At 49.5% G+C, this 72089-nt stretch overlaps 1 pseudogene; it reads left to right on the forward strand.

The window, feature by feature from the left end:
• The first annotated feature begins 23172 nt into the window (after positions 1–23172).
• Positions 23173–43412, forward strand: LOC134389003 (cadherin-5-like; annotated as a pseudogene).
• Positions 43413–72089: the final 28677 nt, after the last annotated feature.

The following is a 72089-nucleotide window of genomic DNA, read 5'->3' on the forward strand; positions in this document are numbered from 1 at the left end:
CCCCCTACTTCTCCATCCACTCTGTCATCCACTTACCCGACTCCACACGGAAAGATCTGCTATACACTTTTAACATGACCCCTTTTGCAGCTTGATGGATCTATCCCAGATGTCTATGTCGGATCTGGTAGCTCAGCCGAAATCCGATTCCATTTCTCAACCAATCCGCTCCCCCGCTCGCCTCCTGCAGCCTGGTGGAGGTTCCCGACCCCTACTCCACACGGAAAGATCATCTGTCCTCTTTCCACATCACCCTGTTTGCCAGCGTGATGGATCTTTCCCAGATGTCTGAATCGGATCTGCCAGCTCAGCCGAAAGCCGATTCTCTTTCGCGAACAAACTGTGTCCGGGCTCGCATCCTGCAGCCCGGTGGAGGTGCCAGAGAGTGACTGTTTCTTCTACGGTCCAAAGTCAAAAAGCATCTTCATGGCAGAAAACAGCAGCTTAACAGGCCAGCCCGCTCACCTGCCCCCTCGGCTCTTATCCACTTCTAAAACTAATTCCAGCGATTACTCGGTACTATTCTGTAGAAGCCAACCTCTCTACCACAACAGCACCACACAAAAGCCTCCCGATCGAACGGTAACCAAGGAGCAGTGCTAAACACAAGTGAGCACGCGCACACACCGCTCGCGCCCAAGGGTTCTAAGAGGTCTCCTGCGGGGCCCCGGGTTGACCAATGGTTGCTGAGTGACGTCAGCACTCACTAAGGATATTGAAAGGTGGTTCTAATGGGCTATTTCTTGACGTGGCCACAGATCAGTTCTTTTCTAAGATTGGGCCTAGCTCCGCCCCCTACTTCTCGTTCCGCTCTGTCATCCCCGTCCCCTACTCCACACGAAAGGATGTGCTGTACTCTGTCAACATGGCCCCTTTAGGCAGCGTGATGGATCTTTCCCAGATGTCTGAGTGGATCTGGGAGCTAGGCCAAAAGCCGATTCTCTGTCTGAAACAAACCTCGTCCGAGCTCGCCTCCTGCCTCCTGGTGGCGGTGCCTGAGAGTGACTCTTTCATCTACTGTCAAAAGTCAAAAAGCTTCTTCTTGGGAGAAGACAGCAGCTTCAGAGGGCCGTCCCCTCACCTGGCCCCTCGGCTCATACCCACTCGAGAAGCCGATATGAGCGAATATTACTCAGTACTATCTTGTCGAAGACAACATCTCTGCCACAACAGCACCACTCAAAAGCCCGCGGATCGAACGCGAACCGAGGGGCAATGCTAAACACAAGTGAGCATGCGCACACACCGCTCGCGACCAAGGGTTCTAAGAGGTCTCCTGCGGGGCCACGCGTTGACCAATGATTGCTGATTGCCGTCAGTGGTCCCTAGGGGGATTGAAAGTTGTTTCTCACGGGCGATTTCTTGCCATGGCTACAGATAAGTTCTTTCCTAAGCTCGGGCCTGGCTCCGCCCCCTACTTCTCCATCCACTCTGTCATCCACTTACCCTACTCCACACGGAAAGATCTGCTATACACTTTTAACATGACCCCTTTTGCAGCTTGATGGATCTTTCCCAGATGTGTGTGTCGGATCTGGTAGCTCAGCCGAAATCCGATTCCATTTCTCAACCAATCCGCTCCCCCGCTCGCCTCCTGCAGCCTGGTGGAGGTTCCCGAACCCTACTCCACACGGAAAGATCAGCTGTCCTCTTTCCACATCACCCTGTTTGCCAGCGTGATGGATCTTTCCCAGATGTCTGAATCGGATCTGCCAGCTCAGCCGAAAGCCGATTCTCTTTCACGAACAAACTGTGTCCGGGCTCGCCTCCTGCAGCCTGGTGGAGGTGCCAGAGAGTGACTGTTTCTTCTACGGTCCAAAGTCAAAAAGCGTCTTCATGGCAGAAAACAGCAGCTTAACAGGCCAGCCCGCTGGCCTGCCCCCTCGGCTCTTATCCACTTCTAAAACTAATTCCAGCGATTACTCGGTACTATTCTGTAGAAGCCAACCTCTCTGCCACAACAGCACCACTCAAAAGCCTCCCGATCGAACGGTAACCAAGGAGCAGTGCTAAACACAAGTGAGCACGCGCACACACCGCTCGCGCCCTAGGGTTCTAAGAGGTCTCCTGCGGGGCCCGGGTTGACCAATGGTTGCTGAGTGACGTCAGCACTCACTAAGGATATTGAAAGGTGGTTCTAATGGGCTATTTCTTGACGTGGCCACAGATCAGTTCTTTTCTAAATTGGGCCTAGCTCCGCCCCCTACTTCTCCTTCCGCTGTCATCCCCGTCCCCTACTCCACAAGAAAGGATCTGGTGTATTCTGTCAACATGACCCCTTTAGGCAGCGTGATGGATCTTTCCCAGATGTCTGAGTGGATCTGGGAGCTAGGCCAAAAGCCGATTCTCTGTCTGAAACAAACCTCGTCCGAGCTCGCCTCCTGCCACCTGGTGGCAGTGCCTGAGAGTGACTCTTTCTTCTACCGTCAAATGTCAAAAAGCTTTTTCATGGGAGAAGACAGCAGCTTCAGAGGCCCGTCCCCTCACCTGGCCCCTCGGCTCATACCCACTCGTGAAGCCGATATGAGCGAATATTACTCAGTACTATCTTCTCGAAGACAACATCTCTGCCACAACAGCACCACTCAAAAGCCTCCCGATCGAACGGTAACCAAGGAGCAGTGCTATACACAAGTGAGCACGCGCACACAACGTTCGCGCCCAAGGGCTCTAAGAGGTCTCCTGCGGGGCCCTGGTTGACCAATGGTTGCTGAGTGACGTCAGCACTCACTAAGGATATTGAAAGGTGGTTCTAATGGGCTATTTCTTGACGTGGCCACAGATCAGTTCTTTTCTAAGATTGGGCCTAGCTCCGCACCCTACTTCTCCATCCACTCTGTCATCAACTTACCCGACTCCACACGGAAAGATCTGCTATACACTTTTAACATGACCCCTTTTGCAGCTTGATGGATCTATCCCAGATGTCTATGTCGGATCTGGTAGCTCAGCCGAAATCCGATTCCATTTCTCAACCAATCCGCTCCCCTGCTCGCCTTCTGCAGCCTGGTGGAGGTTCCCGACCCCTACTCCACACGGAAAGATCAGCTGTCCTCTTTCCACATCACCCTGTTTGCCAGCGTGATGGATCTTTCCCAGATGTCTGAATCGGATCTGCCAGCTCAGCCGAAAGCCGATTCTCTTTCACGAACAAACTGTGTCCGGGCTCGCCTCCTGCAGCCCGGTGGAGGTGCCAGAGAGTGACTGTTTCTTCTACGGTCCAAAGTCAAAAAGCGTCTTCATGGCAGAAAACAGCAGCTTAACAGGCCAGCCCGCTGGCCTGCCCCCTCGGCTCTTATCCACTTCTAAAACTAATTCCAGCGATTACTCGGTACTATTCTGTAGAAGCCAACCTCTCTGCCACAACAGCACCACTCAAAAGCCTCCCGATCGAACGGTAACCAAGGAGCAGTGCTAAACACAAGTGAGCACGCGCACACACCGCTCGCGCCCTAGGGTTCTAAGAGGTCTCCTGCGGGGCCCGGGTTGACCAATGGTTGCTGAGTGACGTCAGCACTCACTAAGGATATTGAAAGGTGGTTCTAATTTGCTATTTCTTGACGTGGCCACAGATCAGTTCTTTTCTAAATTGGGCCTAGCTCCGCCCCCTACTTCTCCTTCCGCTGTCATCCCCGTCCCCTACTCCACAAGAAAGGATCTGGTGTATTCTGTCAACATGACCCCTTTAGGCAGCGTGATGGATCTTTCCCAGATGTCTGAGTGGATCTAGGAGGTAGGCCAAAAGCCGATTCTCTGTCTGAAACAAACCTCGTCCGAGCTCGCCTCCTGCCACCTGGTGGCAGTGCCTGAGAGTGACTCTTTCTTCTACCGTCAAATGTCAAAAAGCTTTTTCATGGGAGAAGACAGCAGCTTCAGAGGCCCGTCCCCTCACCTGGCCCCTCGGCTCATACCCACTCGTGAAGCCGATATGAGCGAATATTACTCAGTACTATCTTCTCGAAGACAACATCTCTGCCACAACAGCACCACTCAAAAGCCTCCCGATCGAACGGTAACCAAGGAGCAGTGCTATACACAAGTGAGCACGCGCACACAACGTTCGCGCCCAAGGGTTCTAAGAGGTCTCCTGCGGGGCCCTGGTTGACCAATGGTTGCTGAGTGACGTCAGCACTCACTAAGGATATTGAAAGGTGGTTCTAATGGGCTATTTCTTGACGTGGCCACAGATCAGTTCTTTTCTAAGATTGGGCCTAGCTCCGCACCCTACTTCTCCATCCACTCTGTCATCAACTTACCCGACTCCACACGGAAAGATCTGCTATACACTTTTAACATGACCCCTTTTGCAGCTTGATGGATCTATCCCAGATGTCTATGTCGGATCTGGTAGCTCAGCCGAAATCCGATTCCATTTCTCAACCAATCCGCTCCCCTGCTCGCCTTCTGCAGCCTGGTGGAGGTTCCCGACCCCTACTCCACACGGAAAGATCAGCTGTCCTCTTTCCACATCACCCTGTTTGCCAGCGTGATGGATCTTTCCCAGATGTCTGAATCGGATCTGCCAGCTCAGCCGAAAGCCGATTCTCTTTCGCGAACAAACTGTGTCCGGGCTCGCCTCCTGCAGCCGGGTGGAGGTGCCAGAGAGTGACTGTTTATTCTACGGTCCAACGTCAAAAAGCGTCTTCATGGCAGAAAACAGCAGCTTAACAGGCCAGCCCGCTCACCTGCCCCCTCGGCTCTTATCCACTTCTAAAACTAATTCCAGCGATTACTCGGTACTATTCTGTAGAAGCCAACCTCTCTACCACAACAGCACCACTCAAAAGCCTCCCGATCGAACGGTAACCAAGGAGCAGTGCTAAACACAAGTGAGCACGCGCACACACCGCTCGCGCCCAAGGGTTCTAAGAGGTCTCCTGCGGGGCCCGGGTTGACCAATGGTTGCTGAGTGACGTCAGCACTCACTAAGGATATTGAAAGTTGGTTCTAATGGGCTATTTCTTGACGTGGCCACAGATCAGTTCTTTTCTAAGATTGGGCCTAGCTCCGCCCCCTACTTCTCCTTCCGCTGTCATCCCCGTCTCCTACTCCACACGAAAGGATCTGGTGTACTCTGTCAACATGACCCCTTTAGGCAGCGTGATGGATCTTTCCCAGATGTCTGAGTGGATCTGGGAGCTAGGCCAAAAGCCGATTCTCTGTCTGAAACAAACCTCGACCGAGCTCGCCTCCTGCCACCTGGTGGCAGTGCCTGAGAGTGACTCTTTCTCCTACCGTCAAATGTCAAAAAGCTTTTTCATGGGAGAAGACAGCAGCTTCAGAGGCCCGTCCCCTCACCTGGCCCCTCGGCTCATACCCACTCGTGAAGCCGATATGAGCGAATATTACTCAGTACTATCTTCTCGAAGACAACATCTCTGCCACAACAGCACCACTCAAAAGCCTCCCGATCGAACGGTAACCAAGGAGCAGTGCTATACACAAGTGAGCACGCGCACACACCGTTCGCGCCCAAGGGTTCTAAGAGGTCTCCTGCGGGGCCCTGGTTGACCAATGGTTGCTGAGTGACGTCAGCACTCACTAAGGATATTGAAAGGTGGTTCTAATGGGCTATTTCTTGACATGGCTGCAGATAAGTTCTTTCCTAAGCTCGGGCCTGGCTCCGCCCCCTACTTCTCCATCCACTCTGTCATCCACTTACCCTACTCCACACGGAAGGATCTGCTATACACTTTTAACATGACCCCTTTTGAAGCTTGATGGATCTTTCCCAGATGTCTATGTCGGATCTGGTAGCTCAGCCGAAATCCGATTCCATTTCTCAACCAATCCGCTCCCCCGCTCGCCTCCTGCAGCCTGGTGGAGGTTCCCGACCCCTACTCCACACGGAAAGATCAGCTGTCCTCTTTCCACATCACCCTGTTTGCCAGCGTGATGGATCTTTCCCAGATGTCTGAATCGGATCTGCCAGCGCAGCCGAAAGCTGATTCTCTTTCGCGAACAAACTGTGTCCGGGCTCGCCTCCTGCAGCCCGGTGGAGGTGCCAGAGAGTGACTCTTTCTTCTACGGTCCAAAGTCAAAAAGCGTCTTCATGGCAGAAAACAGCAGCTTAACAGGCCAGCCCGCTCACCTGCCCCCTCGGCTCTTATCCACTTCTAAAACTAATTCCAGCGATTACTCGGTACTATTCTGTAGAAGCCAACCTCTCTGCCACAACAGCACCACTCAAAAGCCTCCCGATCGAACGGTAACCAAGGAGCAGTGCTAAACACAAGTGAGCACGCGCACACACCGCTCGCGCCCTAGGGTTCTAAGAGGTCTCCTGCGGGGCCCGGGTTGACCAATGGTTGCTGAGTGACGTCAGCACTCACTAAGGATATTGAAAGGTGGTTCTAATGGGCTATTTCTTGACGTGGCCACAGATCAGTTCTTTTCTAAATTGGGCCTAGCTCCGCCCCCTACTTCTCCTTCCGCTGTCATCCCCGTCCCCTACTCCACAAGAAAGGATCTGGTGTACTCTGTCAACATGACCCCTTTAGGCAGCGTGATGGATCTTTCCCAGATGTCTGAGTGGATCTAGGAGCTAGGCCAAAAGCCGATTCTCTGTCTGAAACAAACCTCGTCCGAGCTCGCCTCCTGCCACCTGGTGGCAGTGCCTGAGAGTGACTCTTTCTTCTACCGTCAAATGTCAAAAAGCTTTTTCATGGGAGAAGACAGCAGCTTCAGAGGCCCGTCCCCTCACCTGGCCCCTCGGCTCATACCCACTCGTGAAGCCGATATGAGCGAATATTACTCAGTACTATCTTCTCGAAGACAACATCTCTGCCACAACAGCACCACTCAAAAGCCTCCCGATCGAACGGTAACCAAGGAGCAGTGCTATACACAAGTGAGCACGCGCACACAACGTTCGCGCCCAAGGGTTCTAAGAGGTCTCCTGCGGGGCCCTGGTTGACCAATGGTTGCTGAGTGACGTCAGCACTCACTAAGGATATTGAAAGGTGGTTCTAATGGGCTATTTCTTGACGTGGCCACAGATCAGTTCTTTTCTAAGATTGGGCCTAGCTCCGCCCCCTACTTCTACATCCACTCTGTCATCCACTTACCCGACTCCACACGGAAAGATCTGCTATACACTTTTAACATGACCCCTTTTGCAGCTTGATGGATCTATCCCAGATGTCTATGTCGGATCTGGTAGCTCAGCCGAAATCCGATTCCATTTCTCAACCAATCCGCTCCCCCGCTCGCCTCCTGCAGCCTGGTGGAGGTTCCCGACCCCTACTCCACACGGAAAGATCAGCTGTCCTCTTTCCACATCACCCTGTTTGCCAGCGTGATGGATCTTTCCCAGATGTCTGAATCGGATCTGCCAGCGCAGCCGAAAGCTGATTCTCTTTCGCGAACAAACTGTGTCCGGGCTCGCCTCCTGCAGCCCGGTGGAGGTGCCAGAGAGTGACTCTTTCTTCTACGGTCCAAAGTCAAAAAGCGTCTTCATGGCAGAAAACAGCAGCTTAACAGGCCAGCCCGCTCACCTGCCCCCTCGGCTCTTATCCACTTCTAAAACTAATTCCAGCGATTACTCGGTACTATTCTGTAGAAGCCAACCTCTCTGCCACAACAGCACCACTCAAAAGCCTCCCGATCGAACGGTAACCAAGGAGCAGTGCTAAACACAAGTGAGCACGCGCACACACCGCTCGCGCCCTAGGGTTCTAAGAGGTCTCCTGCGGGGCCCGGGTTGACCAATGGTTGCTGAGTGACGTCAGCACTCACTAAGGATATTGAAAGGTGGTTCTAATGGGCTATTTCTTGACGTGGCCACAGATCAGTTCTTTTCTAAATTGGGCCTAGCTCCGCCCCCTACTTCTCCTTCCGCTGTCATCCCCGTCCCCTACTCCACAAGAAAGGATCTGGTGTACTCTGTCAACATGACCCCTTTAGGCAGCGTGATGGATCTTTCCCAGATGTCTGAGTGGATCTAGGAGCTAGGCCAAAAGCCGATTCTCTGTCTGAAACAAACCTCGTCCGAGCTCGCCTCCTGCCACCTGGTGGCAGTGCCTGAGAGTGACTCTTTCTTCTACCGTCAAATGTCAAAAAGCTTTTTCATGGGAGAAGACAGCAGCTTCAGAGGCCCGTCCCCTCACCTGGCCCCTCGGCTCATACCCACTCGTGAAGCCGATATGAGCGAATATTACTCAGTACTATCTTCTCGAAGACAACATCTCTGCCACAACAGCACCACTCAAAAGCCTCCCGATCGAACGGTAACCAAGGAGCAGTGCTATACACAAGTGAGCACGCGCACACAACGTTCGCGCCCAAGGGTTCTAAGAGGTCTCCTGCGGGGCCCTGGTTGACCAATGGTTGCTGAGTGACGTCAGCACTCACTAAGGATATTGAAAGGTGGTTCTAATGGGCTATTTCTTGACGTGGCCACAGATCAGTTCTTTTCTAAGATTGGGCCTAGCTCCGCCCCCTACTTCTCCATCCACTCTGTCATCCACTTACCCGACTCCACACGGAAAGATCTGCTATACACTTTTAACATGACCCCTTTTGCAGCTTGATGGATCTATCCCAGATGTCTATGTCGGATCTGGTAGCTCAGCCGAAATCCGATTCCATTTCTCAACCAATCCGCTCCCCCGCTCGCCTCCTGCAGCCTGGTGGAGGTTCCCGACCCCTACTCCACACGGAAAGATCAGCTGTCCTCTTTCCACATCACCCTGTTTGCCAGCGTGATGGATCTTTCCCAGATGTCTGAATCGGATCTGCCAGCTCAGCCGAAAGCTGATTCTCTTTCGCGAACAAACTGTGTCCGGGCTCGCCTCCTGCAGCCCGGTGGAGGTGCCAGAGAGTGACTGTTTCTTCTACGGTCCAAAGTCAAAAAGCGTCTTCATGGCAGAAAACAGCAGCTTAACAGGCCAGCCCGCTCACCTGCCCCCTCGGCTCTTATCCACTTCTAAAACTAATTCCAGCGATTACTCGGTACTATTCTGTAGAAGCCAACCTCACTACCACAACAGCACCACTCAAAAGCCTCCCGATCGAACGGTAACCAAGGAGCAGTGCTAAACACAAGTGAGCACGCGCACACACCGCTCGCGCCCAAGGGTTCTAAGAGGTCTCCTGCGGGGCCCGGGTTGACCAATGGTTGCTGAGTGACGTCAGCACTCACTAAGGATATTGAAAGGTGGTTCTAATGGGCTATTTCTTGACGTGGCCACAGATCAGTTCTTTTCTAAGATTGGGCCTAGCTCCGTCCCCTACTTCTCCTTCCGCTGTCATCCCCGTCTCCTACTCCACACGAAAGGATCTGGTGTACTCTGTCAACATGACCCCTTTAGGCAGCGTGATGGATCTTTCCCAGATGTCTGAGTGGATCTGGGAGCTAGGCCAAAAGCCGATTCTCTGTCTGAAACAAACCTCGTCCGAGCTCGCCTCCTGCCACCTGGTGGCAGTGCCTGAGAGTGACTCTTTCTCCTACTGTCAAATGTCAAAAAGCTTTTTCATGGGAGAAGACAGCAGCTTCAGAGGCCCGTCCCCTCACCTGGCCCCTCGGCTCATACCCACTCGTGAAGCCGATATGAGCGAATATTACTCAGTACTATCTTCTCGAAGACAACATCTCTGACAACAGCACCACTCAAAAGCCTCCCGATCGAACGGTAACCAAGGAGCAGTACTATACACAAGTGAGCACGCGCACACACCGTTCGCGCCCAAGGGTTCTAAGAGGTCTCCTGCGGGGCCCTGGTTGACCAATGGTTGCTGAGTGACGTCAGCACTCACTAAGGATATTGAAAGGTGGTTCTAATGGGCTATTTCTTGACGTGGCCACAGATCAGTTCTTTTCTAAGATTGGGCCTAGCTCCGCCCCCTACTTCTCGTTCCGCTCTGTCATCCCCGTCCCCTACTCCACACGAAAGGATCTGCTGTACTCTGTCAACATGGCCCCTTTAGGCAGCGTGATGGATCTTTCCCAGATGTCTGAGTGGATCTGGGAGCTAGGCCAAAAGCCGATTCTCTGTCTGAAACAAACCTCGTCCGAGCTCGCCTCCTGCCACCTGGTGGCGGTGCCTGAGAGTGACTCTTTCATCTACTGTCAAAAGTCAAAAAGCTTCTTCTTGGGAGAAGACAGCAGCTTCAGAGGCCCGTCCCCTCACCTGGCCCCTCGGCTCATACCCACTCGAGAAGCCGATATGAGCGAATATTACTCAGTACTATCTTCTCGAAGACAACATCTCTGCCACAACAGCACCACTCAAAAGCCCGCCGATCGAACGCGAACCGAGGGGCAATGCTAAACACAAGTGAGCATGCGCACACACCGCTCGCGCCCAAGGGTTCTAAGAGGTCTCCTGCGGGGCCACGCGTTGACCAATGATTGCTGATTGCCGTCAGTGGTCCCTAGGGGGATTGAAAGTTGTTTCTCACGGGCGATTTCTTGCCATGGCTACAGATAAGTTCTTTCCTAAGCTCGGGCCTGGCTCCGCCCCCTACTTCTCCATCCACTCTGTCATCCACTTACCCTACTCCACACGGAAGGATCTGCTATACACTTTTAACATGACCCCTTTTGCAGCTTGATGGATCTTTCCCAGATGTGTGTGTCGGATCTGGTAGCTCAGCCGAAATCCGATTCCATTTCTCAACCAATCTGCTCCCCCTCTCGCCTCCTGCAGCCTGGTGGAGGTTCCCGACGCCTACTCCACACGGAAAGATCAGCTGTCCTCTTTCCACATCACCCTGTTTGCCAGCGTGATGGATCTTTCCCAGATGTCTGAATCGGATCTGCCAGCTCAGCCGAAAGCCGATTCTCTTTCACGAACAAACTGTGTCCGGGCTCGCCTCCTGCAGCCCGGTGGAGGTGCCAGAGAGTGTCTGTTTCTTCTACGGTCCAAAGTCAAAAAGCGTCTTCATGGCAGAAAACAGCAGCTTAACAGGCCAGCCTGCTCACCTGCCCCCTCGGCTCTTATCCACTTCTAAAACTAATTCCAGCGATTACTCGGTACTATTCTGTAGAAGCCAACCTCTCTACCACAACAGCACCACTCAAAAGCCTCCCGATCGAACGGTAACCAAGGAGCAGTGCTAAACACAAGTGAGCACGTGCACACACCGCTCGCGCCCAAGGGTTCTAAGAGGTCTCCTGCGGGGCCCGGGTTGACCAATGGTTGCTGAGTGACGTCAGCACTCACTAAGGATATTGAAAGGTGGTTCTAATGGGCTATTTCTTGACGTGGCCACAGATCAGTTCTTTTCTAAGATTGGGCCTAGCTCCGCCCCCTACTTCTCGTTCCGCTGTCATCCCCGTCTCCTACTCCACACGAAAGGATCTGGTGTACTCTGTCAACATGACCCCTTTAGGCAGCGTGATGGATCTTTCCCAGATGTCTGAGTGGATCTGGGAGCTAGGCCAAAAGCCGATTCTCTGTCTGAAACAAACCTCGTCCGAGCTCGCCTCCTGCCACCTGGTGGCAGTGCCTGAGAGTGACTCTTTCTCCTACCGTCAAATGTCAAAAATCTTTTTCATGGGAGAAGACAGCAGCTTCAGAGGCCCGTCCACTCACCTGGCCCCTCGGCTCATACCCACTCGTGAAGCCGATATGAGCGAATATTACTCAGTACTATCTTCTCGAAGACAACATCTCTGCCACAACAGCACCACTCAAAAGCCTCCCGATCGAACGGTAACCAAGGAGCAGTGCTATACACAAGTGAGCACGCGCACACACCGTTCGCGCCCAAGGATTCTAAGAGGTCTCCTGCGGGGCCCTGGTTGACCAATGGTTGCTGAGTGACGTCAGCACTCACTAAGGATATTGAAAGGTGGTTCTAATGGGCTATTTCTTGACGTGGCCACAGATCAGTTCTTTTCTAAGATTGGGCCTAGCTCCGCCCCCTACTTCTCCATCCACTCTGTCATCCACTTACCCGACTCCACACGGAAAGATCTGCTATACACTTTCAACATGACCCCTTTTGCAGCTTGATGGATCTATCCCAGATGTCTATGTCGGATCTGGTAGCTCAGCCGAAATCCGATTCCATTTCTCAACCAAACCGCTCTCGCGCTCGCCTCCTGCAGCCTCGTGGAGGGTCCCGAACCCTCCTCCACACGGAAAGATCAGCTGTCCTCTTTCCTCATCACCCTGTTTGGCAGCGTGATGGATCTTTCCCAAATGTCTGAGTCGGATCTGCCAGCTCAGCCGAAAGCCGATTCCCTTTCACGAACAAACCGCGTCCGTGCTCGCCTCCTGCAGCCCGGTGGAGGTGCCAGAGAGTGACTGTTTCTTCTACGGTCCAAAGTCAAAAAGCGTCTTCATGGCAGAAGACAGCAGCTTAACAGGCCAGCCCGCTCACCTGCCCCCTCGGCTCTTATCCACTTCTAAAACTAATTCCAGCGATTACTCGGTACTATTCTGTAGAAGCCAACCTCTCTACCACAACAGCACCACTCAAAAGCCTCCCGATCGAACGGTAACCAAGGAGCAGTGCTAAACACAAGTGAGCACGCGCACACACCGCTCGCGCCCAAGGGTTCTAAGAGGTCTCCTGCGGGGCCCCGGGTTGACCAATGGTTGCTGAGTGACGTCAGCACTCACTAAGGATATTGAAAGGTGGTTCTAAAGGGCTATTTCTTGACGTGGCCACAGAACAGTTCTTTTCTAAGATTGGGCCTAGCTCCGCCCCCTACTTCTCGTTCCGCTCTGTCATCCCCGTCCCCTACTCCACACGAAAGGATCTGCTGTACTCTGTCAACATGGCCCCTTTAGGCAGCGTGATGGATCTTTCCCAGATGTCTGAGTGGATCTGGGAGCTAGGCCAAAAGCCGATTCTCTGTCTGAAACAAACCTCGTCCGAGCTCGCCTCCTGCCACCTGGTGGCGGTGCCTGAGAGTGACTCTTTCATCTACTGTCAAAAGTCAAAAAGCTTCTTCTTGGGAGAAGACAGCAGCTTCAGAGGGCCGTCCCCTCACCTGGCCCCTCGGCTCATACCCACTCGTGAAGCCGATATGAGCGAATATTACACAGTACTATCTTCTCGAAGACAACATCTCTGTCACAACAGCACCACTCAAAAGCCCGCCGATCGAACGCAAACCGAGGGGCAATGCTAAACACAAGTGAGCATGCGCACACACCGCTCGCGCCCAAGGGTTCTAAGAGGTCTCCTGCGGGGCCACGCGTTGACCAATGATTGCTGATTGCCGTCAGTGGTCCCTAGGGGGATTGAAAGTTGTTTCTCACGGGCGATTTCTTGCCATGTCTACAGATAAGTTCTTTCCTAAGCTCGGGCCTGGCTCCGCCCCCTACTTCTCCATCCACTCTGTCATCCACTTACCCTACTCCACACGGAAAGATCTGCTATACACTTTTAACATGACCCCTTTTGCAGCTTGATGGATCTATCCCAGATGTCTGTGTCGGATCTGGTAGCTTAGCCGAAATCCGATTCCATTTCTCAACCAAACTGCTCCCGCGCTCGCCTCCTGCAGCCTGGTGGAGGTTCCCGACCCCTACTCCACACGGATAGATCAGCTGTCCTCTTTCCACATCACCCTGTTTGGCCGCGTGATGAATCTTTCCCAGATGTCTGAGTCGGGTCTGCCAGCTCAGCCGAAAGCCGTTTCTCTTTCACGAACAAACCGCGTCCACGCTCGCCTCCTGCAGCCCTGTGGAGGTGCAAGAGAGTGACGTTTTCTTCTACGGTCCAAAGTCAAAAAGCGTCTTCATGGCAGTAGACAGCAGCTTAACTGTCCAGCCCGCTCACCTGCCCCCTCGGCTCTTATCCACTTCTAAACCTAATACCAGCGATTACTCGGTACTATTCTGTAGAAGCCAACCTCTCCGCCACGACAGCACCACTCAAAAGCCTCCCGATCGAACGGTAACCAAGGAGCAGTGATAAACACAAGTGAAAACGCGCACACACAGCTCGCGCCCAACGGTTCTAAGAGGTCTCCTGCGGGGCCCCGGGTTGACCAATGGTTACTGATTGCCGTCAGTGGTCCCTAGGGGGAATGAAAGTTTTTTCTCACGGGCTATTTCTTGCCATGGCTTCAGATAAGGTCCTTCCTATGCTTGGGCCTGGCTCCGCCCCCTACTTCTCCATCCACTCTGTCATGCACTTACCCTACTCCACACGGAAAGATCTGCTATACACTTTTAACATGACCCCTTTTGCAGCTTGATGGATCTTTCCCAGATGTCTGTGTCGGGTCTGGTAGCTCAGCCGAAATCCGATTCCATTTCTCAACCAAACCGCTCCCGCGCTCGCCTCCTGCAGCCTGGTGGAGGTTCCCGACCCCTACTCCACACGGAAAGATCAGCTGTCCTCTTTCAACATCACCCTGTTTGGCAGCGTGATGGATCTTTCCCAGATGTCTGAGTCGGATCTGCCAGCTCAACCGAAAGCCGATTCTCTTTCACGAACAAACCGCGTCCGCGCTCGCCTCCTGCAGATCGGTGGAGGTGCCAGAGACTGACTTTTTCTTCTACGGTCCAAAGTCAAAAAGCGTCTTCATGGCAGAAGACAGCAGCTTAACAGGCCAGCCCGCTCCCCTGCCCCCTCAGCTCTTATCCACTTCTAAACCTAATACCAACGATTACTCGGTACTATTCTGTAGAAGCCAACCTCTCTGCCACAACAGCACCACACAGAAGCCTCCCGTTCCGAAAGATAACCCAGGAGCAGCGCTAAACACAAGTGAGCATGCGCACACAGCCCTGAGCCCAAGAGTTCTAAGAGGCCTGTTGGGGGCCCTGACTTCAACAATGTTTGCCGAGTGACGTCGGCAGTCACTAGGGAGATTAAAAGTTGTTTCTTGTGGGCTGTTTCTTGCCATGGCTACAAATCAGTTCTTTCCTAAGCTTGGGCCTGGCTCCGCCCCCTACTTCTCTTTCCTCGCGGTCATCCAAGTCCCGTACTCCACACGGAAGGATCTGCTCTACTCTTTCAACATGACCCTGTTTGGCAGCGAAACGGATCTTTCCCAGATGTCTGAGTAGGATCTATTAGCTCAGCCGAAAGCCGATTCTCTTTCTCAACCAAACCGCGTCCGCCCTCGCCTCCTGCAGCCTGGTGGAGGTGCCCGACCCCTTCTCCACACTGACGGATCAGCTGTCCTCTTTCCACATCATCCTTGTTGGGAGCGTGATGGATCTTTTTCAGATGTGTGAGTTGGATTTGCAAGCTCAGCCCAAAGCGGATTCTCTTTCTCCACCAAACCACGTCCAAGCTCGACTCCTGCTGGCTGGTGGAGGTGTCCGATAGTGACTCTTTCTTCTACTCTCAAAAGTCAAAAAGCTCCTTCATGGCAGAAGACAGCAGCGTCAGGGGCCAATCCCCTCACCTGGCCGCTCGGCTCTTACCCACTTTTGAAGGCGATATGAGCGGATATTACTTGGTACTGTTTCGGAGAAGCCAACCTCTCTACCACAACAGCACCACTCAAAAGCCTCCCGTTCGGATCGGTAATCAAGCGGCAGGACTAAGCACAACTGAGCATGTGCACACAGCCCTGGCACCGAAGAGTTCTAAGAGGGCTCCTGCAGGGCCGTGGGTTGACCAATGGTTGCTGAGTGACGTCAGCAGTCACTTGGGAGACTGAAAGTTGGTTCTAATGCGCTATTCCTTGCCATGGCTACAGATCAGTTCTTTCCTAAGTTTGGGCCTGGTTCCGCCCCCTACTTTTCATTCCACTCTGTCATCCTCGTCCCCTACTCCACACGGACGGATATGCTGTACTCTTTCCACATCACACTTTTTGGCAGCGTGATGGAACTTTCCCAGGTGTCTGCGTCGTACTGGTTGCTCAGCCTATATATATCCTATTCTCTTTCTCAGGGAAACCGCGTCTGCGCTCGCCTCCTGCAGCCTGGTGGAGCTGCCCGACCCCTACTCCACACGGAAGGATTAGCTTTCCTCTTTCCACATCACTCAGGCCAGGGTGCAGAGGCTGTGCTGGGGGCAAGTGGCAGTCAGAAGACCTCCTGCAGAAGGAAGGTAGCCTAGCGCTTAAAAGGAATTAAAGCATTCGCCTAGGGAACATAGCTAGAAAGGGCATTCCAGGCAGAGGAAACAGCCTGTGCAAAAAGACTGCTGGCAAGAGGAAACACATTGTACATTCCAGAAACTTCTGGCTCTCCTCATGCCTGGAAGCGTCAGAGAGGAGGAGGAGAAGAGAGAGAGCTAGAGGTGTTGGCAGGGGACACACTGTGCTGGCCTTAAAGGCTGCAGGGAGTAGGGAATCAGGACGCAGTGGTCAGCTGAGGAGCAGCTGTAAGGGGAATGGAGACTAGGGATGCTTTTGGCAGAACCCCAAGGTGAGGAGAGCAGTTGTGAGACTCAGAGGAGCAGGTCCCAGGGCCGAACTGAGCCACAAACCAGGAGAAAGCACCAAGGGACAGTTTATAGCTGCCTGGACAAACCCCATCCCTGAGGCTCCCAGGGCCTCACTCTTTGTCTGTGGCTGCCAAGGCCCAGCTATAAATGCTGCGGCTCACGCAGAAAGTTTGACAGTCCAGAAAAAAATTGGGGGTCACTGGGTCCCACACCTGTCCTAGACTGAGACTCAAAGTGTGGGTTAGGCAGGCAGCAAGGGGAGCTGCCCAAGGCCACACATGGAGCTGGGCTCCAGCTCCGCACCTTCCTGCAGACACACCTCCTGCAAGTTCGGGGCCATCTTCTCCCATGCCCTTCCCCAAATCCCTGACCCAGCCTCTGGGGCAGAGTCCAGAACCCACGGAAGTCTGAGCTGGGACTAAACATCCTGTCTCACTGGAGCTGAGCTCAGCTGCCAGATCTCATCCTAGCTGAAGGCGGGTGTGCTGGTGGGGAGCAGAGGGGGCAGCCCTGTGTGGAAGAGCCTCTGTGGGGGTTGGCATGGTCAGGTGCTTGTGAAGACACATTTGAGGGTGTTGGGGGTCCATGTGGCCTGAGGATGTCATGTGTATATCCCTGACCTGGAACATTTTCTACCTCACCCCCAGAACCGTCCAGCCTGTTCAACAACCTCTGAAAGCCCAGACTTGACTTCTAGAATCCAAGGCTTGAGTAAGCTCTGGTCAGTTCAAGGGACAGGGGACTGCCCACTGGTCAGGAGCAGGACCAGCCCAGGGGCATTGGCCAGGCTGCCCCACTAAGGGGTTCGCAGTTGGTCCAGAATTCCTATGATTTATTTAGCAACAATGCCAGGTCTTCTTCCATTCCCTTCCTCCATCTTCCCTTGTGCCCCTAGCCCCTCCTTTTGATGCTGTAATTTAGAGAGTACAGACCTGAGCCAAAATCACAACCCCTTTGAGGCCATATCCCAGAGACAGACGTGGGTCCACAAAGAGAAAGGAACCAAATGGAGCTTTTCCTGATGTCCCACAGTGGGTCAATAAGAGACAGAACTCCTTCCTGGGACTGCACCCTCCGACCAATCTTGGCCCTTCCCCTCCACACTCTTGCAAAGGTTCCTATATTCCTCTGTCAGAGTACATGTCGCAGTTTAAAATTGTGCACTTTTTGCCACATGATCAGCGTTCATCTCCCCCCAGAGGTGGAGCCTGTGTTTGCTCCCCTCCTGTAGTTCAGTGCCTTACACATAGTAGGCACGCAATAAATGTTTCTTGAGTGACCGTGTCATTCCAGAGCTCTAGACAGGTCTTCAGGGAAGTGGTGACATGTGACCTCAATCCAGGCAGAGTAGAGAGCAGTAAGTGCCAAGACCAAGATGACATGACCCAGCCTGGCAGGGCAGGGGTGATGAGCTTCCCAGAGAGTTAACCTCCTATGGGCTGGGTCTCATCAAGCACCTGGAGACCAGACTGGTAAGTGGAAAGGAGCAGACGGAGCCACAGGACCCCTGTTTTGTCCCCTTGGCTGCCCAGTTGGCTTGACCTTCAGAGCCACCCCTGAGTCCCCAGACTGACTCAGGTGTCTGGACTCTGACCCCAGTGGACCCACCCACTGTAGATACAGACCTGGACCCCAGGACCCTCCAAAGTCTCGACCCCAATCTGAGGATGGCTGAGCCCAGCTGTCCCCCGGATTCTCCAAGGCACCCCTCCCCCTAATCCTGGGCTCCATGCCCACTCACCAGAGGCTTTGTGCCACACACTCCATCCTCTAATTTAGGGTCCTCTGGATCTTCCCAGACTAACCGAGGGCACAGAGGGCCAACTCTCATCTACTTGGAACTATGCCCAAAGCCTCTAACATGGCTCCATGGAGAGGGACATCATCAAGTGTCCTGAATGACAGGGACAGGGGCAGGCACCTGGCCTCTGAGTGCCCAGCACCCACACCTGAGTGGCTAAGGCCTCCTCATTCACCACCGTGGTCAGACAAGTTCCAGGGCTGCTCAGCTGGGGATTTTCAAGCACAGAAATCATTTTCAAAATCCTCAGAAACTCTGATGTCTGTGGTTCTCAAATCCATCCAGAAACAGCCTGAGTCTGTCCAAAAACTGGCGAGGACAACCAAGAAACCCAAATCTTAGTTGTTGGAAGGAAAGGGGCTAAGTCTTACCCCACCCATGGCTCTGACCACGCCCTCAGGGGCTGCAGCCAAGGGAAATTCTTTTTCCAGCTGTGGCTACAGCAAATCATGCCAGGTTATCTACTCTCCATCAGTAGAAGGAAGAACAATATTCTGACAAAACCCTTCCTCTCAGCCCCCGTTTTGGTGGCCAAATTTCTAACACAAAAGGCAAAAGACACAAATGAATGTGGCTTTTCAGATGAAAAGGTCCCACATGTCCCTCTGACATTGAGTGTAGAAGAATCCCAGGATTTAGAAAAAGATACATATGGTGAGGGTTCCAGCTCTACCACTATGAGCTGTTTGTCTCTGAGCCTCAGTTTTCTCTTCTGAGAACTGGGAATGTTAATTTCTACATCCTGGGGATGCTGGGGATAATGTGAAAATTAAGTGAGGTTGTGTCTATGACAGCTGAGCATCAAGAACAGTTTATTATTATTATAGAGAGAGGGCGGCATGATGCAAAAAGCACTATTTTGGGTGAAAGGCGGCTTCATTCAAATCCTGGCTCCATCTCTTGCTGCTGTGTGACCTGGGATGACTTACTCCACCTCTCTGGGCCTCCCTTTCCTCATCTGCAAAATGGGATTACTGACAACTACCTCACAGGATTGTTGCAAGGTTTAAATGAAACAACATGGGCCTCAGAGGAGGCTCTCAAGGGTGCTGGTCCCCCTCCACCACCCAGGCAAGAAAGGGTGCTACAGGCTCCAGCACAGGGGTAGAGACAGGATTATTGTATCCCCACCTCCCAAAAGCCCCTGTCTCCAAGTTCCTGCCTCCTCACTAACAGCTGACTGACAAGAGAGCTAAGCATGCAGACCTCCCCCACCACAGCAAGTGACACACTGGTGACATGGGGTGATTCAACGAGAGCCAGGGCAGTCCCATCAGAGGGCAGGAGCTTGAAGGTGACCCATGTGTGCCAACGGATTTCCCTCCAGGGCTCACAGCAGGGCCTCTGCTAGACATGGAATAGAATCCAAGGGGGGTTTCTTATTCAGGGAACATTTTGTTTGTGGGGCCAGCCCAAGCCCACCAAGAGGTCAGTGTCCCCCAGGAGCCATGTGATCATAGCCTGTGAATGTGGCCTCTGCGTTATTGAAGTCCAGTGTAGTTATTTACTCATCAGCCCTGGGGAACCGTAGCCCATCCAAGCAGACCCCCGCAAAGAGAAACACGTGCTCCTGTTCACTCTGTTGGATGGGGTCCCCGGCAGGAAGCAGAGTTTACGAAGGGGCTGCTTACAGAGGAGTGAACTCAGTTAAGGGAACAAATGGGAGGTTGAGGCAACCCAAGACCAGCAACAGTAGAAAGCCGTTACCAACCCACAGATGATGGGACACAGGGGAAGGCATTTCTAGGACCCAGTAAGGGACAAAACAATAGAGGGCCTGGCCAACAGGACTGGCATCACAGAGAAATGCAGCCACAGCAGCAAATGTGGGCCAGCGCAGAGAGGAGCAGGAAAGAAATACCCACTTTTCTCCTCCCATCCTCAAGTGTCTGCTGGATCCCCTGCTGCCAAACCTACCCAGAAACCAGGCCAGGAGCCGCAGCGGCAGCCCCCTTGACACAGGGCAGAGGCTGGTGGGGGCTGAGGGGGAGTGCATCTCAGAGGGTGGGAAGGGAAAACAGAATGGCCTGCAAATCCCACAACCAAATGACTGGGCATTAAGGAACAAGAAAGGTCAACAACCCATTCAGCGTGGCAGGACTAGAGAGTCAGTAAAGATTCGTGCATGTTTGGTTTCATTTTGAGCTACTGTTTATTGGTCACGTTGCAAATACTTTTTAATACAGACCTGAAGACAACCTTGAGAGGTAGATACTAGTGTTCCCATTGTACGATGATGACACTGAGGCTCAGAGAGGCGAAGTGTCTGGCCCACAGCAGCACAGCAACAAACAGTGCCACTGAGACTCCATACACCGAAGAGCTTACGATCATAACCGTCACCTGCACTGTGTGAGCCTGAAAAGAGCCCTGTGTGACTTGTGTCCCTGTGGGAAGATGCAGACAGGGACGAGAGGGCAAGAAGTTCTGCAAACAGGGGAGGCAGCTACAATTTAGTCCTCACAGTGGGGCCTGGGCATACCAGGGTTGCGGTGGAAGGTGCACAGGGCTGCGCAGGGATGGAAAGTGGGACCAAGGATGGCTCTGCAGAGGAGGGCATTGAGCTCAACCCTGAAGTTCACAGACAGAGAAGGGTCAGGACCCTGGTGGCTGTCCTGGCCACCTCTTTTCTCTAGCTCCCTGCTATCCATAGTATTCTCACATAGCCTCATGGTTTAAACACTGTCCACATGCAGCAAGCACCCCCAGGATCCAGGCCAGGTCTCCAGCAGATGCTGGCCACAGTCACAGAGATGTTTAATGAGCAACTCCAACCTAACACAGCCCACTCAGAACTTCTGGCTTCTTCCCCACCAAATGTGCCACCACCGGCCTCCAGGTTTCCACATCTTAGTAAAGTCCCCGCTGTCCCCACAGATGCTCAGGCCAAAGGCTGGGGAGCCATCCTTGGTTCCTCTCCAAATCTCACTCCCTACATCCCGTCAATGAGCAAGTCCCATTAACTCCACCTCAGAAACAGATCTCCTATAGGCCATCTCCTATAAACTCAGTCTGGGTCATCATCAACTCTCGCCTGGGATGGAAGTGACAGCCTCCTCACTGGTCTTCCATGCCCACCCTTGACCCCTCACCAGCCACTCCCCTCACCGTAGCTGGGATCTCTTTGGATCAGTTCACATCACTTTTCCCCAGGCCCTGTCCTACAAGGCCCTGCACAGCCCAACTGCATTCATTTCCTATGGCTGCTGTGACAACCTACCACAAAGTTGGGGGCTTAAAGCAGCAACAATTTATTTGTTTATTGACTTACGGTTGTGGAGGTCAGCAGTACTGAATAGCGCTCAGGTGCTACAATCTGGGCTGCATTCCTTCTGGAGTCTAATCCATGTCCTTGCCTTTTCCACATCTCGAGCCACCTGCATTCCTTGGATTGTAGCCTCACATTGCTTCAGCCTCCTGTCATCACCTCTTCTCTTTCCTGATTCTGACCCTCTTGCCTCCATCTTCTGAGGACCCTGTGAGTACATTGAGACCACCCCACATATTAATAGGTTCCAGGGATTAGGATGTGGATATTCAGCCTATCTCACTGACCCAGCCACTTCTTGCACCCCAGCCCCTGTTGCTCGTTTCTATCTGACCCGGGACTTCTTTTGCTCCTCAAACTTACTAACCATTCTTCCACCTCAGGTCCTTTGCACAGGCTGGTGCTGCTGCCTGGAATTCCCTTTCTTCCCCTGGCATTCCTATGGCTGACACTCAGGCGGTGGCTGAAGGGTCAGCTCTCCCAGAGGCCTTCTTTAACCTCGTAGTCTCCGCCAGCTGCCACCGCTCTCTGTGGCAGCCCCATCATCATTCCCTGAACACTCTGATCACCAGCTGATGTTTTTCCTTCTACTTGTGTTCCTGTTGTTCCCACTATAGCATGCACTCCCTGACGGCAGGTCCCATCATTTCACTCTCTGCTGCATCCCACTGCCCAGCATGGAGCCTGCCACACAGTAGGCGCCCAACAGCCACCAGCTCAGAGCTTGGGCTGTCACCCTTCCTGCCCAGAAGTCTAAGAACTTTCTCTCTCCCTGTTCCTTGGTTTCACTTCCATTTGTTTTACTTGATCATCTTTGAGTCACTTCTCACTTGAGGGATGAAGAGAGAACCAAGACTCGCTGCTGCTTTCCGGGCAAAGAAGGAAGTGACCCACAGGGCCCGAGCCTCCCCTGAGTCAGGACCAGCTTCCTGGCCAGGACTCCCAACCTCCCCACTCCCTGCCCCAAGCCTTTGTTCATTGCCTTCCTCCTGCCTGGAGCATCCTACGTCCAGGGCGTGAGATCTCTCCCTGCTCGACCCCCTCCTTTGCGGCTGAGGAACTGAGGCCTGGAGGAGGCAGGGCCCTCTGCCGGGCACGTGGCACCTGCATTCTGGGCCCACCAACTTTTGAACAAAAGACCCCACATTTCCACCCCCACCCTAGGAGTCCACTTCCTTCTGGGCCAGAGGCAGGAACCAGAGGGCAGGGGCCTTGATTGCTAATGTCAGCGGGCCTAGAGGTCAGCTCGCCCAGATCAGACACCCTAGGTCCTAGTGAGGCCAGCCTGGCGCCAGGCCTGGGGCCTGGGGAAATGTTATTCGAGTTTAGAAACCTCCTGGGATGTACAGAGTCCAACCTCTCCCTCAGGGGACAGCCAGGGGAGGAGCCCATTTCATCCTGCACCCTGTGGGTCCTTGTCTCTCTCCAGGCATGAGCTCTGGAGCTCATGCATAGAGCTTTTGGAGCTACCATCAGCATCAACATCACCCCCTCCTCTGGGAGACCCTTCCTGCAGCCCCTCTTCTGGGTTCTCACATCCCCAGCACTTCCTTCCATTCTAGCACGCATGGCCTGCAAGTAGGAATTATTTCTGTGTCTGTCTTCTGCCTCCCAGAGTTTGAGCTCTTTGGGGGCATGGACAGGGTCTGGTTCTGCTGGTGTCATCTGAGAGTGAAGGGTGAAGGAGTGAATGGACAAAGGTTGTTCTGTTCTCCATGGGAGATGCCCACAACCCTGGGCAGTAGCCACCATGCCCTGATGGTATCTCTCCTCTTTCCCCAGATCTGTCTCTCCTGGAAAGGTGCAGAGGCTCATGATCCTGGTCGCTGTATTGGGCGCCTGCCTGGGCTCGCTGGTGGCAGCTGCAGCAGCAACAGCAGGCACTAACCCTGCCCAACTGAACACTCCCAGCATGCTGCCCACCCTCGGGCAACAGAAGAGAGACTAGATTTGGAACAAGATGCACATCGATGAAGAGAGAAACACCTCAGTGCCCCACTATGTGGGCAAGGTAATGCTCAGGCCCCAGGCCAGGAGAAGCCATCAGCAGCTGGCCCATAGTGACAGTGGTGGTGGGGATGATAATAATGGTAAAGATGGTGGTAGATATTTTGATGGATGTGGGGGTAGAGGTGATGATTGTGAGGGTGATGGCAGTCGGGGTAAAAATGGTAGAGGTGATAGTTGTGGTAGTGGTGCTGGTGATAGTGAAGGGGAAGGTGAGGGTGCTGATGGTGGTGGTGGTAGTGATGGAAGTTATGATGTTGATGGTGAAGGGGTAGATGATGGTGGTGGTGAAGGTGTAGGTGGTGGTGGTGGTGGTGGTGGTGGTGGTAGTGATGATGGTGATAGTAGTGGTGATTGTGACGATGGCAGTCATGAAGGAGAAGGTGATAATGATGGTGATCATGGAGATGATGGAGGTGGTGGTATAGTTGATGGTGAGCACCATGGTTCATTTTCTCCCAGCCTTCAGTCCGTAGACAAGACAGCACTGGCAGAAGGACCACCCCATGCTCAGCCTGAGAAGGCTAGCCTCATCTGCGGGCTCAGGGCGTAGGGCAGAGCCAGCCAAAGCTATCACTAAATTTTCTCCTCTGAGAGATCTGGAAAGGCCTGAGCAGCCATCTACAAAATTGTGCTGATAACAAAGTGAACCATCCAGGCCATAGTTTGCCAACCCTGGTCTAGGCTTCTGAACCTGCTCAAAAACCCATTTCTCTCAGAGCATCTCATCCTTGTTTCCATGACCCCCACACCACTCCTCAAATTCCAGGACACTCAGAGTGAAGTGCCTGGCTCACCTCTAAGCCAGTGCCTAGGGCTCTGACCCTCATTTTGTCCTCCTTTAAAACGTATCCATCCAAGCCCACCTTCCTAGAGCTCGGAGCTAATCTGAGTGACTGCTGAATTGTCTCACCATGTCAAATTGTCATTGATGTCAAAACTCTCCAGTCTAATTCAAAGGAATGGTCCACATGATGGAATTTCACATGCAGTGACAGTTAGATGGAGGAGGTATTTTGAGAGTTTTTGGTGAGGAAGAAGGTTTCTGAGTGCATTAAAATCTCACCACATCAGCTTCTTGGAATCTGAACATTGGTCACAAGAAAGAATGGGTCAGTGTACTAGAGAAAGTAAGGTCGGTTTCAAGCACTTGACTGGGTACTGGGAAGTCAACTGTAGGCAAAAACAGGCATGGTTCCCAACCTCATGGAGATAGGGGTCAGCAAACAACCACCTGTGGGACAAATCTGGCCCACAGCCCAGTCTGGTAAATAAAGTTTTCTTAGAACAGTCACCAGTCACACCAACTCATTTAAGAATTCATGCAATGATGGCAGAGTTAAGAAGTTGTGACGAGGACCATATGGCCCACAAAGCTGAAAGTATTTACTATCTGGCCCTTTGCAGAAACAGTTTGCCCACCCTAGTCTAGAAGGGCAGAATATGTCAGGCAAAGTACTCTTCCAGTGGTGGTGGTGAGTGGTGCCCTCTGGTCCTAGAGAAATCCCCGTCTGGCTGAAGCACCAGAAAAGCCCTGCCAGCTAAAGGAAGCAGGTGGGGCCAACTGGGAATTTCCACTCACAGCCCCACCCCCAGCCAGCTGACTATGCCCATAGGCTTTTCTTGCTATCCAGAATGGATGGCAAATTTTAATACTCCAGCATGGCCACTCAGAGGGGAAGAATTTGCCCAGGACCACAAAGTGAGACCAGGACAGAACCTTTAAGGGCTAGGTTCCTGACTCTCAGCATGAATGTGAGCTCTGTGTCATAGAGGAAAATATAGTCAACCCACCTATGACCTTCCCAGTGGGATAACTGTGCCATGAATCAGCCTCTGAAGAGAATGGCTAGTTCCAAGGAAAATCTGTGGGGTAAGACAGGGAGTGTCAGCAGAAACCGGGGCCACCTGCATCACATGCCACTGTGGAGGGCTCGCCCAGGGCCTGCCCGCAGCAGAAAGAGTGCTGGGTCTGCCACCATCTGTCAACAGCGTTCACTCGGCACCCTGCACAGGGCCAGGGACAGAGGATCCACCTGGAGAAGAAACAAGAGTACCTGGGAAAGGCTAGGACAGTGCTCTAAGGATCACCTCCCGGCTCCCAAGGATGTAATCCAAGGGAAGGAAGTCCCTGTTTATCAAGGTCAGAGCCTGGAGCCTTTCTTTACAGACCTGGATGGACAACAGGAGACATTCCTGAGCAGCCTTCTGAATCCATAAATATGGGTCAGCTTGGCTTTTGGCATTGAGATGTTAATGTCCAAATACGGTGGTATTAGAAAGCGGGAGAGGCTCCCAGAAACCCATAACCCTTGTCTACTCATGAGAAAGACATTCGACAAATTCCATTAGAGGGACACCCTACAAAATACCTGTCCAGTGCTCCTCAAAACTGTCAAGGTCATCAAAAACAAGGAAAGTCTGAGGTAATGTCACAGCCCAAAAGAGCTTAAAGAAATACGATGACTAGATGTCATGTGGTGAACTGGATGGGATCCTGAAACAGAAAAAAGACATGAAGTAAAACTAAGGAAATATGCATAAATGATGGATACTAGTTCATAATAATCTATCATTATTGGTCCATTCGTTATAACAAATGTACCACACTAATGTAAGATGTTAATACTAAGGGTAAAGATGAATAGTCATATAGGAACTCTCTGTACTTAACAATTTTTCTGTAAATCTAAAACTGCTCTAAAAAATAAAGTCTATTTAGGAAACATCAGCCTACAGGAAAACAGAAACTTCCATTTACATGAAATCATCTGCAGAACTCCAGTAAAATAGGTCCAAGCTGATGTGCCCTCCCACCACAGTTCCTGCCTTCGCGGGTTCTAACGCACCGATCCAGAAGCAAATTTGAAAACTGCCGTGCTATCCTAACCCTGAGCAACTCATGCAAGGCCCCAGACGGTCCCCTCTCCTTGAGTCCCCATTATCCCCACAGGCCACAGTTACAGAGCTGGTGGCTTCCTTGCTTGCTGTCCAGCTACTCATTGTACCTCCCAGCCTCTGGGCCTTGAAATCACCTCGGAAACTACCTGCCCCGTATGTACCACAGCACTGCCCCCAGAGGATTTGCCCGCACCAGCTGCCAACCTCTCCCCCTCCCTGTCCATCCAAGAGGTAGGGTCTTCACTATCTGCCTCCACTCCTTCACCTTCCAGACTCTTCCCTACACTCTGCCATTTGGCTTCTCACCCTGCCACCCTGCTGATGCTGCTCCAACCAAGGGCGCCAATGACCCTGAGCCCTCATACTGATCATGGACTGACCCTGACCCTCGATAAGAACTGAGCCCGGATCCTGATCATAAACAGAGCCCTAACCCTAGTCATGGACTGAGCCCTGATCCTGATCATGAACTGAGCCCTGGCCATCAGAAACACACATATCTTAGGACACCAATACTATGTGTTACAAAAATTATATAGTTCAGTGGCCTAGTAAGTATGGGAAATCCTGAGTTAAAGAAAGCTCATTGGAATTCTTTTCTACAGGACTATACAATCACAGTCTCCAGGAGACTGTGACCATTCCAAAACTAAATTGACTGGGACCAACGGTGTGCTGATAAATGTTTGACAACTGGCTCTCCAGGGGAAAAGATCCTGATCTGCAGCAATTGCCAATTCCGTGGTGTAAATACTCTCACCATGTCTGATTTCAATCAACCAGTGTGACGTCACTGTGGGCAGAGTTGGGAAAAGATGTGGATAACACATCATTATTTAGTATTTCCATCATACAGAATAACAGACATAATTAACCTCTTGAACACAGTAAAATAGTTTAGAAGTGATGAACTCTGAATATCTGTTACCTTTGTTTTTAATTTGATTTATTTAATTGTAAGTTTATAGAATTCCATGTTTAATAATGGCTATGTTTAACAACCAACTCACAAATATTCCTGAAAACTTAAGTTGGCTCTTGAAAGCCACACTGACACAAGCCAGCTTGAGCACACCACTGACTGTGTGGAACAGCAAAGGAGGCCAGTGTTTCCTGGAACTCATTTTCAAAAGGGCTGTTGTGCTCATAGAGCAACTCAACATCAACATCAGAAGCGATATTGTTTTCATTTTTCAAATGAGTTAACAACCACTCAGAGAAATTAAGTGACTGCAAAGGGGCAAAAATCTCTCTTGCCTTCCAATGGCACCAAGTATATTCTTCCACTCAAAAAATGTTTTCTAAGCACCTACTATGTCCCAGGTATCGTTCTAGGCACATTGGGTGCTGCTACGCAACTCACACCAATGTGGTGTTTGCAGTGACCTGGGCAGGAACAACTCTCTGGTGACCAGTCGAGGCCCTTGTTAAAAGCCTCAGTGTCACATCTAGGACCCCTGCATAGCACCACACGCCAATGCACACACACACGTGCACATACACACACATGAACATACACGCACATGCACACGTGCATACACACATACCTACATGAATGCACGCGCACACAGCCACCACTGCCCATTCCCAGCTCATGTTGCCTCTTATTTCCTAGATCAAGTCGAGCGTGAACAGAAAGAATGCCAGGTACCTGATCAGAGGAGAGTCTGTCGGCAAGGTCGTCCGGGTCAACGAGGACACAGGAGACGTGTATGCCTTTGAGAGGCTGGACCGGGTGAAGACCTCCGAGTACCACCTCATTGCCCTCATCGTGGACAACGACACCAACAGAGACCTGGATTCTCCTTCCAGTTTCACCATCAAAGTTCACGACGTGAATGACAACTGGCCTGTGTTCATGCACCGGTTGTTCAATGCATCTGTGCCCGAGATGTCGGCTGTGGGCAAGTGCCCAGTCTGTCCCCCTCCATCTTCTCTCCCTCATCCCCATCCTGGAGGCACTTCTCACATCAACCACTTCACTGCCTGGGGTCAGGGTTCAGTGAGTTCAGGGCAGTGGTTATAACGACTGTGTTGCCACTTTATATGACTTGAAACTCTGGTCCCTAAAGACTAAGCTCTGAGCTGGCCCCAGACAGAGCTCTGAACCTAGTCATGGACTGAGCCCTGATCCTGATCATGAACTGAGCTCAGACCTAGTAATGGACTGACCCCTGGCCATCAGAGACACACATATCCCACTACTCTTTAGAGCAAATCCCACCCACTGCCTCTGACCCGCAGGATTGGCACACCAAGAGTGTAGCCTTTGTACATGAAGAATACCAAGCCCTGCTACTAATGCAAGAAGAGTCATCTCGAGAGGCCGTGTAGTAGTGGGGTGGAGGGCAGAACCCTGGCCATAAGACGTGTCACCAGCCTGGACTCCAGGTTCAGGAGGTTATTATTCCTTCCTCAGTCCTCCCCTATTCTCCAGACGGTACCAGAAAAGGGCTTCCCTCTCCACCCGCTCAGTCTAGGGTCCCTAGCCAGGGCCATGAGACTAGAACTTCCTGTTAAATGTGGACCCTGGAGTTTAAGGGGGTGATGAGAGATGTGACACCACTCCTTTGGGGGAACCTTCCCATTTCCTTGTCCTCACCCTTCCAGGAGATGGAGAAAAGCCCTTACTCTCCTTGGTTTCTCCACCTGAACCCAACCCTCTGCCCTCTCCCTAATTTCCCTCATAAATGCACAATCCACCTGTTCTTTGCCTCCCTTCATGGGTGGCCTGGCTGGGCCCCCATCACTGCCAGCACTTTGTCCTCATGCCAGCTCCTCAGGAAACAAAGCAGCCTTTTCTCCCTGAAGACCTGGGAAGGTTGAGACAGGGAATAGCCTGAGTCCCATCTGCCCTCATCCAGGGATGAGGTGAGGGGCCAGCAGTCTCAGGGCAGCAACCTCAGGATTCTCTCTCTGCAGGGACCTCGGTCTTCCGTGTGACAGCAGTGGACGCAGATGACCACACTGTGGCAGATCACACCTCTGTCTTGTACCAAGTCCTGAAGGGAGAAAATTATTTTTCCATCGATAATTCCGGTCTGTGTGACTAACAGTCCTGGGCAGGCACCGACTTGGGGGATGGGGGATGAGGGCTGTGAATATTCCAGGTGCAGATGCTGTGAGGAACCCAGTCTGACAGTTGTCACCAATCATTGAACCACCCTGTCCCATGGAGGTGGTCAGTATCACAAGCAAAGACAAGGTGGCTGGTCAGGGACGAAGGAAGCAGACAGGTGCCCAAGACATGGACTTAAGTCCAGGGAACAAAAGCAGGATCTTGTTACCCAAGAAGTGACCGAGAGGCAACAGAGAATGCTGGTTAGCAGCTCTGGGTACAGGTTCAGACAGATCTGGTTTCCAAACTCCGGCTCTGCTACCAACCCCCTCTAGAGACCTTGGATAACTCAACTAAACTCTGGGAGTCTTAGTTCCCTTATCTAGAAAATAGGAATGCCTATATTGGTTTTGTAGTGTAGCTGTGAAGTTTGAATTTGATAACGTATAGAGTGAGCATAGCCACATAGTTTTTGTGACTTAAAAAACTGTAAGGACTGAGTCTGGAAACTAGATGGTCAGTCCTTGGGCTCACTGTCTTCCAGAGGGATGTCAAGTGCATCGCACAGATACCATTGCTATCCTGCGGTGCACGAAGACAGACATCATTAATCCATCACAGCACTCTCACTCTGAGCCTGGATGTGTCCTCACGACCTTTCTCAACACAGTGCTCCAGGTGGCTAGGACCAATATTGGACCAAATTGCTGTATACCAGCTTTGGCCTCACAGTGCAGGCTGTGGAAATAGTGGATGTGTACTCGTGGTTCTCAGCTATGGCTGCATAGTGGAATCAACTGCGGAGCTTTTAAGTCAGGTTCTCTCTGGCTAGGGCCCAGGCATCAGTATTTTCTAAAAGCTCCTAGGTAACATGGCTCCAGCTGGGACACTTTTACAGGACTCATTCTCATGACAACCAATAACTTGGACCGAGAGTTGCAAGCCAGATATGAGATCATGGTGGAGGCACTAGACACCCGGGGCCTCTGGGGGGACTCGGGCACGGCCACTGTGCTGGTCACTCTGCAAGAAGTCAATGACAACTTCCCCATCCTCGTCAAGAGTGAGCCCCTCCTTTAGGGTGCTGGGGAGGTCGGGGGTTGGAGCACTCCGGACTCAATAACTTGGGGGCTCTGGAGGAGGAGCCCTGAGTCCGTCTCCCTCTCTACCCATCCCCGGGTTGACCTAAGGCCTAGAGGAGTCCTTTTGGTGCAGGGAGGGGCCTTTCTTTCATCCTGAACCACATTCTCACAGATGAGAGGGAACCATGCCCCCTGCTGGATGCTACCCCTGTGCCCAGAGCCCCACTACAGATAGGAGCAGTTTCACCCAGATCCTATGGGCTCAGGAAAATCCAGGCCCTGAGACTCAAGCCCCAGCTAGAAAATTCCCACAAGCCAAAGAGCAGAGGGACAGCAAAGCTCTGTATCCAGAGCCAGGGCTGGGCTCTGACGCCAACCACAGACTGATTGTCCCCCAAAATATGTGTGCCAACAGCTTTTCCCATGCCCTGGCTGAGGCCGGGCCAGAAAGTCACGTGGCTCTGTCCACTTGCATCCTCTGGTGCTGGATGTCACAACTCAGAGTCTCGGCCACACAAAGACAGGCCAGTTCTCCTGGAGTGGCCTCATTGTGCGCAGCAAACACTCCCTGAAGGCAGAACTTGTCTCTCTTATCAACTGATAGGTCCCCTAGCAAAGTGACTGGCATACAGTAGGTGCTCAATAACTACTTGGATGAATAGAGGGATGGAGGGATGGACAGATAGGGCAGACCTCTTTGCCAGAATCCCAGGGGTTTTATTATTATCGTTGTTATCATTATTTCATCCATGTCCATTTCCTGTATCAATATAAGGTAGGATAATATAAAGGTATAATCACCTTGTCTATCTGATTAACCCACTGCCCTTTGGGGCACACTATTTGCATCAGCCATGTACACATTTGTGGTGCCTGAAGCCATCCGCGTGGGAAGCCCCTTGGGCTCTCTTTTGTGGAGGACCTAGATGAGCCCCAGAACTGGATGACCAAGTAGAACATCGCGCAAGGCGAGTACAGGGACACTTTCACCATCGAGACAGACCCCACCCACAATGAGGGCATCATCAAGCCCATGAAGGTTTGTAGGCTTGCCTGTGGCAATGACATCAGATGCGGGGTTTGGGGTTCCTGGCATCCTCTGCCCAGGGGCTGCTCCTGAGCCGGAAGCCAGCAAAGGAGAACATTCTGGGTCAGCTCAGAGATGGCCATGAGCTCATGGAGACTGCAACCCAGTGTCTTGGGCTAGGTTACCCCTGAAGCAAACCCTGACACAAGGATTTGGTTATAAATCATTTATGTGGGAGGTGATCCCAGGAAGCCCCAGGAATGTCAACATGTGAAAAGAAGGAAGCTAATATTGGGCTCATTAATGGGAGTGTAGGCAAGTGGGTACCTCCAGGGCACAGTATTGAACACAACTCAGAGTTGCAGAGCTGAGGGCAAGGGAGCTGGGGTATTTATACACCAAACCCCTGCAGTGTTGACTGAGGGCTGCTCCTGGGGTCATTAACTCCCTGGCACTTCCTGGCCTGCACTGTGTCGTGGCCAGTAAAAAGCCATCAGCAAGTAAGAAAACAATGAGTGCCTGGGAACAGGACATGGGTGGCCAAGGACAGTGGCTGGTTCTGACAGAGAAGTCAGATCCACTGTATCTGGGAGAGGAGGGAAAGTCCTGTCGGGGCATAAGAATGGCTCCGGGATTGCCATGTAGAGGACTCAGAGTCCTGGGCCTGAGTCCCTCTCTGGCCCTGCCCCATGCTGGGGACTAAAGATACCCAGGGGAGAACACAACCTCCAGAGTCAATGAAGCTCTCAGTGAGTGGGAGAGACAGACATATAAACATAAAGGATAGCTGGGTGTGTTGAGTGCTATGTATCAACACCATGCAGGGAGCAACCACCTCCTCAGGAGGGGCTTCTGAGAGGGCATCTGATTGCTTCTGATTGGCTTCTTGAGGGATGAGCAGCAGTTCATTAGGCATGAAGGGGAGGAGAAGCATCCTTGGAAAAGGCATAAAGAAAAGGCAAGTCCTTAAGGACCAGCGGATAGAGCCACTAGTCTGGGAGCAGGACCATGGCTGATCCATTGTATGTCCTCATTAATCGCAACGGGGTCAGGCACAGAGCCAGGGTTGGGGTGCGGTCATGAGGCTGCTGAGATGAAATGGGGGTAGCTGAAAACAGATGCCAGGCCCAGCCTCTCTCTTGATAACCTTGGACATATCACTAGTCCGGGCCACAGGCTCCTCATCACAAAATGGGCAACCCCCTAGTACTACCGTGCAGGGTTGCTGTGAAGACGACATGCCACCTCCTTAGCTCAGAGCAGGTGCTCATCATAACGTTCCCCTAATGCAGCCCCTGGACTATGAACGTATCCGGCAATACAGCTTCACCATCGAGGCCATGGACCACACCATCAACCTCGGATACCTGAGAGGCACCTCCAGCAGAAACATAGCCCACGTCATCATCAACATCACAGATATGGATGAGCCCCCCCAACTTCCAGCAGCTCTTCTACCACTTCCAGCTGTGGGAGAACCAGAAGAAACCTCTGATTGTCGTGGTGATAGCCATAGACCCCAATGAGATTTGGTGCAGAATTGGGTAAGCACTTGGTGGTTGTGTTGATGACAATGACAATGACAATTCTGGCACTGATGTTCTTATGTCTGCTCGTCTGAGTCCAGGACTCAGAGAGGAAAACTGGCTTCTCCCGGCATTGCATGGGAAGTAGCAGAGGCAGAAGGAGTAGCCCAAGATCTTCCACTAACCCATTTGGGCTGCTGGGACCTTGTCCTGCCTGCGCACCCCACTTTGCATGGTCCTGGCCATCCAGAGCTGTCTGTCCTCTGCTCTACCTTGAAGCCTTCCTTCAGACCATGGTTCCCACAGGTCCCATCTAGCGAGATATGACCATCAAGAGAACAACCAATCTATTTCTGAATTCTTTATTCTATCGTTCTGTGGCAGAGCCAATCTGTTTTATTCCAGAAGCTTTATGCTAAATTTCACTACATATAAGGCAAGCCCTCCCTTGCTTTTTTTTTTATTTTATATAATTTTTATCCATTCTCTTTTATTCTTTCGTATGAACTTTAAAAATCTTTTATCTGTTTTTTAAAAAAAACTAGAATTCTAATAAGAATCGTGTTTATATATCAATTTTGGAAGAGTTAACATTTCTATGGTACTAGGTCTTCTTATTAAGGTCAAAATATGTCCCTCCATTTTGGCCGTATCTCATATTTTAGGACTACTACTTTCATTACCATTGCATTCTAAATACTCTGTGATTACAGTTTTTGTTTTCCATTTGACCCAGTGGTTTATTTAAGAGATTTACTTGGTTTATTTCTTTTCATTTACGAGTGATAGGGTGTTATTTGGTTTTTGTATTAGCTCATCCTGTGCAGTAATACAATTGTATTTTTGTTCATTTCTTCCTAGGATATCTAAACTTTTGCTTTGCATATGCAAAGGTTTGTAACTACTTTACCTTCAGTAGGTTTGTAACTTTTATCCCTAGGAAATTACCCAGTTTGTTCTGCTTAAACATTTTGCCTTCGATTCCATGTTGCCTGATGTTAAGTTTGTCAGTCCTGGTTTCATGTTATTTATATTTGCCTGACATAAATGTTCTAGCCCTTACTATTAATTTTTCTAGGTCATCTGGCATTAAGTTGTCTCTTGAAAATAGAATGTAGTTGGCATTGCTTTTTAATCTACACTGAGATGCTTTGTGTTTAATGTATTTGCATTTTCATTATAAATGATAAGTTTAATCTTACTTCTTTTATCTTGTTTTATATTTCCCATTTCTTAAACTTAATGGCTTTTTTCTTTACCCTCACCTTTGCTATACAGCCTATTTTTTCTTTCTCTTTTTTCTCCTAGATAATTGGATGGAATACATCTATTTTTACTTCTACCTGTAGATTTACTTCTACTTTTGAAATTTTAAATGTTTTCCTAGACCTATATTTTCTAGTTAAAAATATCACACACACACAGACACACACACACACACACACACACACACACACACACACCATTGCTTTCCCATTTATGATAAAGAAATCAATAGTTTCATTTTAATTCCTTCCAAACCAGGATTTTACTTTATGTTGAGACATTTCTTGGTTAGATGGAGTAAGTTTAAAAAAAAAAAAAAAAAAAACTTAGGACCCATTTTTGGAGGTGATATACTTTCTGGCTCTTGCATATTTACAAATTCCTTACTTGCTTTGCTTTCTTATTTTAATACACCTAGGTGTGCTCATATAGTCCTGAGATCACAGACACTATCTTTCAAAATTGCTATGAATGTGTGATAGCATTTAATTTTGTAAGGAAATCCGGGGTGAATCTGATTCGTCTTTCTTTACAAAGAATGTATTTTTTCTGTCTGGACTCTTTTTCAATTCCTTCACATAGCCTTGAAATTCAAAGTGTCATCAGGATATGCTCAAATATTGTTCTCTTTTTACAATTATGCCTGATATCGATGACATCTTCTAATCTGTAGACTTAGGCCTTTCTTCAGATCAGAAAAGTTTTATTTTTTGTCATTTCTTCCATTCTATTTGTTCTGGAATTTTTCCTCAGTAATATATATATATATTAGTCCATGTCTGTTGCTTATAACAGAATACCTGAACCTGGATAATTTATAAAGAAATGACATTTATTGCTTAGAGTGTTGGAGGCTCAGAAGTCAAAAGTCCAGTGAATACATGTGGTGAGGGCCTTGCTCTTGTTGGTGGTGACACTCTACAGCGAGGCAGAGTATCACATGGCTAGAAAGGCAGGAGTAAGAGAGCTGACCCACTCCCTCACTCTCCTTATAAAGCCATCAGAACCACACTTATTACCACCCACTAAACCATCAACTTATCTCTACATGAATGTATCAATACACTCACGAAGGCATAGCCTCGTCACAATCTAATCACCTCCCAAAGACCCCGCCTTTCAATTACCATGTTGAGGTTTCCCACTCTCAACACTGTTATGAAACTTTGGGGAACACAACTCAAACTGTAGCTATATATAAATATGTGCGTGCGTGTGTGTGTGTGCGTGTGTGTGTGTGTGTGTGTGTTTGTGTGTGTATACGTATGTGTGTATATAGATTCATATATAGATTCATATATGTATATTAATCTCTTTGTAACTTTTTTCCTGATTTCTGAAGGAACGTTCCAAATTTTTACTTCACAAATGTAATTTCTTTTTAATTATTTCTTATCTCTTCCAGGTTCTTTTGCATTTCTTCCTAGCTCTTGCTCAACTTTCTTTTCACTGATCACAAAAACCAATTCCAGGTGTTGTAGAGTGTCACCTACCCAACTCTGAAAATGCTATTGATGGTCTCAGGTAGCACCTTCAGCCTGGTGACAGCACCATTGCTAAGACCACAGATATTATCCCACCCCCTGGATCCCTCTGTTGCTGTGTGGGTCTGCTCAGTGTTGTGAGTGCTGGAGTGCAACGAGCCGTGAAAGAGGAGGGTGGGGAAGCATGCAGGGGACAGGTCCTGAAGTGCCCTGTCTGTCATGCTGAGAGTTTGGACTCAGCAAAGAACAATGAAAGCCATAAAACTCTCTTCCCTGGCAGATACTCCATCCGGAGAACTAGTGACAAGGGCTAATTCTTCCGAATAACCAAGCAAGGGAACATTTACAATGAGAAAGAACTGGACAGAGAAATCTACCCCTGGTATAACCTGACTGTGGAGGCTGAAGAACTGGATTCTAGTGGTGAGTGACTCCATCTGCCAGGGGACCTGGGCTTTTTTCCTTTACCCTCATTCTTTCAAAACTGGCATAATCTGTCATTTGGGGTCTCTAAAGGCATTCCAAGCACCTGCTGAAGCACCCCTTGGCTGGGATGTGATGGAGCTTCCATGCCCAAGTGTGGTCCCTGAACCAGTAGCATCTGCATCTCCTAAGACCTTGCTGGAAGTGTAGAATCTTGGTCCTCACCCCCATATTGAACATCAGAATCTCTTGCACATCATAGTTTGAGAAGCACTGTTATAAAGCAGGTGCACAGATGTCTCTGTGATAAGAATTACCTATGGCACCTATGAAACAGAGCTTCTCAGACACCTCCCTGAAGGTTCTGGTCCAGGGAGCCAGAGATGGCGCCTGGGAATGTGCATGGAACAAGTGTCATGTGGTTCTTATTATCATGGATGTTTGGGAAATACTCCTTTGGGGGTTGTTTATGCCCCAGTTGATGGGGTGGATTCAAAATCTGAAGCAGCTTCCAACTCTGAGATTGATAGTTTCTCCAGAAATTGTGGAACTTTTGTGGGCAAGTGTTAGGGTTTCCTTTATCTATTTGAAAAATCCCAACCATCCTCCAGGAGAAGGACTATTCCCATTGTACCCAGGATCCCCCAAGGGCCCAGAGAGGGGCAACTGTGGCCAAGACCCCACCAGTGCTACCCCGGAGGGCCCTGCCCCCTGCTGGGCCCACCTAGACCCTCACATCTCCCAACCTGGCAGCTATGCCCCAAATTCAGGACAGACTCCTACATGTTTTCCAGACCAATCTTTGCTCCTTCCTTCCCCATTCATATAATTTTAAAATTAGAAAGATTTTAAATATGGAAAATACAGAAAAGGAGAAGAAAACAATCCTCTCATAATGCTGTTAGCACTTTAGTGTATTTTCTCTTGTTTTTTTTCTATACATATTTTTAAATAAGTGAGATCATAATATTTGTACAAAATATCCTGTGTTTTTACTTAACCTTATTCCAGAACAATTTTCCCATGGTACTAAAATAATTTTTTAATTACATTTTTAAAACGTAATTTACATGGGCATTGTAAATGGTCATATATTCCATTCTTTTTCAGTGGCCTAAATTATTGACCCAATCTCAGCATCTTTTAGGTTGTTTACCTTTTTAGTTTTTTTGTAATTATTTTGTTTTATTTCTTTAATTAAACTACATTTAGGTGCCGGCCCGTGGCTCACTTGGGAGAGTGTGGTGCTGACAACACCAAGTCAGGGGTTAAGATCCCCTTACCGGTCATCTTTTAAAAAAAAAAACAAAAAAAAAAAAACTACATTTATTTATTTAAGTCCATTTAATTACTTAAGTAAATTATTGATTTCGTTAATTTAATTGAGACCTTTTTAAATGCACTTACATTGTTTACATTTTTGATTCTCACAAGTAATACATCAGTAATCTTTCTTACATATGAAGCTTTCCCCTTCCTCTTTCACACTCCTTCCATCCAGAACACCACTCCTGGCCTCTCTTTCAGAGGTCCATAGCCCCCTCTCCTTCCAAAAAGCAGCTTTCATGGAGCAGCCCTCCAGGACTACCTATCCACACCCCACACACTCAGGGCCAGCATCAGCTGAGTCCCCAGTGGTGACAAGTCCTCTCCCATGCAGGGACCACCCACAGGCAAAGAATCCATCGTGCAGGTCCACATTGAAGTTCTGGATGTGGATGACAACGCCCCAGAATTTGCCCAGCCCTATGAGCCAAAAGTGTGTGAGAAATGCAGCCCAGGGCCAGGTGAGTCTGGCTCAGGTAGGAGGGTGGGGCAGGCTTAGGGGCCGAACCTCCCGTCCAGTCAGCTGGAGTTCTACTGAGCTTAATGTAACCTGTACAACAGCCCTGGAGAAAGTAACATTATCCTTATTTTACAGATGTGTAAACTGAGGCTCAAGAGACACTGTATGGAGAGTAGATTGGGGGGGTACAGGGGTTGGTAGAAAGAGTGTCCTTATGAAAGCCATTTATGTTAGTGTTGCAGGTGAGAGGCAGCCATGGTCACATCTAAACCCAAAGTCTCCATCACTGAGCCCCAGGCCACCCCAACACCACCACTGACCATCCTCTGTGTTACACACTCCAGCTGGTCCTGCGGATCTCTGCAACAGACAAGAACATAACACCACAAAACGTGAAGTTCAAATTTGCCCTGAGCACTGAAGACAGCAACTTCACCCTCACGGATAATCACGGTGCGCAACAAACCAGTCACTTGGCTCTTAGCAGGGTCAGGGGTCAGGTTATTTAAGTCTTAAAGCAACCAGGGTCAAGGACCAGGCTACCACTGGGATTTGCAAGTTATGGGATACTTTGTACAACTCTGGCCACATACATTGTACAATCCTGGGCTGTGTGATGGTCAGAGCCACCCTGGCCAAACTGCCAAGTCCACGTGGCCTGCCATTCCCCATAAGATGGCCAAGTGGGTGTGCATCACAGAACAGGTACGCGGTGCAGGCTATGGATCCCTTCCCACATTGGAATCTCTGTGCCTCTGCAAAATTACAAACTGTCCTGTGATGGGGAGCTTTGAGGTCACTCCCAAAGACTCCAAGCTGGAAATGTGAAACCCTAAATCCCAAGAATACAGTGAACTTTGTCTTAATTCAGCTACAATGATGACTTACCACTAGGTGGCCCCTGAACAGGGTATGGTCCACCAATCACAGCCCAGAGGGTCCTGTGATGTCAGTAGTGACCAATCCAAGCTTCTGATGAGTATTTCCTTTCTAGAGTGATGATGCTGAGTTGATTTAATGCCAGCCGATGTAGACAGGTTTCCATGGCCTCTGCAACTTCCTCAGAAAAATAGAGAAAATGCCCCTTGGGTCTAAATTGAGTGATCCTTCACCCAGCACAGGTAGGGATCTCCGCTTGTCCTTGATTGGTGAAACTGTGGTTGCTGAGGACCCCTGTACTGAAACAGCCTATTGCCACCTCTGAGAAAATTTGAGGAGTGGGGTCCCTGAGAAGAGAGGACAAACCCAGGGAATCAGACACAGCCTGTCCTTAAGGAGCCTCCTGTGGGATAGGGAAGGTCCGTGATGTGTAGACAGTCAACGAAGGACCATTCAACATTCAACTGTCTTTAGAAGTAAATCATGTGGCAAAAACACCTGTCACCCCATCCCCAATGCCCACCTCAGAGTAGGGATCGACAATGGGGAAGAGAGCATCAATCCCACCCCAAGGACACCTGTATGCAACCAGGAGGCAAGTCTGTTGGTCTCAGATTCACTGACATCGTGAATGTCATGTATGTCAAAATCTCTAATTTCTCCCGTAAAATGTCAATGGCATATCCTTTATTTTCAATCATAATAGACTTAATATTGAAATGTAATGATGAATAATGAAATGTATTTGGCTTTTGTTTGAAATCTAAAAGGCAGCTTCCTTGGCTCTCAGCTGGCTTCTTGAGTGTGCCAACCCAGTGTGGCTCAGTAGATCCTGGGCCCTCTTCTGATCATTGGTATTACAACCTCCCAGGAGCCTACAAAGGACAGATTATCTGGCCTCTGCCCACAATCACTGAATCAGAAATCTGTGTGTGTGTGTGTGTGTGTGTGTGTGTGTGTATATACACACGTGCACACGTTAGGAGGAGGGGAAGGGGTCTGAAGATCAGTGTGTTTAAGCTCCCTGGGGAATTCTTATGTACATGAAACTGCTGGGCCGAGCCCCTGGCGCACTTGGTAGAGTGCTGCGCTGGGAGCGCGGCAACGCTCCCGCCGCGGGTTCGGATCCTATATAGGACTGACCAGTGCACTCACTGGCTGAGTGCCGGTCACGAAAAAACGACAAAAAAAAAAAAAAAAAGAAAGAAAGAAACTGCTGACTGGAGCTGGGAGGAGGAGCCAATATTTGGATCAGAGCATATCCCCATTCCGGACTGCCCAGGAAACCCTCCATTACATATGGAACTATTCTCCTTGTGCTCGCAGGAACACGTGCATTGTTTTTATTGTTGTAAGCTTCCTTTATAACAATGGCTTTTCAGGGATAGCAGAAACATCCTTAGAAGTTAGCATAATACTAAAAGACTTTAAAACTTTATTTTTCCTGATTGCTTGTCAAAGCTTGAAACAATCATTAATTAATTGAGCTGAAAGAGAAAACTGCCTGTTACTGGAGTGCGTTTAGGGAAGGGGATGAGGTCAGGCATATCAGTCGCCCACAGAAACAGAAAGCAGGGATTTTACGTTCTGGCTGAGCCATTCTTGGAAGTTGGGTCAAAGCAGCTTTCCAAAATATCCCATCTGTGGAGGAGTAGACCTGCGCTTAAACGGCTAAAACATGAGGCAGGCGATGCAAAGGGCAGACACACAGCCCGGGCAATACACGGGCTGGTGCAGTCAGGGAGGGCTCTCTGGGGAGCCGCTTCCCCGGCCATGTGGCCTAGGGCGGTGGGTGCTCCTGGCAGAGCCTGACTCCACTGCCTTGGCGTTTCCAGATAATACAGCCAACATCAGTGTCAAGTACGGGCAATTTGACCGGGGGCGTGTCAAGATCCACTTCCTGCCCGTGCTCATCTCGGACAACGGGAAGCCGAGCCTCACAGGCACCAGCACGCTGGCCGTGGCCGTGTGCAAGTGCAACGAGCACGAGGAGTTCACCTTCTGCGAGGACATGGCTGCCCAGGCAGGCGTCAGCATCCAGACGCTGGTGGCCATCTTCGTCTGCATCCTCGCCATCACAGGTCAGTGCTGGGCAGGGTGGGATTGAGAGGCTGGAGGGGCTTCACAGGAGGAGGAGAGGACAGGAATTCAGGCCCAGCCCCTCCTCCAGCCTGCAAGGCAGCCCTGGCTTGTGCACCATCCTGGGCTTCAGGGTCCACGTGTGGGACACAAAGATGACGGCTGCACCGAACCAGGCGTCTGGGTTGCAGGGGGCTTAAGACCCCTCTGCACTCATTGGGGAGAGGCTATCTCCACTTTAAAATAACTTACTTATGCATAACAGTTGCTCCTGGAACTTACATATTTTGAGCACTTACTGTGTGCTAGGCACTGTTCAGGCATGTATTTACACAACACTTAATTTTGAAAAAAAAAAAAATCCAGTTCTAAAGTGGAAAATTTAACATTGTCTAGTTTAGACTATGTCCTGGGGGCATTCTTTCCTTTCATAGAATTCCTCCAGCCTTGATATTTCTTTTTTTTTTTTTTCCCCTTATTTGGGCCTCAGAAATTTTAGTAGCATTTTAGGCCTTGCCTTAGTTTGGGTTTCACAGGAAGCAGGTCCTGGGAAAAGTTTTGGGTGCAAGTAGTTTATTTGGGAGGTGCTCCCCGGAAACCTCCTAAGGAAAAGGGTAGACAAGCAGGGAGGGGAGGCAGCTAGTGAAGGGCAAGGGATCAGGGAAGTGACCATCATGGACAAGGAGATTCACCCGCTGGGAACCTGGAGGCAGCCAGAGCTACACCTCAGCGTCTCTCCACCTGCGGAAGAGGAGCTGGTGTTTATCCACCCAACCCCATCATTTGATGGTTGAGGGCTCCTCCGAGGTGTATCAATTATCCTGCATTTCACCTGCCATGAGGCAGGGCAGGAAGCCTTCGGGTGATTAGAGAGCACGGTCCTGTGCACCACAGTGACAAGGTCAGATACAGTGGGGCACCCTCAGTGTCTCCCCTGAAAGGTCCTCTGGATATGACCCCTTTCTGGAGCTTGTGGAGCAGAAGGTCCAGACTGATTCCCCTTTTAATAATAATTAATGATGATGGCATCCCCACCACACATAGAATTGCATTTAACCTCATAACCACCTTCCGAAATATTAACAGAGCAGAGAAGTCATCATTTCCACTTCACAGACAAGGAAACTGAGGCTCAGGAAGGATGTCTCCCTGGGTATCCCACATACTTATGTATGCAGCAGTTTGTGAAAGGCTCAAGGACAGAGCCCAGGGGATGGTCTGAGCCTAATTTGGGGAGCTCTCTGTACCACACAGTCCACGCCCCCCTCAGGGAGCTGAGTCCCTCACACAGCCACACCCCTCAGAGCTTGCAGCAGGGTCGACGTCTACACCACTGTCTGAACATGGGACTCTGGGCAAGTCCCCTGGCCTCTCTGAGCTCAGTTTGCTTAACTGTAGAATAGGGATAATAATGTCTACGTTGGGTGAAGTAACATGAGCACCTGCCCAATGCAGTGCCAGCCCATATACAGCTGGTGCTCAAGAGGGTGGCTGCTGCCCGTGCAATGAGTCCCACGTCCACTGGCACCACCAATATCCACTGTCATCAACACAGTCATCAACAATGTAGTGACTCAGAATCTTTGCACTCCAAATTCCAATTCCATCCTTTCGCCCATTTCTGCCCCAACCTCTGGCCTCCGGGCCTTTGGGACACGGTGTTGAAGAATTCGCCACAGTGGGACAAGGAGGAAGGAAATGAGGATGCAGATAAACAGAGCTGAGAGGGAGAGAGGAGAAAGAACTCCAGCGAACCCCACTCTGTTCCTCTCCGCTCATGCACACCAGTGTTTGTGACAGCCAGGCAGGACCAAGAGTGTGGGGACAGATGACTCTCCCACGGGGATGGGTGGAGCCCCAGGCGTCCGTGTTGGACAAGTCATGGAGGAGTCCTGGCCCTGGAATTTCCGGGGATGAGGAAGGAATGGAGCGGGGGTCCCCCAGCCCGGCAGTGTCTAACTGCTGTCGCTCTTGCTTGCTGTCCGGCAGTGATCACCCTGCTCATCTTCCTGCGGTGGCGGCTCCGGAAGCAGGTCCGCGCCCTCGGCAAGAGCGTGCCAGAGATCCACGAGCAGCTGGTCACCTACGACAAGGAGGGCGGCGGCGAGATGGACACCACCAGCTACGACGTGTCGGTGCTCAACTCGGTGTGCCACGGCGGCGGAGCCAAGCCCCCCGCGGCTGTCGCCGGACGCACGGCCGCCGCTGTATGCGCGGGTGCAGAAGCCGCCGCAGCACGCGCCCAGGGCACACGGCGGGCCCAGGGAGATGGCCGCGATGATCAAGGTGAAGAAGGTCGAGGCGGACCACGACGGCGGCTGCTTGCCCTACGACACGCTGCACGTCTACGGCTACAAAGGCTCTGAGTCCGTCGCCGAGTCCCTCCGCTCCCTGGGCACCGATTCGTCTGACTCCGACATCGATTACGACTTCCTCAACGACTGGGGGACCAGGTTCAAGATGCTGGCCGAGCTGTATGGCTCGGACCTCCAGGAAGAGCTGGTGTATTAGGGGGCCACCGCCTTCTGGGCCTGGGGACCCAAACTCACTGGAGCCCAGGAGAGTCCCAAGTGGGCCCTGAGACCTCCGAGACTGGCACTCACTGCCCCGCCCAGCACCCCTCCCTCCTAGGTCCCAGAGACCTCACCGTGGTGGGGGGTCGAGGCGTAGCAAACTCCAGGTCCCTGAAATATCCAGAAAGCTACTTCAGTGATGGCTACCCCCTAAATGCTGGGAAAACCAGGCTAGTGTTCTGTCTGGGCTCAGACATCCCTCGCCTCATCACCCCCAGACCACCGACCTTAATTAAAGACTTTTCTGGCTCCACAAGGCTGCAGAGCGAAGCAGCCTGTGTTCAACTGCAAAGGGAGTGGATCTTCCCCTGAAAGCGCTGACCCCCCTGGTGAGGCTGATGAGGTCCTGGTGCCTATCTGCCTGGAGGCAAAAGGCAGAATGGCATGACCTCGGGGCAAGACTTGCTGCAGCCCAGTCCCCGGGAGACTGCCACCGTCCATCAGGCCTGATCTCAAGAGCTCCAACCCTGCTCTGACTCCCTCACACTCTCCCAAATGCCCCATCCCTGCCCCTCCCAGGCCTGTCAAGAGGGAGGAAAGGGCCATATGGCAGCTCCTGACCTTGGGTCCTGAGGTGACCTTGCTGGCCTGCCACAAGGTCAATAACTGTGCTGTGCTGAGCATTGAACCATTCAACTGCATTCAGGGAAATGGCTTATTGAACTTTGAAGCAACTGTGAATTCATCCTGGAGGGACAGTGGAGACCAAGTGTGACAGATAATAGGGTGAGGGCCACCTCCATAACCACCCCTTCTGGAGAGGACCTGAGACCCTGATTTGAGACTCCTCAACACCCCTCCAGTTTTACCTGTTAGGGCGCAGATATTCCTGGAGCGGAAGACCTCTCCCCATATCCGCCTTGCTGGTTGTTCATTCATGCTGGCTCGCTCTCTCTCTTTTCTCTGTCTACTCCTTATCTCTTGACTTAAAAGCATCCAAAATGTTGCCCTCAGCAAGTCTGGCCAACGTCCAAATCCAGACATGACTGCATAACAGAGCCATGCTATGGCCTTTACATGCATTGTTACCATCTCAGGGAACCGACCCTGCAGAAGGCAAGGCCCCTGCCCTGCCCAAGCTCTGCGGTCATCTCTGCATCTCCCATACACGGAACATTCTACTGCAAACAGGCCTTAGGGAAGTGGCATCAATCAAGAGAGGCAGAGAAGGAGACAAACTCTCTAGCTCACCCTTTGTCATGGACTGAGGGTCCCACTCTGGGCGAGGCCCCTGGCACTGCAGGGGATTGTAGATAACACTGACTCTTTTTTTAATCAATAACTATTTTTCATAATGATTTTTTTTTTACTAATAATACTTACAAATTTTTAGTTCTCATAAACATATAGAATAAGTGTTTTTGCATAATAAGCAGGTTGCTGTCTAGGTTAACAATTTTAATTCAGATTTTTTTAGTTAGATAAACAATTTCTGTAATCTATTTCCTATCACTATAGTAATTGCTCTACAGACAATGACTATATATTGGCCACACTGGTGCATGAGACGTGCTGTATTTTTTTAATACCTAAATAAAAATCTCGAGATTCTTCCATTTCTAGAACTGAGAGGGTTCATATGAAACATACACGCATGCACGTACACATGCCCACCACCACCATCATCAGAGGAACCCAGAGGGCAAGGGGACATTTGCAGTCAGGATTTTGGAGACACCGCAGAAAAGGGTTTGGAGAAAAGAATAACAAAGGACACCTAGTCCGGTCTTCTCTCCTCCCAGAGCCTTCACCCAGCCCCTGTACATACTGCACCCCTCCTACTTCCAGTCTACACGGCAGGCAAGGCCTGTGGAAGTTGCAATACCATTTGCAATCAGAAAATAAAGAACAGGGTCTTTCCTGAGCATGTGCACAACCCTCTATGTGTGTGGGCTTCTAGATTCCTAGGAGTACACCAAAGCTTTTCAAAGCCCTCTATGGACAGCTCATTCCCCAACTTTTTCTTTGAATACCTTAGGTCAGCTCCTTGTTTGCTGCAGCTACTATCACTGGCTCAGACAGCCCTGATGTTAAACAATTGTCCCTGACTGTTTTCAACAAATGCCATCCGGGGAAAATGCTGTTTGTACTGCGTAAGCTCCAAGTCAGGTCAAATAAACACAGCCTTATAAGTGGGGTCTTCCAGGGAGCCACCATACAGGTCAAATAATGATGGTTATCTGGAAATTAAGCTTCGGAGGAGTTCCAGCTCTGTTCTGTTTCTTCCAGTGGTCCTAGGCTGCTGGTTTTCACTGTGATTGCAGAGCTATTGAGTTTCAAAGCTACTGCAGGGATGGGGAGAAAGGGATGGGACTAGGGCAAGTTAAAACCCCAGAGAGCTCTCTGTGGTAACCAAAACTTAGCTGTTTTTTTTGAATAGAAACTCCCCAGATTAATTTCCAGACTTCTGAAAAAGTTGACTTTGACAATTTTTGCCAGTATTCTTGTTGCTTTTATGAGAGAGAGGAGTTCTTTATCCTGCTATTCCTGCTGATGTCACCCCTTCAGGCTGGTTTTTGAGCTCAGTTTTCCTACCCGTCCAAAGTGCCTGCTGACTGAACTCACAGAATTCCAGTCTCTGGAACCCATGTGATCTGTTCACTACTTCCTTCTCCAAGAAGCCTCCCAGTCCCCAAGTCACCTCCGGATACGACAGTCACTGTCCTTCTAACCCTCAAGTGGGGCCTGGCTCTGAGCTCTCAGCACCCCGGCCACCTCCTCTGTGTGGCCCCTTTTTACCCTGACATGGGAGGAGTGATCCGCATGTAGGCAGAGAGCCTGCTTCTGCCCCTGAGTTTGGAGGCTCTAGTGCAGGGCACAAACCCAGTACCCAGTACCCCTTGGAATCTTCTGACCACACTTCACACGTGTGCTCGAGCCACTCTTGGGTCCCCAACTTGACCAAAATGGGCAAGAAGAGCCAGGCTCAGACCCTTTCCTCTCCCACAGGCCAAAGCTTTGAGGCTGGCATTACCTTCCAGATTTCACAGATGACAAATGTCAGACCCAGAGAGGGGTGCGAGGGGGCCAGAGCCACATACCAAGCTAGGGACAGAATTGGGCCTAGACCCGGCATCCGTGGTCCCAGGAAGAGGAGGATCTCCAGAATGCTTCCCCAGACCTGGTGGCTGAGGGCTGGACCATCAAGCGCCTTCCGCCCCCGTTGTGCTGGTCATGGAGAAATGTCCACCAGGGGGCGCGCTGTGTCGACAAATGCTCAGCATTGACCAGCATCGCTGAGCCTTTGTTCCTGGCATCCTGGTGTAGATTCCTCCTGGAACTTGACAGAGAATTTGAATCGGAGAGTCTGCCGCCTGATCCGGCCCCACCGCCTGCCTAGGCTCCTGCTCCTCTCCTACTTAGCGCCAGGCTCTGATAGGGTTCATAAAGGCAGTACCGTAGATTCCCACCCTCTCGAGGGGATGTGGCCTCCAGCAGCCCGGCCAACACCGAGAATCTCAACTCACTGGGAGTGGCTGGCCTGGCAGCCGGATCCTTGGGCTTGTGAGGGTCACGTGCACACTATCCTGTCTCTCCGCACCGGGAGTCCCTGCTTTAGTGTCGATGCCCAGGCCCCTTGTTATGCCCCACCCTGCTTTTGCCAGGCCAATCGTGGAGGGCTGACTCTGGAACAAAACAGATCTAAGGTCCCTCAGTGCTCTGGTTCCAGGAGCCTCCCGGGTCAAAATCTTTATGATATTCCCTGCACCTGCCAGCCTCAAAAAAAAAAAAAAAAAAAAGAATCCTTATAATAAATCCTACTGTCCTTTAGGTGAAGAGATGAATCCGGTCCTCACAACCAAAACCCGAGGCAACTCAGCAATCCCCCTTCTATCTTTTTTTTTGGGGGGGGGGTCTGGCCTGGATGGGGATCTGAACCCGTGACCTTGAGTGTTATCAACACCGCGCTCTAACCAACTCAGCTAACCAGATGACCCCCAGCACCACCCCCCCTTCTAAGGATTAGCCTAGGAGACGGGCAAAGGGTGTATCTGCCGCAATGTTAAGTTCAGCATCATTTACAAAGAAGAAAAAAAAAAGAAAGGAAGAAAGAAAGAAACAATACAGATGTCCCACAATAAGAGATTGGTTAGGTAAATTATGCCAGATACAAAAAACCATACTGGGCAGCCATTAAAGGTCATGCTGTGATGTGGTGACCTTGAGCTGAATTCAAGGTCAAGCAAAAACACAGAACCCAATGCATTATTTACAGTCAAATCCCAATTTTTTTCTAGTAGATACCCATCTCCAGTTTATGGAGTTATGATTATTTTTTTTCTTCTTTCTTCTGTATTTTGTAAGTTGTCTGCAATCACCATGCACTATTTTCATAATCACGAAAATTTTATATTAATGTTAATTTGTAAATACTATCTAGTAATTAAAAAACAGCAGTTCAATAAGCAAAATTCGTCCCCAAATATTTTTTTAAACATTGGATGTTTTTGTTTAAAAAATTATTTTGAGTTCATTATCAATGCAACAGAGACTTTTTAAAATTAACTAAGTTGCTTTTGAAATCATTACTCTTGAACCCTGAAAAATCGTTGCTGAAGGTTTGATTGTTTGTTTGTTTGTTTGTTTACTTCTGAAAGCATTTCTTTGAACTCAGTCTGTGTGGCCTAAACTTGTTAGCCTTTGCAATTCTTTAACCCCCAATTTCCGGCAACTTTCTGGATCAGAACAATTGCAGTCTGGGGGATGGGGGAAACCTGCTTTTCCAGCCAGTCACTGAATTCTGCAATGCATAGAAATGCCCAACATTCCTCTTTCTCAGGGATGTAAGACAGACCGCTGGGACCAATTTCTCTCTGCCTATCCAGAGGTTATCTGGGATATCTGGGAAATCTGTGTGTGCATCAACACTCAGGGACTTCACAGGACTTTGCAATGTGCTTTTTTAGCCTAGGGTGTAGGAAGTACAATTAACTTATGATGTTCCTAAGTAATGGATGCTGGGGTGATGTTTAATGATGTTTAATGATATTACACAGGAAGCTGTGCTGAGCAAGGGGGGTTTGTTTTCAGAGGAGTCTCTGGCAGGAAGTGAATCAAGGAAGCAAACGAAATTCTACCTTTGACATTTCCTGGCTGAGCAGGGGGAGTACTAGAGACACAGAGTGTTCTGGGCAGGAGCTACAAAAACCCTGCCCGGTTTTTATGTGTTGGCTGCACCTAAAGCAGCCAACATTTTGCAGAGCATAAGGAAGAGTGAAAAGTGATTTGGGGCATTTGCAGACAATACTAGGAACTTAGTGACAACAGCCCTGAAGTGAAATACCAGCATGTACTCGGCAGAACTTAGGGGAAGCAAGACACCTCATCCAAAGCTAAACCCACCAGAGACCATTCTCTTGGTCCTACTGGGCAAAGCTATGTAGGGTGACAAACTCTCAAGACTCTCCTGGTTTTAGTACTAAAAGTCCTGTGTCCTGGGAAACTCCTCAGTTCCAGGCCAAATGGACTGGTAGTTCCGAGTGAGAAATAAACGTGACCTAGAGCAATCTAAGGAACGTGAGTTATGCTAAACTTACCATGCCCAGAAAGATACGAACATGGGGCTTTAGTCACATCTTCCTCTCCATGTCTGGGGTAAATTGCTGTTTTTAACAATTATCCAGACTAGCCGCCGCCACCAATAGATATAGATTACCCAAATGTTATTGCAAATTATGCAATGTGACCCTCACTCTTTCTTTGTTGCCAAGATCCTGAAATTTATGATGCAAAGAGCAATGTATAGCCAATCAGCAGCTTATGTTGTTTCAGTGAACCATTGTAAGTTCTTTGAAACAACTTTGGAACTACAGCTTAACTTCTTCTCTCTTTATCTCTTTAAAAATCTGTTACTGCCACCAAAGGAAGCACATATTCAGGGCAACTTGAAAGTGTGGCGCCCAGGCGGCAGTCCGTGAATTTGGTGCAAATAAATTCTTTGTCTTATTTTGTTTGCTTCAGTTGCTTCTTTTAGGTCAACACGAGCTGAGCTCTGGAAGTCTATGGTCCTGGGTGTGAGTCAGCACTCTCCATTTACAAGCAGAGACATGTTTCTTAACCTCTCTGAGTCACGGTTTCCTCATCTGTAAATAGGGTAATACTATGAAGTCTATTCTAAAAGTTTTTGCAAAATCAAAAGGAAATAAATCTTGAAAAGAGAATAGAATAAAATCTGGCACACAGTAATCACACAGTGTTAACAGAAAGGAAAGAGGGAAGGAAAGAAAGTTGGATTTTAGTGAGAAGTTTATACCAGAACTGAATGAATAATACAAGTATTTATGTAGGTTTATATAAGAATAGCTAAATGCAGCAGGGTTATTCCTTATCTATTGCTACGTAACAAATTACCACAAACTGAGCTGCTTAAAACACCATCCATTTATCCCCTTATAGTTTCTGTGGTCTGTGAGTCTGGGAATGACTTCGCAGGGTTCTCTGCTCCAGGATCCCATCTGAAAGCTGCAATTAAGGTGTCAGCCAGGGCTACAGTCTTATCTCAAGTCTTGGGCAGAGAAGGATCCACTTCCAAGATTACATAGTGGAATGAAGTCAGTTCTTGGAGCCTGTTGGGCTGAGGGCCTCCCCAACATGCTCACTTGCTTCATCAAAGCCAGCAAGAGAGTCTGCCAGCAAGATGTGCACTACAGTCTCGTATAATGTAATCACTGAAGTAACGTCCTGTCACCTTTGTCACCTTTTCTATTCTATTGGTTATAAATAACTCATAAGTCCTCCCCACACTCAAGCGAAGGGGATTACATAAGGGCTTGAGCACCAGAGGTGGGAAAATTTGGGGTATTCTTAGAGTTTGTCCTCCACACAGGAATTCTCAGCTATCCAAATCTACATTTATCTGTTTCTAAAGTTGGAGCTCTGGCATATTTCTGGCACCCATTTGGGCCAGCTAATAAACCCAGGGTCTGTCTATTGGCTGGGGAAGGAAAACATATCGGGCTACGTAAAATGAATCTACTAAAAATGGTGACCTGATTTTTATTTATTTATTTTTTTTTTATTTATTTTTTTTTTAAAGATGACCGGTAAGGGGATCTTAACCCTTGGCTTGGTGTTGTCAGCACTACACTCACCCAGTGAGCGAACCGGCCATCCGTATATGGGATCCGAACCCGGGGCCTTGGTGTTATCAGCACCGCACTCTCCCGAGTGAGCCACGGGCCGGCCCGTGACCTGATTTTTATAATAATTACCAGAAAGGAAGTGTTGATTGGGACTTTATCTTTAAAATGAAACCAAAAATTATGAAAAAATTTTCATATTTTATTTTTTTAAGTGTAGACTTTTACTGCAACCATTTTCTAACTCTTAAAAAGGGAGGATTCAAGTATTGATATTCTTTCAACATAAATATACGGGAGCATAATGTAGCTTCCTTGTATTTTGTCTTTGGTTTACACAGAGAAATTTTGTAAAAATATTCCAGGCTCATTAGTTTTCCCAAAGGCTTCTCACAATCTTTTGAAATTCAAATTATTCTCTCTTAAAGCCACTTTTTGTTATTTTACTTGTTAATTTTCTCTTTGTTAATTTTCCCAACTCATCCGGACCTTCCTTTGTGACTGGCTTTGTGGATTAGAATAATTCTCCAACAATACTCTTATCAACTTCATGAAATCCTTCATCTTTCATAAGATTACAATTTCCCTCCGCAAAAGACTCACCAGCAAAGACACATGGGTAAAGGGTCAAGAGAGATGAACTGTTAAGAATAGAAGGGTGCAATTTTTAAAAGGGAAATTCTTAGTTACAATCTAACAAAACATGTGCAGGATCTGTATGCTAAAATCTACCAAGCACTGATGAAATACATCAAAGAACACACAAATAAATGGAAAGATATGCCACATTCATGAATTGGAAGGCTCAAAATTATTAAAATGTAAGTTCTCTCCAAGTTGATCTACAGATTCAACCTAATTACAATCAAAATCCTAATTGCTTTTTTATAAAAATTAACAAGCTGATTCTAACACTCATAAGGAAATCCAAAGAACCTAGAAAAGAGCCAAACAACTTTGAAAAAAGAGGAACAAACTTGAAGGACTTATACTATCTTATTCCAAGACTTATTATAAAGCTATAATCATCAAGTCAGTATGGTACTGGGAAAAGGATAGACACATTCAATGTATCTGCCTATCTACATACCTATGTGGAACTTTAGAGTTCAGAAATAGATCCAGACAAATTTGGTCATTAAATTTTCACAAAGGTAAAAAAGCAATTTAATGGAGATAGGATAGTATTTTCAATAAACAATGCCGGTACAATTGGACATCCATAAGCAGGAAAAAATAGTCTTTAACCTATATGTTACATTTTACACAAAAACCAATTCTAAAAGAATTATGAAACCTAAATGCAAAACATAAGAACCATAAAACTTGCAGAAGAAAACATAAGTGAAATCTTCATGACCTGAGGTTAGGCAGAGTTCTCAGATATGACACCAAGAGCTTAATCCATAAAAAGAAAAAACTGACAAGTTGGATTTCATTAAAACTAAAAACTTTTGCTCTATGAAAAACGGTACTAAGAAATTAAGACAAGCCACAGACTCACGTATCTGACAAGGGATATCCAGAGTATATAAAGCACTCTTAAAACTCAACAATAAGAAAACAAACAACCCAGTATAATAATTGGCAAAACATTTAAATAGACACTTCATCAGAGAAGATACAGACATGGCAAATAAGCACATGAGAAGATGCTCAGCATCATTAGTCATTAGGGAAATGTGTAGAAAAACCACATTGAGATACCACTGCAGACCTATTATAAGGGGAAAAAACAACTGACCATACCAAGTGCTATGTATGCAGAGCAACTGAAGCCCTCACACACTGCTGATGAAAATGCAGAATGTACAGCCCCTTTAGAAAAGAGTTTGGCAGTTTCCTATAAAGTTAGACATACACTTACACATGGCCCAGCAATCCCACCAAATACCCACATAATAACCTCCTTAACATGGAAACCTGAATTCATACATGTACAACAGCGTTATTCATAATACTGAAAACTGGAAACAACCCAAATGTTCCTCAGCTGGGGAATGGTGCTATGGTCTGAATGCTTCTTTCCACGCCCTCTCACCACCAACACCACCACATTAATATGTTGAAACTTAATCCCCAATGTGAGGGTATTTGGAGGTGGGGACTTTGGGAGGTGATTAGGGCACGAGGGCAGAGCATGAATGGATTAGTAAATGGGATGATTGAATGGGATTAGTGCCTTTACAAATGGACCCCAGAGGATTCCTTTCCACCATGTGAGGACACAGGTAGAAGGTGCTGCCTATGAACCAGGAAGTGGGCCCTCACAAGATACTGAATCTGCGGCACCTTGATCTTGGACTTCACAGTCCCCAGAACTGTGAAAAATAACTTTCTGTTGTTTATAAGCCACTCAATCTATGGTATTTTGTTATAAGCCCAAACAGAAGAAGACAACTGGATAAACCAACTCTGGCACAGCCATACAATGAATAAATAAATAGAATACCACTGAGCAATAAAAAGAAAGGAAACACTCATACATGCAACAACTTGGGTGAATTTCCAATGCATTATGCTATGTGGAAGAAGACAGATTCAACAGACTATGTATTGTTGATTCCTTTTATACAGTATTCTGAAAAGGTAAAACTATAACAACAGAGTACAGATCAGGGTTTCTTGAAGTTGGGGAGGAGGGAGGATTTCACTAACAAAGAGAGGCTGTATGAGAGAGAGTTTTGAGGTGATGGAACTGTTCAACATTTTAATTTTCGTATTGGTTACACAATAACATACACTTGTCAAAATCATAGAACTGTACTCCAGAATAAGTGAATGGTAATGTATGTAAATTAAAAGTAAGTTTTTAAAAGTCACTGAAAAATTTTAAAAGGATAGGGATATATTTGACCAGGGTCTGTCTAACTTTATAAATGATCGATTTATTGGTCACTTCATTGGTGCACAAGGTTGAGATGCACCCTTTCACTTATTCATTCATTCATTCTTTACAAAATATCTGTTGAACAATGTGTCAATCAAATTCCCTTGATACTATTCCTGACATACCTGAAAGCCCTCTCCTCTTCTTCTCTACTGTTCCAGCCTTACTTTGGGCCCTCTTCATTCTCTCTCCTATAATATTCCCAAAACTTCCCAACTGGACTCCCTATCTGTAGCATCAGCACCCCTAGGCATTCTCCTGATGCCACTGAAATGATTTTTTCTAAAGAGCAAGTAAGATCTCCTGGCTTAAAACTCCTCAAGAGAATTTTTCAAACCTTCAGTGGCTCTTCACTGCCTAATGATAGCACCCAAACTCTTCTTTATCATTGGTTATGAATATTCATGAGGTACAAAGCTGACTGTCACCACTTGTGCCCAAGATGTGATGGCTAGATCAATACCACCAGTATGCCCATTACCACAAATTGCGATTATTCCCCGTGTCCCCCACAGAACTAATCCCCAACCTCCCTCCTCCTCCCCACTTCCCGCACCCTGCTCTTCAACACTGGGTGTGTTCTCTCCCTCTGCAAGTCCAATTTACCACTGTGTTCTTTCTGTCCTTCCCTCTCTCTCTTTTAGCTCCCACTTATGAGTGAGGATATGCAGGATTTTTCCTTCTGTGTTTGGCTTATTTCACTCAACATAAGTTTCTCCAAGCTCATCCATGTTGTTGTGAATGTGCCCAAACTCTTTAGCCTGGTACCCAAGGCCCTACATGATCTAACTTCTCCTTCACATTTTAATCTCTTTACTGTTCTATCCACCCTCATGCCATAAACTCTAGTATTAAGCTATTAGTGTTTCCTCAAATATATGGTAGGTTGCACTCTTGGTCAAAATATTCACTGCCCTTTTCCGTGGAAGGATTATATGTTTCTGACCCACTAATGTCAAGTTTGGCCTTGTGACTCACCTTGTCAAATAAAGTGTGAGTGGAAGAGAGGCATGCCATTTCAGAGCAGAAATTTAAGAATTAACACATGGTTCCACCATCTCTCTTCTCTCTGCCACCAGCAATGAACATATAACGTGAATTAAAAATAAACCTTCATTGTCATAAGCCACTGATATTCAGGACTTGTTTGTTACCACAGCATAACTTAGCCTAAGCTGACTGAAACACTTGGATTATAAGTACCATAATTGTTCACTTTGTAATCTCTGTGCATAGCACAGACACATAACTGGCATCCAATACACATCTGTTGAATTAATAAATATAATAAACAGTGACCCCTGGGACTTTGCACATGCTATTCTCTCTGTAAAGAGTGACCATCCCAGCTTCCCCACTTGCCCAACTCATCCCCAAGTCAAACCACAAAGATCTCCTCTAAGAAGACTTCCCTGCCCATCTGTCTTAGCTCATTTGTGCTGCTATAACAAAATACCACAGACTGCATAATTGATAAACAATAGAAATTTATATCTCACAGTTCTGGAGGCTGCGGAGCTCAAAATCAGGGCAATAGCATTTGGTATGTTCTGAGGGCCTTCTTACTGTGTCCTCACACGGCAAAAGGGGGCAGGGCAAAAAGGGCCTAAGCTACTTCCCACCAGCCTTTTTACAAGGCAATAATCCATTCATGAGGGCAGAGCCCTTATAACATAATCACTTCCTGCAGTGGATTGAATGTCCCGCCAAAACTTAATCCCCACTGAAACAGTGTTAAGAGAGTGGGAAATCCTATTACAATAATCGAAAGGGGGGGCCTTGAAGAGGTGATTAGATTGTGAGGACCATGTCCAGGTAAATGGGTTAATCCACATCAGTGGTGGTCATGGGCATGGATCTGAGGGCTTTAAAAGAAAAGGAATGAATAGTTAGCCTTCTCTCTGCTTCTGCCATCTGCCATGTGATATCCTCCTTTGATGTTAAGGGTCACTACCCACCAAAAAGGCTCTCACCAGATGTATGCCTTGGGATTTGGATTTCCCAGCCTCCAAACTGTGATCAATAAATAGTTTTCCTTCATAAATTACGCAGTTACAGGTATTTCTGTTATAAGTAACAGAAAGGGACTAATATACTTCCCAAAAGTCCCCAACTCTAATTACCACCACAATGGAGATTAAGTTTCAACACACAAATTTTCGGGGACATTCAGACTATACCACCAACACTCTCTCCTTCCCAAAGCGGTTGTGTATATTTCTGCTCTCATGATAATTGTCTGTCTCTCTGCCCTGATTTTGAGACTCTTAGGCAGGACCAGGTCAGCCTCACCTTGGTGGCCACTGTGCCCAGCACAGTTCCTGGACCAAAACAAGTGGATGGATGAATGAATGAAGGAGTGAGAGCCTGGGGAGTGTTCAATTCTTCCAAGTAGCCACAAATAGCTTTCTCCACTACTTCTAATTACTGTATCTGTCATCCATCTACCCTACTGCACACGGAAGGATCTGCTGTACTCTTCCCACATCACCCATTTTTGGCAGCTTCATGGATTTTTCCCAGATGTTTGAGTCAGATCTGGTAGCTCAGCCGAAAGCCGATTCTCTTTCTCAACCAAACCGCGTCCCCGCTCTCCTTCTGCAGCCTGGTGGAGGTGCCCCAGGGTGACTCTTTCTTCTGCCCTCAAAAGTCAAAAAGCTTCTTCATGGTAGAAGACAGCAGCTTCAGAAGCCCGTCCCCTCACCTGGCCCCTCGGCTCTTACCCACTTCTGAAGCTGATATGAGTGAATATTACTCAATACTCTTATGTAGAAGCCAACCTCTCTGCCACAACAGCACCACTCAAAAGCCTCCCATTCAGAACGGTAACCAAGCAGCAGGTCTAAGCACAAGTGAGCATGTGCACAGAGCACTGGCGCCCAAGAGTTCTAAGAGGACTCGTGCAGGGCCCCGGGTTAACCAATGGTTGCTGAGTGATGTCAGAAGTCACTAGGGAGATTGAAAGTTGCTTGTCATGGGCGATATGTTGCCATGGCTACAGATCAGTTCTTTCCTAAGCTTGAGGCAACCTTAACCATACGTTTTCCGCTGAAAATATTCAGGCTTACTTTTGAGTTTCAGGAAATTTTAAGCTAAAGGAGAATACAACATTGAAATGCATAGAAATGCCTCCACTTACTCAATATAGAGATTTACAGAATTGAATGCAAGACAGATATTTCCAAGGATTAATACTAGCATTTCATACTGGTATATGTTTCCCATGAGCCGTTAAGTGTTCTATTGTACGAATTCCTTCCTTCACAGTTGCATCTGTTTTAAAGGAGGGAAGGAAAGCTTTCATCGACATTAAGTCTAGGATTTCAAATTGAAACCTGTCCTCTTGCTCACACTGGCAGATTAAGAGGACATTTTTAAGGATAAAAGTGTTCTGAGAGACAACAGAAAGTGTCTGCGACATAACAGGTATTCAGGTTATGCATGAAAAATAGGTGCATTGACTGAATAAATAAATAGAGTTGACGGGTTCAATAATTTTAATGAAAATTTCGTAAAGTTAAGCAATACTTTTGGATGACTGGTAATCCTATGTATGTTTGCTTTTTGTTTCCAAAACTATACAAACAAAATGATTAACCTATTGTGGTCTGCTTAAATAGGATACAGCTGTACACAACACAAACATACGTGTAGAACCAAATGTGTACATAATAAAGTCTACATGCACGGAGATAACGTTTCCCTTTACTTCTGATGTGGCTGCAAATTGGCAGAACATACAGATCCACAGAAAATAACAATGATCGAAAGTGGGAAATTGTTTTGATTTGTGCAAGATTCACATTCCTACATTTCCCCACGATTATTTCCTTCCAAGGAATGACTTACTGAGACCGTTATCCATGTTCCTTGTAGAAATCACAGATACGAAAAAGGAAAAGGGAATTTCACTTTGAATTCAAATGTCCAGAAAAAAACTATGCATTCCCTTAGCACTTTGGTACATATTTTCGGCTAACTTAAGACCATAATCTGTTTGTGCATGTGTTTAAGCAATCTTTGTTCTCATTTAATATACCAAAGTACGTCTTCACCTGTCTACATACAGCTGTATCTACTTCAAAAATGTAAATAAATAAACTGTATACGTCGGATGGAATGGTGTGTGACCACATTTTTTTATAGAACCTATTATACGGATTCTTCCTAATGCATTGCTGTTTGAAGCAGTCATGAGAAAAGCAACTCACATGCATCTCTCATCATTACATATAGATATTTTAGTAGAACGTAATTGATGGGTAAAAGGCATAAACGTTTGTGAAATGTAGTACTCCCACCAAAGTTCCTACTGGTATACTCATAAACAGCTTAAATTTTAAGCAACGGCATAGGTACCACTGCTCTTCATCATCAAATCCTTGCAGAGGGGACACCATTTCTAAATTCTTGCCCATATGTGGGCGTTTCTGGATTTTCCATGCCATTTTGTTCATTTACCTGTCTTTTCAGCTGTTAGTGAACAACTCTTTTGCGGACAATTAGAACACTTTTTGATCTCTAAAACGACAAGTCTTTGCTCATCACAATACAAAGGTTGTCTTAAAGTCACCCCAACAGTAAAAGATAGCATGCGTTACTCAAAAATTTTTAAATCTCCATATTTTTATTGGCCTGAAGCAAAAAGGATACATTTTAAAAGAGCTCGCATTTTCAAATACACGAGTTTCCCTATACAACAATGTGGAGCTATCTTCCTAGTTGAGGGTTTCCTTCTCCCATCCTTCAGTAAGAAACACATAAGAATAGATGGAGACTGAATTACAGTGCATATTGGAGTTGATTCAAAGAATTTTCAGCCCCCGGAAATTGATGTATCGTGGGAAATGTACACCCCATGCACTTTCTTTTAACTTACATTGTTTAATGGTGTTTGAAAACATGTACTTGACAAATAATACGCTGTATGGACTTCATTTTGTTAGTTAAGTCACTTCACGGTCTTCAATAAAGTGCTTTCTAAGGAGAATTCTCAAGGCATCAAAGAACAGCGAAAGTTTTGTTTCTGTTTTGCTGCTCCAATACACGGTTTGGGGACTTGAACACTGCAACATTTCACCGTCCCACCTCCTAAGGAATTTATGGAGGGACGAAAGCCTAGCATCATCGGTAGCAGGAGAATTCAGGCCCAACCATGGAGAGCCCAGAAAAGTGTGCTTTCTCCCTCATCCACCTCGCCTCCTCCACACCGGACATCACTGCCTGGCTCCGCCCTCTACTTCTCATGAAACCCTGTCATCCACGTCCGTGACTCCACACGGAAGGATATGCTGTCCTCTTTCCACATCACCATTTTTGGCAGCATGATGGATGTTTCCCAGATGTCTGAGTCGGATCCAGTAGCTCAGCTGAAAGCCGATTCTCTTTCTCAACCAAACCGCGTCCGGGCTTGACTCCTGCAGCCTGGTAGAAGTTCCACACCCCTACACCACACGGAAGGATCAGCTGTCCTCTTTCCCCATCACACTTTTTGGCAGCGTGTTGGATATTTTCCAGATGTCTGACTCGGATCTGGTACCTCAGCCGAAAGTCGATTCACTTTCTCAAACAAACCGAGTCCGCACTCGCTTCCTGCAACTCGGTGGAGGTGCCCGAGAGTGACTCTTTCTTGTACCCTCAAAGGACTAAAAGCTTCTTCATGGGAGAACACAGCAGCTTCAGGAGCCCGTTCCCTCCCCTGGACCCTCGGCCCTTACCCACGTCTGAAAACGATTTCAGCGAATATTCCTCGATAATTTAACGTAGAAGCCACCCTCTCTGTCACAACAGCACCACTCGAATTCCTCCCGTTCCGAAAGGTAACCAAGCATCAGCTCTAAACACGAGTGAGCATGCGCACACAGTCCTGGTGCCCAAGAGGTCTAAGATGTCTCTGAGGGGCCCCGGGTTGACCACTGGTTGCTGAGTGACGTCAGCAGTCACGAAGGAGATTGAAAGTTGGTTCTCACGGGCTATTTCATGACTTGGCTACAGATCAGTTCTTTCTTAAGACAGGGCCTAGCTCCGCCCCTACTTCCCATTCCACTCTGTAATCCCCGTCCCCTACTCCACAGGAAAGGATATGCCCTACTCTTTCGGCAACACCGTTTTTGGTAGGGTCATGGATCTCACCCAGATGTCTGAGTCGGATCGGGTAGCTCAGCCGAAAGCCGATTCACTTTCTCAACCAAACGGTGTCCACGCTCCCTTCCTGCACCCTGGTGGAGGTGCCCGAGAGTGACTCTTTCTTGTACCCTCAAAAGAGAAAAAGCTTCGGGCCGGCCTGTGACTCACTCGGGAGAGTGTGGTGCTGATTACCCCAAGGTCACGTATTCGGATTGCATATAGGGATGGCTGGCTTACTCACTGGGTGAGCATGGTGCTGACAACACCAAATCAAGGGTTAAGATCCCATTACCGGTCAAAAAGCTTGTTCATGGGAGAAGACAGCCGCTTCCGAGACCCGTCACCTCACGTGGCCCCTAGGCTCTTACCCACTTCTGAAACCGGTAAGAGCGAATATTCCTCCACACTTTTACCTTGAAGCCACACTCTCTGCCACAACAGCAGCACTCAAAAGCCTCCGGTACGAAACGGTAATCAAGCAACACCTCTAAACACAAGTGAGCATGCGCAAACAGCACTGGTGCCCAAGGGTTCTAAAACATCTCCTGTGGGGCCCCGGGTTGACAAACGGTTGCTGAGTGACGTCAGCCGTCACTAAGAAGATTGGAAGTTGGTTAAAGGGCTATTTCTTGACTTGGCTATAGATCAGTACTTCCCTAAGATTGGGCCTAGCTCCGCCCCCTACTTCTCATTCTATTCTGTCTTCCCGGTACCCTACTACACACGAATGGATATGCTTTACTCTTTCGACATCACCCTTTTGGCAGCGTGATGGATCTTTACCGGATGTCTGAGTCAGATCTGGTAGCTCAGCCGAAACCTGCTTCTCTTTCTCAAACAAACTGCGTCCGAGCTCGCCTCCTGCACCCTAGTGGAGGTTCCCGAGAGTGGCTCTTTTGATACCCTCAAAAGTGAAAAAGCTTCTTCATGTGAGAAGACAGCAGCGTCAGAGGCCGGTCCCCTCACTTGGCCCATCGGCTCTTACCCGCTTCTGAAGCTGAAATGAGCGAATATTACTTGGTAATATTTTGTAGAAGCAAACATCAGTGCCACAGCAGCACCTCTCAATAGACTCCCGTTCTAACGGTAACCAAGGAGCAGTGCTAAACACAAGTGAGCATGCGCACACAGCCCTGGCACCCAAGAGTTCTAAGAGGGCTGTGCGGGGCATCTTGTTGACCAGGGGTTGCTGAGTGACGTCAGCAGTCACTTGGGAAATTGAAAGTTGTTTCTCCCGGGATTTTCTGCCATGGCTACACATCAGTTCTTTCCAAAGCTTGGGCTTGGCTCCGCCCCCTATTTCTTGTTCCACTCTGTCATCCGCGTCCCCTACTCCATAGGACAGCAAGTGCTGCACTCTTTCCACATCACCCTTTTCGGCAGCCTGATGGAACTTTTCCAGATGTCTGAGTCGGATCTGCGAGCTCAGCCAAAAGCCGATTCTCTTTCGCAAACAAACCGTGTCCGAGCTCGCCTCCTGCGGCCTGGTGGAGGTGCCCGACCACTACTCCAACTGGAAGGATCAGCTGTCCTCTTTCCACGTCACCCTTTTCGGCAGCCAGATAGAACTTTTCCAGATGTCTGACTCAGATCTACGAGCTCAGCTGAAAGCCGATTCTCTTTCGCAAAAAAACCATGTCCGAGCTCGCCTCCTGCACCCTAGTGGAGGCGCCCGACCACTGCTCCACACGGAAAGATCAGCTGTCCTCTTTCGACATCACCCTTTTTGGCAGTATGATTGATCTTTCCCAGAGTGAGGGAAAGTGAGCACGCGCACACACCGCTCGCGCCCAAGGTTTCTAAGAGGTCTCCCTCGGGGCCCCGGGTTGACCAATGGTTGCTGAGTGACGTCAGCAGTCACTAAGGATATTGAAAGATGGTTCTAATGGGCTATTTCTTTTTTTTTTTTTTTTTTTTTGTCGTTTTTTCGTGACCGGCACTCAGCCAGTGTGAGCACCGGTCATTCCTATATAGGATCCGAACCCGCGGCGGGAGCGTCGCTGCACTCCCAGCGCAGCACTCTACCGAGTGCGCCACGGCTCGGCCCTAATGGGCTATTTCTTGACGTGGCCACAGATCAGTTCTTTTCTAAGATTGGGCCTAGCTCCGCCCCCTACTTCTCGTTCCGCTGTCATCCCCGTCTCCTACTCCACACGAAAGGATCTGGTGTACTCTGTCAACATGACCCCTTTAGGCAGCGTGATGGATCTTTCCCAGATGTCTGAGTGGATCTGGGAGCTAGGCCAAAAGCCGATTCTCTGTCTGAAACAAACCTCGTCCGAGCTCGCCTCCTGCCACCTGGTGGCAGTGCCTGAGAGTGACTCTTTCTCCTACCGTCAAATGTCAAAAAGCTTTTTCATGGGAGAAGACAGCAGCTTCAGAGGCCCGTCCCCTCACCTGGCCCCTCGGCTCATACCCACTCGTGAAGCCGATATGAGCGAATATTACTCAGTACTATCTTCTCGAAGACAACATCTCTGCCACAACAGCACCACTCAAAAGCCTCCCGATCGAACGGTAACCAAGGAGCAGTGCTATACACAAGTGAGCACGTGCACACAGCGTTCGCGCCCAAGGGTTCTAAGAGGTCTCCTGCGGGGCCCTGGTTGACCAATGGTTGCTGAGTGACGTCAGCACTCACTAAGGATATTGAAAGGTGGTTCTAATGGGCTATTTCTTGACGTGGCCACAGATCAGTTCTTTTCTAAGATTGGGCCTAGCTCCGCCCCCTACTTCTCCATCCACTCTGTCATCCACTTACCCGACTCCACACGGAAAGATCTGCTATACACTTTTAACATGACCCCTTTTGCAGCTTGATGGATCTATCCCAGATGTCTATGTCGGATCTGGTAGCTCAGCCGAAATCCGATTCCATTTCTCAACCAAACCGCTCTCGCGCTCGCCTCCTGCAGCCTCGTGGAGGGTCCCGAACCCTCCTCCACACGGAAAGATCAGCTGTCCTCTTTCCTCATCACCCTGTTTGGCAGCGTGATGGATCTTTCCCAAATGTCTGAGTCGGATCTGCCAGCTCAGCCGAAAGCCGATTCCCTTTCACGAACAAACCGCGTCCGTGCTCGCCTCCTGCAGCCCGGTGGAGGTGCCAGAGAGTGACTGTTTCTTCTACGGTCCAAAGTCAAAAAGCGTCTTCATGGCAGAAGACAGCAGCTTAACAGGCCAGCCCGCTCACCTGCCCCCTCGGCTCTTATCCACTTCTAAAACTAATTCCAGCGATTACTCGGTACTATTCTGTAGAAGCCAACCTCTCTACCACAACAGCACCACTCAAAAGCCTCCCGATCGAATGGTAACCAAGGAGAAGTGCTAAACACAAGTGAGCACGCGCACACACCGCTCGCGCCCAAGGGTTCTAAGAGGTCTCCTGCGGGGCCCCGGGTTGACCAATGGTTGCTGAGTGACGTCAGCACTCACTAAGGATATTGAAAGGTGGTTCTAATGGGCTATTTCTTGACGTGGCCACAGATCAGTTCTTTTCTAAGATTGGGCCTAGCTCCGCCCCCTACTTCTCGTTCCGCTCTGTCATCCCCGTCCCCTACTCCACACGAAAGGATCTGGTGTACTCTGTCAACATGGCCCCTTTAGGCAGCGTGATGGATCTTTCCCAGATGTCTGAGTGGATCTGGGAGCTAGGCCAAAAGCCGATTCTCTGTCTGAAACAAACCTCGTCCGAGCTCGCCTCCTGCCACCTGGTGGCGGTGCCTGAGAGTGACTCTTTCATCTACTGTCAAAAGTCAAAAAGCTTCTTCTTGGGAGAAGACAGCAGCTTCAGAGGCCCGTCCCCTCACCTGGCCCCTCGGGTCATACCCACTCGAGAAGCCGATATGAGCGAATATTACTCAGTACTATCTTCTCGAAGACAACATCTCTGCCACAACAGCACCACTCAAAAGCCCGCCGATCGAACGCGAACGGAGGGGCAATGCTAAACACAAGTGAGCATGCGCACACACCGCTCGCGCCCAAGGGTTCTAAGAGGTCTCCTGCGGGGCCCTGGTTGACCAATGATTGCTGATTGCCGTCAGTGGTCCCTAGGGGGATTGAAAGTTGTTTCTCACTGGCGATTTCTTGCCATGGCTACAGATAAGTTCTTTCCTAAGCTCGGGCCTGGCTCCGCCCCCTACTACTCCATCCACTCTGTCATCCACTTACCCTACTCCACACGGAAAGATCTGCTATACACTTTTAACATGACCCCTTTTGCAGCTTGATGGATCTTTCCCAGATGTCTGTGTCGGATCTGGTAGCTCAGCCGAAATCCGATTCCATTTCTCAACCCATCCGCTCCCCCGCTCGCCTCCTGCAGCCTGGTGGAGGTTCCCGACCCCTACTCCACACGGAAAGATCAGCTGTCCTCTTTCCACATCACCCTGTTTGCCAGCGTGATGGATCTTTCCCAGATGTCTGAATCGGATCTGCCAGCTCAGCCGAAAGCCGATTCTCTTTCACGAACAAACTGTGTCCGGGCTCGCCTCCTGCAGCCCGGTGGAGGTGCCAGAGAGTGACTGTTTCTTCTACGGTCCAAAGTCAAAAGGAGTCTTCATGGCAGAAAACAACAGCTTAACAGGCCAGCCCGCTCACCTGCCACCTCGGCTCTTATCCACTTCTAAACCTATTACCCGCGATGACTCGGTACTATTCTGTAGAAGCCAACCGCTCTGCCACAACAGCACCACTCAAAAGCCTCCCGATCGAACGGTAACCAAGGAGCAGTGCTAAACACAAGTGAGCACGCGCACACACCGCTCGCGCCCAAGGGTTCTAAGAGGTCTCCTGCGGGGCCCCGGGTTGACCAATGGCTGCTGAGTGACGTCAGCAGTCACTAAGGATATTGAAAGGTGGTTCTAATGGGCTATTTCTTGACGTGGCCACAGATCAGTTCTTTTCTAAGATTGGGCCTAGCTCCGCCCCCTACTTCTCGTTCCGCTCTGTCATCCCCGTCCCCTACTCCACACGAAAGGATCTGGTGTACTCTGTCTACATGGCCCCATTAGGCAGCGTGATTGATCTTTCCCAGATGTCTGAGTGGATCTGGGAGTTGGGCCAAAAGCCGATTCTCTGTCTGAAACAAACCTCGTCCGAGCTCGCCTCCTGCCACCTGGTGGCGGTGCCTGAGAGTGACTCTTTCATCTACCGTCAAATGTCAAAAAGCTTTTTCATGGGAGAAGACAGCAGCTTCAGAGGCCCGTCCCCTCACCTGGCCCCTCGGCTCATACCCACTCGTGAAGCCGATATGAGCGAATATTACTCAGTACTATTTTCGCGAAAACAACATCTCTGCCACAGAGCACCACTCAAAAGCCTCCCGATCGAACGGTAACCAAGGAGCAGTGCTAAACACAAGTGAGCATGCGCACACACCGCTCGCGCCCAAGGGTTCTAAGAGGTCTCCTGCGGGGCCACGCGTTGACCAATGATTGCTGATTGCCGTCAGTGGCCCCTAGGGGGATTGAAAGTTGTTTCTCACGGGCGATTTCTTGCCATGTCTACAGATAAGTTCTTTCCTAAGCTCGGGCCTGGCTCCGCCCCCTACTTCTCCATCCACTCTGTCATCCACTTACCCTATTCCACACGGAAAGATCTGCTATACACTTTTAACATGACCCCTTTTGCAGCTTGATGGATCTTTCTCAGATATCTGTGTCGGATCTGGTAGCTCAGCCGAAATCCGATTCCATTTCTCAACCAATCCGCTGCGCCGCTCGCCTCCTGCAGCCTGGTGGAGGTTCCCGACCCCTACTCCACACGGAAAGATCAGCTGTCCTCTTTCCTCATCACCCTGTTTGGCAGCGTGATGGATCTTTCCCAGATTTCTGAGTCGGATCTGCCAGCTCAGCCGAAAGCCAATTCTCTTTCACGAACAAACTGTGTCCGGGCTCGCCTCCTGCAGCCCGGTGGAGGTGCCAGAGAGTGACTGTTTCTTCTACGGTCCAAAGTCAAAAGGAGTCTTCATGGCAGAAGACAGCAGCTTAACAGGCCAGCCCGCTCACCTGCCACCTCGGCTCTTATCCACTTCTAAACCTATTACCCGCGATGACTCGGTACTATTCTGTAGAAGCCAACCGCTCTGCCACAACAGCACCACTCAAAAGCCTCCCGATCGAACGGTAACCAAGGAGCAGTGCTAAACACAAGTGAGCACGCGCACACACCGCTCGCGCCCAAGGGTTCTAAGAGGTCTCCTGCGGGGCCCCGGGTTGACCAATGGCTGCTGAGTGACGTCAGCAGTCACTAAGGATATTGAAAGGTGGTTCTAATGGGCTATTTCTTGACGTGGCCACAGATCAGTTCTTTTCTAAGATTGGGCCTAGCTCCGCCCCCTACTTCTCGTTCCGCTCTGTCATCCCCGTCCCCTACTCCACACGAAAGGATCTGGTGTACTCTGTCTACATGGCCCCTTTAGGCAGCGTGATGGATCTTTCCCAGATGTCTGAGTGGATCTGGGAGCTAGGCCAAAAGCCGATTCTCTGTCTGAAACAAACCTCGTCCGAGCTCGCCTCCTGCCACCTGGTGGCGGTGCCTGAGAGTGACTCTTTCATCTACCGTCAAATGTCAAAAAGCTTTTTCATGGGAGAAGACAGCAGCTTCAGAGGCCCGTCCCCTCACCTGGCCCCTCGGCTCATACCCACTCGTGAAGCCGATATGAGCGAATATTACTCAGTACTATTTTCGCGAAAACAACATCTCTGCCACAGAGCACCACTCCAAAGCCTCCCGATCGAACGGTAACCAAGGAGCAGTGCTAAACACAAGTGAGCACGCGCACACACCGCTCGCGCCCAAGGGTTCTAAGAGGTCTCCTGCGGGTCCCCGGGTTGACCAATGGATGCTGAGTGACGTCAGCAGTCGCTAAGGATATTGAAAGGTGGTTCTAATGGGCTATTTCTTGACGTGGCCACAGATCAGTTCTTTTCTAAGATGGGCCTAGCTCCGCCCCCTACTTCTCGTTCCGCTGTCATCCCCGTCCCCTACTCCACACGAAAGGATCTGGTGTACTCTGTCAACATGACCCCTTTAGGCAGCGTGATGGATCTTTCCCAGATGTCTGAGTGGATCTGGGAGCTCGGCCAAAAGCCGATTCTCTGTCTGAAAAAAAACCTCGTCCGAGCTCGCCTCCTGCCACCTGGTGGCGGTGCCTGAGAGTGACTCTTTCATCTACCGTCAAATGTCAAAAATTTCTTCATGGGAGAAGACAGCAGCTTCAGAGGCCCGTCCCCTCACCTGGCCCCTCGGCTCATACCCACTCGTGAAGCCGATATGAGCGAATATTACTCAGTACTATTTTCTCGAAGACAACATCTCTGCCACAACAGCACCACTCAAAAGGCTCCCTATCGAACGCTAACCAAGGGGCAGTGCTAAACACAAGTGAGCATGCGCACACACCGCTCGCGCCCAAGGGTTCTAAGAGGTCTCCTGCGGGGCCACGCGTTGACCAATGATTGCTGATTGCCGTCAGTGGCCCCTAGGGGGATTGAAAGTTGTTTCTCACGGGCGATTTCTTGCCATGTCTACAGATAAGTTCTTTCCTAAGCTCGGGCCTGGCTCCGCCCCCTACTTCTCCATCCACTCTGTCATCCACTTACCCTATTCCACACGGAAAGATCTGCTATACACTTTTAACATGACCCCTTTTGCAGCTTGATGGATCTTTCTCAGATATCTGTGTCGGATCTGGTAGCTCAGCCGAAATCCGATTCCATTTCTCAACCAATCCGCTGCGCCGCTCGCCTCCTGCAGCCTGGTGGAGGTTCCCGACCCCTACTCCACACGGAAAGATCAGCTGTCCTCTTTCCTCATCACCCTGTTTGGCAGCGTGATGGATCTTTCCCAGATTTCTGAGTCGGATCTGCCAGCTCAGCCGAAAGCCAATTCTCTTTCACGAACAAACTGTGTCCGGGCTCGCCTCCTGCAGCCCGGTGGAGGTGCCAGAGAGTGACTGTTTCTTCTACGGTCCAAAGTCAAAAGGAGTCTTCATGGCAGAAGACAGCAGCTTAACAGGCCAGCCCGCTCACCTGCCACCTCGGCTCTTATCCACTTCTAAACCTATTACCCGCGATGACTCGGTACTATTCTGTAGAAGCCAACCGCTCTGCCACAACAGCACCACTCAAAAGCCTCCCGATCGAACGGTAACCAAGGAGCAGTGCTAAACACAAGTGAGCACGCGCACACACCGCTCGCGCCCAAGGGTTCTAAGAGGTCTCCTGCGGGGCCCCGGGTTGACCAATGGCTGCTGAGTGACGTCAGCAGTCACTAAGGATATTGAAAGGTGGTTCTAATGGGCTATTTCTTGACGTGGCCACAGATCAGTTCTTTTCTAAGATTGGGCCTAGCTCCGCCCCCTACTTCTCGTTCCGCTCTGTCATCCCCATCCCCTACTCCACACGAAAGGATCTGGTGTACTCTGTCTACATGGCCCCTTTAGGCAGCGTGATTGATCTTTCCCAGATGTCTGAGTGGATCTGGGAGCTAGGCCAAAAGCCGATTCTCTGTCTGAAACAAACCTCGTCCGAGCTCGCCTCCTGCCACCTGGTGGCGGTGCCTGAGAGTGACTCTTTCATCTACCGTCAAATGTCAAAAAGCTTTTTCATGGGAGAAGACAGCAGCTTCAGAGGCCCGTCCCCTCACCTGGCCCCTCGGCTCATACCTACTCGTGAAGCCGATATGAGCGAATATTACTCAGTACTATTTTCGCGAAAACAACATCTCTGCCACAGAGCACCACTCAAAAGCCTCCCGATCGAACGGTAACCAAGGAGCAGTGCTAAACACAAGTGAGCACGCGCACACACCGCTCGCGCCCAAGGGTTCTAAGAGGTCTCCTGCGGGTCCCCGGGTTGACCAATGGATGCTGAGTGACGTCAGCAGTCGCTAAGGATATTGAAAGGTGGTTCTAATGGGCTATTTCTTGACGTGGCCACAGATCAGTTCTTTTCTAAGATGGGCCTAGCTCCGCCCCCTACTTCTCGTTCCGCTGTCATCCCCGTCCCCTACTCCACACGAAAGGATCTGGTGTACTCTGTCAACATGACCCCTTTAGGCAGCGTGATGGATCTTTCCCAGATGTCTGAGTGGATCTGGGAGCTCGGCCAAAAGCCGATTCTCTGTCTGAAAAAAAACCTCGTCCGAGCTCGCCTCCTGCCACCTGGTGGCGGTGCCTGAGAGTGACTCTTTCATCTACCGTCAAATGTCAAAAATTTCTTCATGGGAGAAGACAGCAGCTTCAGAGGCCCGTCCCCTCACCTGGGCCCTCGGCTCATAGGCACTCGTGAAGCCGATATGAGCGAATATTACTCAGTACTATTTTCTCGAAGACAACATCTCTGCCACAACAGCACCACTCAAAAGGCTCCCTATCGAACGCTAACCAAGGGGCAGTGCTAAACACAAGTGAGCATGCGCACACACCGCTCGCGCCCAAGGGTTCTAAGAGGTCTCCTGCGGGGCCACGCGTTGACCAATGATTGCTGATTGCCGTCAGTGGCCCCTAGGGGGATTGAAAGTTGTTTCTCACGGGCGATTTCTTGCCATGTCTACAGATAAGTTCTTTCCTAAGCTCGGGCCTGGCTCCGCCCCCTACTACTCCATCCACTCTGTCATCCACTTACCCTATTCCACATGGAAAGATCTGCTATACACTTTTAACATGACCCCTTTTGCAGCTTGATGGATCTTTCTCAGATATCTGTGTCGGATCTGGTAGCTCAGCCGAAATCCGATTCCATTTCTCAACCAATCCGCTGCGCCGCTCGCCTCCTGCAGCCTGGTGGAGGTTCCCGACCCCTACTCCACACGGAAAGATCAGCTGTCCTCTTTCCTCATCACCCTGTTTGGCAGCGTGATGGATCTTTCCCAGATTTCTGAGTCGGATCTGCCAGCTCAGCCGAAAGCCAATTCTCTTTCACGAACAAACTGTGTCCGGGCTCGCCTCCTGCAGCCCGGTGGAGGTGCCAGAGAGTGACTGTTTCTTCTACGGTCCAAAGTCAAAAGGAGTCTTCATGGCAGAAGACAGCAGCTTAACAGGCCAGCCCGCTCACCTGCCACCTCGGCTCTTATCCACTTCTAAACCTATTACCCGCGATGACTCGGTACTATTCTGTAGAAGCCAACCGCTCTGCCACAACAGCACCACTCAAAAGCCTCCCGATCGAACGGTAACCAAGGAGCAGTGCTAAACACAAGTGAGCACGCGCACACACCGCTCGCGCCCAAGGGTTCTAAGAGGTCTCCTGCGGGGCCCCGGGTTGACCAATGGCTGCTGAGTGACGTCAGCAGTCACTAAGGATATTGAAAGGTGGTTCTAATGGGCTATTTCTTGACGTGGCCACAGATCAGTTCTTTTCTAAGATTGGGCCTAGCTCCGCCCCCTACTTCTCGTTCCGCTCTGTCATCCCCGTCCCCTACTCCACACGAAAGGATCTGGTGCACTCTGTCTACATGGCCCCTTTAGGCAGCGTGATTGATCTTTCCCAGATGTCTGAGTGGATCTGGGAGCTAGGCCAAAAGCCGATTCTCTGTCTGAAACAAACCTCGTCCGAGCTCGCCTCCTGCCACCTGGTGGCGGTGCCTGAGAGTGACTCTTTCATCTACCGTCAAATGTCAAAAAGCTTTTTCATGGGAGAAGACAGCAGCTTCAGAGGCCCGTCCCCTCACCTGGCCCCTCGGCTCATACCCACTCGTGAAGCCGATATGAGCGAATATTACTCAGTACTATTTTCGCGAAAACAACATCTCTGCCACAGAGCACCACTCAAAAGCCTCCCGATCGAACGGTAACCAAGGAGCAGTGCTAAACACAAGTGAGCATGCGCACACACCGCTCGCGCCCAAGGGTTCTAAGAGGTCTCCTGCGGGGCCACACGTTGACCAATGATTGCTGATTGCCGTCAGTGGCCCCTAGGGGGATTGAAAGTTGTTTCTCACGGGCGATTTCTTGCCATGTCTACAGATAAGTTCTTTCCTAAGCTCGGGCCTGGCTCCGCCCCCTACTTCTCCATCCACTCTGTCATCCACTTACCCTATTCCACACGGAAAGATCTGCTATACACTTTTAACATGACCCCTTTTGCAGCTTGATGGATCTTTCTCAGATATCTGTGTCGGATCTGGTAGCTCAGCCGAAATCCGATTCCATTTCTCAACCAATCCGCTGCGCCGCTCGCCTCCTGCAGCCTGGTGGAGGTTCCCGACCCCTACTCCACACGGAAAGATCAGCTGTCCTCTTTCCTCATCACCCTGTTTGGCAGCGTGATGGATCTTTCCCAGATTTCTGAGTCGGATCTGCCAGCTCAGCCGAAAGCCAATTCTCTTTCACGAACAAACTGTGTCCGGGCTCGCCTCCTGCAGCCCGGTGGAGGTGCCAGAGAGTGACTGTTTCTTCTACGGTCCAAAGTCAAAAGGAGTCTTCATGGCAGAAGACAGCAGCTTAACAGGCCAGCCTGCTCACCTGCCACCTCGGCTCTTATCCACTTCTAAACCTATTACCCGCGATGACTCGGTACTATTCTGTAGAAGCCAACCGCTCTGCCACAACAGCACCACTCAAAAGCCTCCCGATCGAACGGTAACCAAGGAGCAGTGCTAAACACAAGTGAGCACGCGCACACACCGCTCGCGCCCAAGGGTTCTAAGAGGTCTCCTGCGGGTCCCCGGGTTGACCAATGGATGCTGAGTGACGTCAGCAGTCGCTAAGGATATTGAAAGGTGGTTCTAATGGGCTATTTCTTGACGTGGCCACAGATCAGTTCTTTTCTAAGATGGGCCTAGCTCCGCCCCCTACTTCTCGTTCCGCTGTCATCCCCGTCCCCTACTCCACACGAAAGGATCTGGTGTACTCTGTCAACATGACCCCTTTAGGCAGCGTGATGGATCTTTCCCAGATGTCTGAGTGGATCTGGGAGCTCGGCCAAAAGCCGATTCTCTGTCTGAAAAAAAACCTCGTCCGAGCTCGCCTCCTGCCACCTGGTGGCGGTGCCTGAGAGTGACTCTTTCATCTACCGTCAAATGTCAAAAATTTCTTCATGGGAGAAGACAGCAGCTTCAGAGGCCCGTCCCCTCACCTGGGCCCTCGGCTCATAGGCACTCGTGAAGCCGATATGAGCGAATATTACTCAGTACTATTTTCTCGAAGACAACATCTCTGCCACAACAGCACCACTCAAAAGGCTCCCTATCGAACGCTAACCAAGGGGCAGTGCTAAACACAAGTGAGCATGCGCACACACCGCTCGCGCCCAAGGGTTCTAAGAGGTCTCCTGCGGGGCCACGCGTTGACCAATGATTGCTGATTGCCGTCAGTGGCCCCTAGGGGGATTGAAAGTTGTTTCTCACGGGCGATTTCTTGCCATGTCTACAGATAAGTTCTTTCCTAAGCTCGGGCCTGGCTCCGCCCCCTACTACTCCATCCACTCTGTCATCCACTTACCCTATTCCACATGGAAAGATCTGCTATACACTTTTAACATGACCCCTTTTGCAGCTTGATGGATCTTTCTCAGAT

Source organism: Cynocephalus volans, chromosome 10, assembly GCF_027409185.1.
Source record: "Cynocephalus volans isolate mCynVol1 chromosome 10, mCynVol1.pri, whole genome shotgun sequence".
NCBI lineage: Eukaryota > Metazoa > Chordata > Mammalia > Dermoptera > Cynocephalidae > Cynocephalus > Cynocephalus volans.